Source organism: Larimichthys crocea, chromosome I (genome assembly GCF_000972845.2).
Source record: "Larimichthys crocea isolate SSNF chromosome I, L_crocea_2.0, whole genome shotgun sequence".
Lineage (NCBI taxonomy): Eukaryota > Metazoa > Chordata > Actinopteri > Sciaenidae > Larimichthys > Larimichthys crocea.
Genome location: NC_040011.1, coordinates 14,916,953 through 14,988,762, shown reverse-complemented (window position 1 = coordinate 14,988,762; position 71,810 = coordinate 14,916,953). Strand labels below are relative to the sequence as shown.

The 71,810-nt window shown below is 42.0% G+C and overlaps 1 protein-coding gene across 7 annotated transcripts; it reads right to left on the bottom strand.

The window, feature by feature from the left end:
• Positions 1 to 13,179: 13,179 nt before the first annotated feature.
• On the bottom strand, positions 13,180 to 67,997 carry sema3fb (sema domain, immunoglobulin domain (Ig), short basic domain, secreted, (semaphorin) 3Fb). 7 transcript variants are annotated; one of them, XM_027285475.1, is made up of 19 exons: positions 67,558 to 67,997; positions 65,335 to 65,500; positions 33,746 to 33,906; positions 33,315 to 33,377; positions 32,724 to 32,843; positions 31,314 to 31,403; positions 29,489 to 29,582; positions 26,784 to 26,903; positions 26,400 to 26,539; positions 25,070 to 25,184; positions 20,422 to 20,491; positions 20,138 to 20,282; positions 19,670 to 19,892; positions 18,505 to 18,593; positions 18,292 to 18,333; positions 17,367 to 17,524; positions 16,895 to 16,983; positions 16,494 to 16,627; positions 13,180 to 14,860 (listed from the first exon to the last, which is right to left on the bottom strand). In XM_027285475.1, the coding sequence occupies exons 2-19, from the start codon at positions 65,450 to 65,452 to the stop codon at positions 14,402 to 14,404; spliced, it is 2,430 nt and encodes an 809-aa protein (XP_027141276.1). In that variant the 5' UTR covers positions 65,453 to 65,500; positions 67,558 to 67,997; the 3' UTR covers positions 13,180 to 14,401. The 7 variants fall into 7 exon arrangements, with proteins under 7 accessions (XP_027141276.1, XP_010747423.1, XP_027141281.1 ...); XM_010749121.3 differs by having other exon boundaries at positions 16,901 to 16,983; XM_027285480.1 differs by having other exon boundaries at positions 16,895 to 16,968.
• Positions 67,998 to 71,810: the final 3,813 nt, after the last annotated feature.

Genomic DNA, 71,810 nt, shown 5'->3' with positions numbered 1-71,810 from the left:
CAAAATGTGCATTAATTGACCACATGCGGCTTTCAAGGGAAAACATGCATCATTTTGACTTTGTGGTAACTAAGATCATCTTCACTAACCCAGCTTTGCTGACCTGTGTTGTAAAACTGTATGAAGACATGTTTGACATTTCTACTTTTTATTTATTTATATTTTTATTTCTCACATCAATTCTTGCCTTGTTTTGTTGTTGATGAATTCCATAGATTTTTTCCAGCCTATACTTGACAAACAGTAATAACGATCTATCCTTTGTCACTGGTCCCCTCGAGCATTAATAATGAGCTACAGAAGGAGTTCTCTGTAATCACTCTAGAGGAAATTGAGCAATATTCGACTGGCTGCAGAAACTGTGATTCCTGGTGTCCTTTCGATACAGTCCATGTACCTGTAAGTAGAAGTCTATAGTTCTTGCCACCTGCTGTAACACAAGGCTGCTGTCAGATGAGTGAGTGTGAGTGTGTGTGTGTGTGTGTGTGTGTGTGTGTGTGTGTGTGTGTGTGTGTGTGTGTGTGTGTGGAGGACGGATCAGACAATATTTGCTTCTCTGGCCATGACTGCCCACATGATTTCATGAGCTAACACACACTGAACCATGGGCTTTCATTCACTGGTCAGAGAAAGACAGCAGCCGCATCGTCAATATGATTAATTGATTATATAATCAAAGTATATTGTGTTACAGCTCATGCAAGGACACTGTCTGACTCTACCCAGTCTGTTGTCAAGAGTATTTCCTGTGAACAGCCGTGAATTTATATTAATATGTCCATTACAGATTTAAAAAAAAAAAAGGGAGGGGGTGGCTCTGGTGAAATCTGATCACATTTATTATCCGTCCGACTTTATTGTTGCAGACTCTTTATACATACAGTATATCTATAATATAAATACATATACATATCTCTATATCTATATATCTTATATAATATATATATATATATACTTTAAACATGTTTGTGCTACGGTAGATTGGTAGACACACCAATCATTCAGATTATACCACTGTATTATTTCTTACATTGTTTAAGATAAATATTTAGATTTTAACGAGAGGCTTGAACAATAATATCAGAGTTTTTTTTATGTGAATAGATTATTTCATGTAGTCCGTTCTCTTTGTTTCGATGGCAAATAAATACTGTTTAAATACTGTTACACACTTTAAAGCAATGCTTTTTTCCAATACATTTCTCACTGTATTTAGTATTCCCTGTCCGTTCATTTTGCCACGCACTTGCAGGTGTATTTGTAGATGTGATGTTTGCCAGGACCAGTGGTCACCTGTAGGTCCTGTCTTGCATTTGTGAGCTCTGTACTGTACTCCTTGACTTGAGTTGATGACTTTGATGGTAATAAAATTCTAATTCATCTGTTTATTCACCTGTAATCCTCATCATTTCTCCTCTAGGTCGTCAGTCAGACAGGGCAAAGCATCTTTCAAAAATAACGATGATTCCATTGAAAATCTGCAGGATTATTTAGAGACAATGTGGGAAACGGCCTGCGTCATTACTCTCTGCTTTCCCCCTAACCCGGAGGAGAGCATCTGTGTTACGTGCTCTCAATTAGCACAAGCTTAGCACCCATACTGGTGGGGTGTGAACTCGTGTGTTTGAAAAATCCCAGCAGTGCCATTTGGTGACACTTTCCAGGATACTTGAATTGCATCACGGTGGAATAATAATGCAGAGAGTTCTCTTTCTAGGCCCTCCGGGGTTTCAATAGGCCTCCTCTGGGGAGATTTTCTCTTTTTCATGCCCACTGTACAGTGGTAGGCAGCCATCCATACACTCATCAGGGCTCAGGGGGATCCTAACTCTGTCTCTGTGTCATTGAATGACTTCATTAAGAGTGGTAGGGTGAGAGAAGTGTCAGTTTCCTGTTTTACTCAACTCGCAATGTAGAGAAAAACAAAAAAGGGAATTTTACAAGGGATACAAGAATATTGCATCCTCTGGGCAAAACCAAACTTACATAATATGTAAACTAAAAAACAGCTATAATCTGTGCACTGTGGAGTGAGTTATGTAGCACAATCCATACAGCAACACTCAAGTAAGAGCAAGCAAGAATGAGTCTACTTCCACAAGTCATTGGGTTTAACACAGCTCTGCTTGTTATGAGTGTTTCTTTAGGCTTCTATCGATCTATCAGACATCAGATTCAAACTGATGGCAATATCCTAAGTGAAAAATTACAACAGTGATGAATGGATGATGATCAAAAAGCATCAATGTCAGAATCAACCTAATATGAAGGTTTGTACAATAAGACACGTTAAATGAGGTTTGTAATGAGAATGAATCAGTTTGACGCTTTTTATGTAAACCACTCCATTTTGTAATGGAAAGTAACTAGTTACATTACAAGTACTGTACTTAATTACATTTTTCAGATTCTTGTACTTGTGCGTATCCATTTTGTGCAGTTTTATACTCCACAACAGAACATTATTATTCGTCTTCTGTTTCTCCTGTGTTTTTTTTCAGTTCGCTCCCACAGTTTTGGTCGCACATACACAAACAAGGTATCAAAACGACCGTCTCAGCGTGCTAAGACTGTTCTAAGCTATTCATCGAACGGTTTTGCCAAAAATTGCCAAAAACCACGCCAAAAAAATTAACACGTGTGTATTGGTGGAATGTTCGCAGCTACAGTGAGTGATGTTATAGCTAGAGTGCAGACTGGAGAAAAAATATGTGAAAAAATAAAACAAAAACGACTAGCGTAGCCACAAATGTCACTCTACAGACATGATTACCACTGAAAATGTAGAAAAAATTTGAAGCGGTCGCAGTGATAACACTGCTGAAGCTGTCAGTTTTATAGTTTTGGGGTCAGACACAAAGATGCGCCAGCAACACGCATCTACTCCCCAATCTACTCCTATGTTAATTTGAGAAGAGAAACTTCTCAAAGGAGCAGGGAGCACCTGTTCTTTCTCTAACTCCTGAGGCCAAAGTTTATACTACAAGGAAATTGTCCACGAGATGAGGATGCTCATAGGCGGCGCCAAGGAGGGGCTTGCCGGTGCTTCAGCTCCCCCTCGTGGTAACATAACACCCCGTAGCACCCCCATGAAACCCAATAAAAAATCATTAAACAAAATATATTTTTATGACATTTTATCTCATGTGCTTTTTATCTGTCTCATCTATCTCTGAAAATGAAATGTCCTAAATTAAATAATGTTACGAAATGTGACCGCACGTATTTTCACCATGGTAACGTGCAGCGTCTGCGTCGGCTACCTTCCGCTGTCATGAATGAGATTTGATGGGTTTGATTCATCGGTTCCAAAATGAAGCGTTTCCTCTTGCCAAATAAAAGAATCTGGACTAGTTCGCAGAATAGTGTCCCCGGGGGTGACACCACCAACAACAACAACTGTGTGTGTGTTGCCCGTGAGGCAATTGTTTCTTTTAATTCAGTTCATCTTATAATGCAAAACTGTTTGTGGTGTAAGTTTGTGTTATTGCCACAAGGTGGAGCCAGTCCCAATGCTGTGTGCTCTTGAGGAGATTCTTTTCTTTATATAAATAATTTTATGGGTTTTAACATTTAAATACAAGGCTGAAAACGATTATAATTTCATTAAGAGAACGGTCTATATAAATATCTTATGTTCATGAGTGCTTATAGCAAAATAATACCACTTCCGGTTTTCCCGCACCACTTCCTGTTCTTGATTTACATGAAAACAAGACGTACGCACTATGGCTGGTGCAACGCTCATTTACCAAATCGGTTCCCACCCTCTTTAAAGCATCAACAAGGCAATGCCGTAAGTTTGAAATGTGTTGATATGATGTGTATACAACTTTAATTTGTATTAGTTCGGAGAAAGACGGAGTTAATGTATGTTATTTTTTGCTATCACGTGCTTAAGCGCTCAATACATTGTACTGTATTGCAGTTTTCACCGTCAGAAGATTGGAAAGTAAACTTCAAAAACACGTCCCCTGTGGTCCTGGTCCTTTCTTCTTATGGTTTAACTCGGTGCCATATCGATGGCGCTACAGTGTGAACTCCGACGGCACGTGATGGAATCGGGCGGTAACAGTACGTCAGAGTCAGATGGGGAGTCTACCGCGGCCGCTTTAAACGCTGGTCCCAGTCCCACGCCCGGAGAGCTAACGCCTGCTGATGCTAACAGCACACCCACCACGGCTTGTGATCTCAGCGAAAATCCGGATGAAGAACCATGACGCCCTGTGTGCAAATTCCCTAAACAGACATTCGGTACTCAGCGAAGGAGTTTTAATCGTGCGTGGTATGAACAATATGGCTGGCTTGAGTATTCAGTTACTCCATGTGATTAGAGCCCGCCTTTACTGCGTCTGGTTTCCAGAATTGGCGTAAAGCATAAGAGTCTTTCAAAGCCCATAACGTAAGTGCTGTCCATAAATATTCAATGCAGGCATGGTGTGAATTTAAACAGAGGAAGCAGGATGGTTCCAAAATCACAAAAATGTTGGGTGAGGGGCATTCAAAACTGGTACAAGAAAGCTGGGAGTATATGAAGGCAGTGGTAGAGAGCTTGCGATACACAGCATGCCAGGGAATAGCTCAGCAAGGCGAGAGGATGATGAACAAAGGTAATTTTCTTGAGCTCCTCAATGTTATCGCTATGTTTGACAAAAAGGTTATATATAGGTTGTATTAAGTGAATGTCAGACAGTGGCATAATAATACAGTTCTGGAATACTTGCAAAACTATATTAACGTTGTGTAGCTACTACTGTTTATTTGTGTGCTTGTGCACATACTGTAATTCTAGGAGCACACCCAGTCGATGTTGAAGCACACCCATAACACCTGCAATCAAATTTCTCTGGCGCCACCCCTGAGGATGCTGATGGTCATTTCGGCTTTTGGTTTGCGGCACACCTTTTTGGCATTTTTGGCCACCTTCGAGGGGCTTCATTTAGAGATTTTCTGTGTCTCAGGAGAGAGACACAGAGTGCATGCGCGCATCTGTGCCTAATTACTCTGGCCTGCAGCTGACCCTGGTTGCTTGGCAACCTCAGGCCTGCCTTTTACTAACTTTATTGAAGTCTCTGTATGATATCAATGACTATTAAGACTACATTTTTAATGTTGGCTATTTTATCCTTCTCTCTCACAGACACATAGATAGAGAGGCAGACAGATACACACACACCACACACAGACAGACAGGACAAACACACAAGCACAAAGAAAGACAAAAGTCTTTCAAAATAAGAGTCCCTTCAAAATAAAAGACTGTAAAACTCTCTGATTAACAGACACAAGAGCACACAAGCATGCACGCGCACACACACACACGCACGCACACACAGACAAGTCTTAATACTAGTATTATTCTGAATTTGCTGAGCAGTGTCAATAATAATATATGGGGCCAGAGTCAGGCATACTCAAAATGTGTTTAGTTTAAAAGCTACAGTTTATTTTCAGAGGTATTAAACGCATCACATAAACTACATAAAATATCTAAAACTTACAGTATATATACATTTATCTATACTAAATACTAAAACTCTCTACTCTATATAAAAAGTATTATACTGTTTGACTTGTGTCCTCTTACCAAAAAGTTTTGTCACACATGTCTATGAGTCATTAGCAGCGTGACAGAGGCATATCTGATCTAGATGGTTTCTTTCATATAATTGTTCAAGGCCCAAAGAGTTAGAGATTAGAGAAAAGTAAAATAATATGTAGCAGAACTTTTTCTTCTTTCTTGCCTCATTAAATCAGCATCATATCCTCAAAATTTATCATGCAACCCTTGCAGCCCATCCCCTAGGTTGGGAACCACCAGACTAATGAACTGTACATTAAGTAGTTAGAAATAACTCCAGTTCAACCAACTACAACAGTAAAAGCTACTAACATGTTTATATAAAGTGATACATGAGTCACACAAGCCATTTGTCTGCCGAACAAGGACCTCTGTTTGTAATACTTTAAGTCCATTTTGCTGTACTTTTACTTAAAAGTAGTATATTGAATGCAGGGTGTTTTCTTGTTCTGGAGTATTTTTACCGAAGTAAAATATCTGAGTATTTATTCCGGTACTATTTTCATGTTTTATTCAGCCAACATGTTGCAGCCAATATGACATCATAGTACAAAATGTGATTATGATTTTAAGTTTGTGGGTCTGTTTATTGTGCACATTTTAAATGGAGATGTTGTATGTTGTAAGGCTCAATAGCTCTTTATCAACAGCTGAGCAGACACTGTTGCATCCTGCCATCTCCTGGCTGACAACATGTAATGCAGTTTTAAGCAGGCGTCGTACAGAGCAGCAGAGAGCACTGTTGCTCCCTCTGTGATTTATTTTGGACGCCACTGGTGGTCGACAATGACTATTCCACACTTTCCCCAGAGTTTCATCTGCATGAGAACATCCGGCAATATTAGAGCTATGTCAATATGTGGTATGATGCATCAAGTAAAACATCCAGTCACTTTAAGAACTGAACTCTTTAATCAGTTTGTGACAAATCCCAGGTTTTAAATAAATGTCAGCTCATTTAGTCTTTAATGGACTCTGTTTATGTAATTAAAATGCAAATAGTGTAAGAGGGCAGACGCTTGTGTTCCAACCAGAGAGGCCTCTGTGCTACATACAGGTAGCAGGTACTACACATTAGTTAGATGAATGGTGCTACCACAGGGAGGAGAGCGGCAGGTCATACAGGGAGAGGTTCAAAGAACAACCAGCCAATCAGCAGACAGGACAACATCCTGAGCTGTGGGCTGGACCTGGTACACAGCAGGAAGATGACTCTGCAGGGCATCACTGATGGATAGAATAGGTCTGTGTGAAGAGCTGAAGCTGCTGCAGGCTGAGAGGAGACAAGCAAGAGTTCCACTCTGCTGCAGGTTCTGCAGGGAAAACAGCTTTCCCTGCTGAAGCACAACCAGCAACTTGTTGTCATCTCAGAAAAAAAAAAAAAAAACATGCTATTGGATACAAAGGAAGATTCACTAAAGAAGTTGTTCTTGAGAAAAAGAACTGAGTCATTCCAGACTGATCAAAGATTTAGTGATTCTGCAGATTTTGGAGCCTCCCAGGAAACAGAATTCCAAACGCAGATTTTATTAATGTGGGCGGAAACTCAGCCACAGAAATACTTTTCCGGCTACAGCTGCTGACAGAAACGAGGAGCAGGGCTCTCAGTCTCCAAAGAAGAAAGTGTAAAAACACATTAAATTCCTAATATTTGTTTTTATTTTGACTGTTTTAGTTTTAATCATTTATTTCTTAAATGTATTCTATTTTAATGAAAAGCTTCTACTGAATGAAATCACATATAACATATCTTCACAATAGTGCTGTTTCAGTATTAAATTAATGTTTAGGATTTCTCTTTCTACTGTATTTTAGATTCACCATTTAACTGGATGATTTGAACCCGATATCAGGTAATGTTAAGACAGGTTAAGTATCAATATAAATGTCATATTTCATCCATGACTATCTAGCTAGCACAGAGGCCACCCTGATTAGCTGCCAGTTGCATCAACTAAGTGAAAACAAGCTTCTGCCCTCCCACTCATTAGTGACCTGGGTTACATTTAGTTTTTAACAGTGGCCAAGTCTGTAGGTCTTCAGAAGGATGCCTGTGAACAAAGGCAGAGTTTCATGGCATGCCAAGCGTCTGCTTTTCACTATCCAACCTCTGAGTCTCTCTGCTCTAACAATGCAGCAAGTGTCCGGCAGCTCTCACTGTGAGAGAGACGGAGCAGATAATCAGAGAATGCCATGACTGCCTCTGAGCCACCGAGCACCAGATCAGTCTCAGCGATAAGACGGAGCTGGATTCCACATCTGAAAAGTCGATTGAACGATGTCAATGATGCCTTGGCTCGGTCATATGATATGCCACTGTGGAGATAACACAGAAATACATCTCTGTTGTGTTGTGAAGAATGGTGTACAGAAATGTCTAGTCAGATTCTGTTGGTCATCCTTTGTTGTGGGTAGTTTTGAATTTCCAAATTGCAGATCAGCTTCTTGGTTTAGATCCAGTTTCTGATTCAGAGGCGGCGGTGGATAGATTTGAAGCGATGTGTTGATGATGCAGATATAATTTTAACAGCCACTGCCGGGGAGGCTGACCCTGAATATTGGTGTCCTCTATTCAGGGCTGTTAAACTCCCACCCTGACTCTCCTCGAATGCTCTGCTGCTCCTTGTTTGGGATCAGATAAGCAGAGGGAACAGAGCTCTGTCTATGGGCAGAAATGAAAAAGGGGACAACAGAGTTCTCTAAAGCCCAGATGTCATCTGATGCCTGGAATGCCCCATGATGATTTTCAAAAACCGTCTGAACTATTGTCTGGCTTGTCCTGAAACAAACCCATGCTTGGGTGAAAAGGTGTCTCCAGACGTGTTTTCATCTCCACATTTTCCAAGTCACTGTGGCTAAATTAAGAACATAAAGTTCTCTTTGGAATGTGTGTGGAATGTGTTTTCTTTGGCATATACTTTGTATGAAGAGTAAATTCAGGTCCCGAAGGGTATGTATGCATGTTTGTCTAATCACAGTCAAATACAAGAAAAGAACACATCCAAACAAGGAACAAATCACTGCACTCTAATATGTTTTTATTCATGATGTATGCAAATGAAAGAAGAATACAACATGTTTCGCTTCAGTGCCGCTCCTGGTTTGCTCATCATGTTTTAAGTTACATGAATTATGAACCATCTGAGCTGGTTGGAGAGTTCAGCAAACATTTATTCCTTATTCATATCCCATGTTTGTTATGGCATTTGAAGGTGTCATGCAGCATTACACGCTGATCTTGAAGAAAGATCACCATTGCTTACAAGCTTCATGGGATTGCTGGCCTTTATCAGCCTAGTTCCCAGGTTTTTCTGCATGTTTCCCATTAATATGAAATTATGAGTCATGTCTACTTATGAGCCTTTGCAGGTGAGCCACTTACAGAACAGATGTTTATAAATTCAGTTTAGCTGAAACAGTAAATAATTATTTTTCACATGCAAAAGTAAAGATTATCAAATTATCAAAGATCTCTCCCAAGGGTATCTATTTCATCACCTCTTAAAGATCCAGATGCAGTAACATTAAGACAGCTCTATTGTTCACATATTAGTGTATAATAATCTGAAATTGTGTTTTCATTACCTTATAATGAGGCTATATCACCAATAGGAGTGGGTCCTCTTCCGTGGAGTCCACTGCCATGTTCCTACAGGAGGATGCTTCATGCTTTTTTGCCTTTTCCGTGGCCACTGTAGGTGAGACTTGGAAGGGGAGGGGTGATTGCTGTTGTGGAGAAATTGCTGAAATCAATGATCAATGGTCAATGGTAAGGTCAGGAGGGAAGAAAGTGTTCAGGAGCCTCTGATGTCTTATGTTGTATTATTTATTGACACTTGGACAAGGAGACACATTAGAGACACTCTCAAAATGCATCAGAAGTGCCTGAGTTGGTCTCACATTCTGACCAACTCATCCTGGTGGATAGACTTTAAACCCCAAGATAACACCACAAATACTATACGCCCAGAAATAGTCAAAGAGAATGTTTTTACCCATGTTAGTGTTACCGTCAGCAGATTCTCGTCTGGAGACACTGTTGTCTGTTTATGTTAAAGAAACGTCAACGGCAAGCTATCTAGTATGTCTAGGAAGACAACATAAGGTCTCTTTGACCCAGGTCACCACAGTGTTGAGATATACTGGCACAAAACAAAACCAAAACAACTACTACTGCCGAGGACCTCAAGGCCCACACATGATCCTGTGTAACCTAAGGATAGAAAATTCCATAAGAACTGCTAGATGGCACTAAATCTGACTTCAAACAACGTATTTGTCATAATGTCCACTTTATGTAGTGATTGCTTCTTGCAGGTGTGCGGTGTTTGTATTGTGACAGTTGTGTTTGTTTGACTAGACCTTTTAACACCGGAATATCTTTTTTTTTATTGTTCTACATCCCTAAAGACTGACCAAAAGTGTGCACCAGGTTCCTGTAGGTACAATTCATTGTGTTTTGCCTCTCTTTATGATCATATGCCTTTTAATGTGATCATTTGGAGTGGGTATAAGTGTTTTATGCATACTCTGGCTTTTAGATTTCCAAGATGATCCTCTTGTCGGGGAACCACTGCTTTAGAGACTATTTCCAGTAAATGCTGCATATCTTTTAGTATAAGGTGGATATGCACTTTATGTACTATAAATAATAACAGATCTATGCTGCCCGAGCAATGTAAGGATGTTTTGTGTCTTAAACCCTTCAGAGCTGGATACAGTGCTGACAGGTTATCTCCTGACATTCTTGTTCTCCATGTACCCACCCTCCTGTGCTCTTCCTTAATGGCCCTTTTCCTTCTCTTTTCCTCCCCCTCTTCTCTGTCACTTTGCTCATGACCTAGATTGTTGTGGGATAATGTGAGTCACTCTAGGGCTGTTTAGGGGTCAGCTCCGCCATCAAGGCTTTTACGAGGTGAAAAACCTCCGATGGACTTGGCTGAAACACACTTCTCTGACCTGACAGCAGCCAGTTTCCCTCAGGTGCTGTGAGCCAGACTTTCCTTTATGTACTCCCATCACACATTCATTCACACATGGAAACTGCTGACCAGGATATCTTGACAGTTGGAAACATCTATATTCACGGTCAGTAGATGAACATAGAATAACAACTCTAAAATGAAATGCAGGCTCTCATTTAGGCATAGAACAACTGACGTGCAACACTTAAATGATGTTTATCATTGAACAAAGACATTTACACTGCTTTTCTGGACATGACTGATCAACTAAGGTCCTATTTAGTGTCCTTTTCTGCCACAAAAGCATAAAATAGTTTTACTTTTTGGTATTTTTGATGTCTGTTAGTTATATATATATATAGTTATATAAGGTTATAATGCACAGCTGCATTACAGTTCTCATGACGAACAGGAGGTTTACAAAAAAAAATGGAAAAAAATATGTTTTTCATTTTTGATTTTATGTTTCAGTTTTGAAGGTAGTGTGAGTTTAAGCACATGTGATTTAATAAAATCAAATAGTGACATTGACAACACAAGTGAGGTTTATGTTTTCATTTTTATTCCATATTTTGTTTAATGTAATTTTATATTTCTGGACTCCGGCAGGCTAACATCACCTGCACTTTACCAACATCAACATCAAGCAGGTAATATTTATTTAGTTCATAAAGCATTAACACACTACAAGAAAGATTAATGTTGCTATTTGACAAGCATCATGACATTAATGCTAATTAAATTCCTAAGCAGAGAGGATCTGGTTAAAGTCTTTTGATAACCTAACTAACAGAAGCGACACACATCATGTGTAGGGACCTGACTCTTTTCTCATTGGCTGACAGACCTGGCCTGCCTAGACATGAGGTGTGCAGACCCTGGTACCTGAAGAGTGATAGCGATAGCCTTTCATAGCAGACATTTTGACTTGTTATAGGACACGCACAGATGTTACTAATAACAACAATAAGCTAAACTGAAGCACCAAAATGGAGCCGGCTGTGTATTTCATACTCTGACATGTCACATTGTGCTCCATGAAAACGGCTTATTGACTGACAATTGGCTCAACTTATGATATAAATAATGTTTGCGTGTGAGTCTAATGAAGACACAATAGCTGTTTTGTCATGATTCTACTGAGCAGTTGAAAATGTGAGGTGGTGTGTTGTATAATGATTTTTCAAAGGCAGACAGCCTCTGGTCAACATGTTGATAAATTAGTATTGATTAACAACCCTATCCATCTCACAAAGGTAAAGTCTAATTATCTGGCACAGTTCAGCATTTAAAATGTGAGGTAATGAACCTCTAAGTACTGACCAAGTTTCATCTCGATATATTAACTGATGTGGATTAGGAATTCACATAATCTATACCTATGCCCAGAGGTAAAGACACTGATGGAAACTCCTCCTGTGTCCTTTCATTGATGTGTTTTGCCTTCCAGTGTTCATTACAAACACAAATGCAGTGTGTATATTTTATACAAATGTGCATACATATCTCTTTAACAGATACAACTTTATTCCAAGGATCCAGAGGGTTCTGGGCAGAACATGGAAAACATCCAGTATCAAGCCAATCACAATGAAGGGGGGGAGCATTCCATTCTTATAAAATATAGAGCTTTAATTTATTAGTCAGCAACAACAATGGAAAGGGAAGATAGAGTAATTTACACAAGTCATTACAATAACATCACCTCTGTGCATTTAGTTTTTTTCTTTTTTCCATAAAGTCTGATGATGCAAAAATACAAAAACAAACAAAAACACTCAAAAACTACAGACACATTTTTTTAAAAATACCAACAAATTGTACAACCTTTCTTTGCATTTTTTGCTGTATAGCCCCCTGGTCTCATTTGAAGGAGACCATCAGGAGCTGCGATTGATTCTGGGAATGCAGACAGACATCCCGAGTTGAGGAGCAGATACAGATACCCCCTGTATGAATTATGGATGCATCTTCTCAGAAGGCATTCAGGACCTCTTTTGTCCAGCCTGAATAGAAGCTAGACAAGGTGAATTAATGAATTAAATGCTTCAAAATGTCAGAATGATATTAAAATTAATGTGTATCTCATTCCATGTTTTTTTTCTGGTCACATGAAAACGCATTAGCATTAATTTAACTTCCTGGAGACGTGATTTTAATAGCATGGCATGAGCATAAAAATTCTAATCAACAGAACTATCACTCATCTTTTAATAACAGCCCTCTCATCCAATTCAAACTGTCTTTGTCCACATAATTAATATGCCACTGTATGATTTTTAAATGATACTTATGTGCTATCCAAGCACATAACCGAGATTTTCACTTAATACTCTGACGAAATCAATGAAAAGATGCATCATGCTTTCTACAGGGTGTATCTGAAATGAGGGCATCTTTAAAGCATTTGTTTTCCACATTTTCCTGCACTGAGAACGTCCCTCAGAGACCATACTGTACACCCCTAGAGATGAAAAACAGAAAAAAACGACCACACAGTATCTTATCAGAATTACAGTACAAATACAGGTTCATGCACACAATGAAAGCCAGCTTCCCAATATTTTGGTTAGTGTCACAACATTGTTACAATGCTCTGTTGTGTATATGGGCAATTACTTTTTTTTTTCCACATATGAATGTCAAAGGAGGAAAGAAAAAGGATGTCTCATGTGCTCAGAGCTAACAACTGCTGCCTGATCTGGGCACCTCTTTCATCTTTAATTGGATTTGTGTTTTTCTTTTTGACAGAAGTCAACTGTAACTTGCCCGAGTGTACATGATGCATTTGGCCCCAGCCAATGTCCCTTGAAAGTAAAAGAATAATGCCCTTTGTGCAGAACCTTGACCCTTTATTGCACCTTAATCGTGGTTCAAAGGATGTTTGTGTTTGAAAATAACCCAACCATTATATTTCCTAATAGATTTCATAAAAACTAATCTGTCTCTTTCATAAATGTATTATTTTTTTTAACTTGAGTTCATGGCCAGAAGAAGCTGCAGATTACTTGCGAGTACAATTAAGATTTCAATACTCATAATTATCATCTGTGTTGAGAAGTAGCAAAGACACTGCATAATTTTACAATCAATCCTCCAATCAGGAAGGAAATAGAAGAAAAGGTTCCTATTAAAAGGCCCAATTACACCAGTGAAAATATTTGAAGAGTCTTCTGAACATCTGGATTCCCATGGAGAAAGGATCGTTTCCCCACAATAACTGGGACCATGTGTCGATGGTCCCCTTGCAGTATTAAGTCTCTGCCTGCATGCAGCCGCGAGGAGGTTGCATCACAGGCGTTCCTGGAGTGTCCAGAAATAAAAGAGTCCTGGCATCGAGTCAAAGCAAGCACGAAACAACAGAGATCCCATCACCCCTTATCAACATCTCATTTCCCCGTTTATAGAGCTTCTCGGAGCTCGCTCACTCGCTCGCTCGCTCCTAACAGCTTGCATGCCTGATAACACATTCCAAACAGTCGCCAAGGTCATATGATGCTGACAGATGAGTTTTGTAATGACAGTAACAGCAACAATAAAATTAACAACATCAATAATAACAATAATATTTGCCCCAAATGTACCTATACACAAAGAGCATGTTTTTTTCTATAAGTACAAAGAAATCCACAGAATGATACTATATACAACCTACAATAAATACTGTGTATCATATATCTTACTGTTTGAGAGGATGTGTGTAGGATTTTGTTTGTAAGCCTCTTTTTTCTCAGTTTGCTTTTTTTCGGTTTGTGGATTTTTTTTCACGTTGCTACTCTCAATGAGTCTCTCCCAGTTTTCACAGGGTTGGTGGGGAAGGGTGGTTGAGGGTGTTTTAGACACAAAGCCGGGCTCCTCATGTCTCTACTTCCTCCCGCTCCTCTTTCTCCTCCTCCTCCTCCTCCTCCCCGTGATGCCGGCGGTTGCGGGGTTTCTTCTGCTCTTTTAGCTCCTTCAGGTCTTTGGCCTTGAGGGCGCCCAGCAGCGGGTCTCCGAACTGCCAGTAGTCCTGGCAGTACTGATTAATGAGGGTCATCTCTGGCTGGCTCAGGATGGTCAACAGGTCCTTGTACTGGCCTGCGCTGGGGGTCCACTGGGTGCTGGAGTGGAGAGAAGACGGCAACAGCCCTCCTCCGCCCTCCACCAGCACGTTGTTGACGGCCCGGCCCGACAGCACCACCAACTGCAGCTTGACCAGCGAGTGTTTGAAGTTCTTCTCCGTGGCCGTACACTGGTACATGCCGGAGTCAGACGGCTGCAGAGAGCGCAGGAGTAGACCTTGTTCTGTCTTCAAAATCCGACCATCAGAACGCATCTGCAAAGACAGTGAAAAACATCTCATCAAACACCTGTGATGTCATATCCTGTTCTTTATTGGCATTTATTTAACTCACAAAACACACCTGAAGTGGGTGGGGCTTACACAGAAATCTTTTTCCTGCTGGCAATTATACTCCTCATGCATTATATACACAATTAGCTGGCCACAAAATATACAAAATAACATTTATAACGTAATATTTCAACCATGTACCTAAAGTTAATCAATTAATAGAGCAGAATTTGTATTTAAACCCTATCAAAAAAAAAAGTCTATTTTATTTAAATAGCACTTAATCCTAACAGTAACCAATGGGAGGAGGTCCACATGAAAATTGTGTCTATGCTATAGAATGAGAAAACACTTCTGACAAAACGTGGGCCATAATAGCTGACTGGGCTTTATTGTTTTGTTTGGCAACATAGCGTGTGGGAAAAATTCCAGATTGAATATATTTAGTTTAAAATAAAAAATAAGAAAAACAACTATTGAAAAAAATTTGAATTTGGCCCATTGTGCTTGTACTTTGCTTGTCCCTAACTTCAGCTCGGCTTTAATATTGGATCATGAGCTCAAAATAACAGCTGTACAACAGCAGACAACCTTTGTCTTGCACTGCACAACAGAACTGATGAAACACTGGTGGTTTCTACAGCTCCATATTTTTTACAATTGTCTGTTTGTTTACAATAGTTCAGCAAGCTTCATGAAAAGTCCTGCTGCTCTGACTATCAGCAGTTCCTGTAAGCCAGACTACTGTAAAGAGTGAGTTATGAGTTTGATATTTGAGTTACGACTCAGAAGTGTGACGTTTTATGGCAAATCACATCTATCAGGCGATAGGGCAGTGGGCTGCAACAAATATTCCTGCAAAAGATTGATGACTGTTCAAATCTGTTCATATGAAAAAAGGTTCAAAATCCAATCAATCAATGTAAATGTAATCTAACAGTAACTCTCTTTCTGTACATTCACACAGTCTGATGAGGTGAATGACAGCTTTTTAGCTCAGAATCAGAAATGCAGCGGCACAGTCAGCTCTGCCTATTGGGAACACATCCCATCCAAGAGAATAGTCAATAAAAGAGAGGCATCGACACTACATAGCTTCACAATAAAACTTTAACCAGTGCCTCAGGGTTATATATGATAGCAGAAGGCTTTTTTCACAGCTCCCCTTTATGTGTCCTTTCCTTGGGCCTGAGGACAGTCGGAGGTCCGTGTGAGAAACCAGCCCTCGCTCAATCAGAACCTGAATCGCTTAATCGTGTTAACAGATAATCAGCAAAGATTTCTGCTGGACTCATTTTTCAAATGTGTCATGCTGCATATAAATCCTCACCTCTCCATGACAACAAAGAAACAAAATAAAATGAAATACTGTGCTTGTAGAGCCCCCCACCCCCATATGGATATATCCAAAAGACATTTTTCATGTCCATCTGAGGAAATGCTCATCTGGCGCAAACCCATGTCAGTAAAGTTGCAGCCAATTCAATACTTCAGGACATTTATAATGTGCTTTACATGGATGAATGGGATGAATATGCATTTGAGTACATTACTCACAAATACAATATGCTGATATCACCATGTTCTTTGAGAAACACACTCTGTGGCAGCTCACCTCTTTCCTGCGGTCGCTGTTATCTCTCTGCAGATGCCATTTGATGACAGCATGTGGAGAGCGGGCCTGACACTCCAGGAAGGTACTGCTTCCCTCCACCCCGTACTGCACCATCTCCAGAGTGTTCTTATTGGCTGCGGGGCAGAGAGAGAGAAAGTGATTTCCATGGCAACCAAAACACTCATTACCATGAACTCCTTACGACCAAAATCTCAGTTGTGGCAAATCAAAGTCCTTTATGGAATCCAGCTTTCAAAGATGACCATAAAGGTACCAGAATACAGTCATTACAGCCCATAACACTGAAAACCATCAGATGTTATATGTTGGAGCAGCAATAATGAGACGTTATTTCATTCATTCATTAAAAACCAAAAAGAAGCAATAGAAGCAGAACTCACTCTTACCATTGGAGTTGAATCCTCGGCATTGGCGGATGGGGTTCCCGTACTTAACGTCCTGCCGCCGGCTACGTCTAAAGGGGTCAGACCAGTGTTGCCGAATAAGGAGAGAAAAAAATAATAAAGCAACCGCAAGCCATTCAAAGCCATTCAATAATACATTGGAGTATCAACTTTAACAACACAAACTGCAAACCAGCACTTCATTCTGTTATTGTACCACTGCATTACGATGATATCATTTACTGGTTAAGCTTATCATACCACAAGTATATGATTTATTAGTAGTGTTAACCACAGTTTACCCAAAGATTATGATTAATCTACTATTACAAAAAGATTACAGTGCCATGAAAACAGCCAGTCAGCTATTCAGGCAGTCTAATTTCAGCATCACCCAACAAACAAATCAAGTCAGTCAGTTAGATATGAAGTTAGTGTAGATCATGCTAACACTGCCGCTGATGCTCACCTCTTCTGCGAGGCCGAGTAACGGGAGCAGGACTTGCCATCCCATGCACAGTAAGGGTCTCTGGCCAGACAGCAGTCAGCACAGGCCTCGCCGTACACGTCACATCGGTGAAGAGCCAGCTGTGTCAGCCCTACCACAGATGACACATACAGCTGTTGCTGTTGAGGAGAAGAGGAAGGAAAATGGGGTTAAACGCAACACCGGAGAAGACTTTGATGCTGAAAAATGCAATGAGCGAAAGAGAGAACATTCTGGTTTAGTTGTGGGCAGCAGTGCTGCTCAATTTGGATGTAAAAATGCAACAAATTCAAAAAAACTGAATTCAGGCAGTAAAATTCAAGCTATGAGATTCAGACTTTGGATCTCAAGGATGAGTAATGAATGAGCCTGGGTACTTCAAACCCTAAATATCATCATATTCAATGGATTCAAATCTTGATGGTCATCTTTTGCTTCCACACACAGACTTCACAAACCCAGATGGATGTAATGAGATAAGTGTAAAATCTCGTCCAGCACTGCCCTGAAACAGCACCAGGCTCCGGATGATCCAGGACAATACTGAGCTCATCTCTCTCAGGTTGCCTCATAATTTTATGATCAGCTGTTTGAAATTTGTCAGTCTGGCAGGCTGCGAGTAACACAAACTCTCTGTCTGTGGAATGATGTCAGGCCATGTAGGGGAGGCCAAGTTATTTTAATCACATTGAAAGACGACACTAAAATTTTAGTGCCTTTTCCATATTTCGCTCTTCATTGTCTCCCTTGGACTTATAGCTATTCCATGAATTATGAAGGGGAGCACAGCTGTATGCATAGAGACCTTTCCAAATTGCATTAATTTTATTGCCTTCCTTTGGAAGATGGTTTCTTTTCTCTTTATGTGAGCAAAGGTTAAGAAAATCAGTCGCACAGACATGCTTACTCTTTTGGATGAGATCTTCATTGTTGTAATTGGAGTAGGGACCTTGATAGAGAAAATAATTAATGGTGAGTACAGTGTTTCATCTTCATAGCAGATGCATAAAGAACATGCAAATTGGAAAAACTAGAGGGACAAATTATGACAAAGCCAAAAAAGACTGCGGAGGAGGTAAGATGGAGTAAAGTAGGAAGAGGAGAGTGAATAAAAGCTCACCTTGAAAACCTCTACCTCCTCCAGGACCAGCTCCTCAGTCTGCAGGTCATCTCTGGGCAGAACAATTACTTTCTGAACTGTTCCCTTGTCTGTGGACCAAAACACACACCTATCAGCTACATACCTGCAACCTCACACCCCTCCAACTGTCAACAGCCCCTTGGATTCCCATTTTATTCTCTCAGCAACCTCCAACAAGGGATAATCCTCATATCAACAGGCTCCACTGTACTCTTCACCTCTGCTTTGTAGTTTCTCTCTTCAGTTTAACCTTTACGCAATGACGTGAAGCTCTGTTTCACTTAGTGTGCTCACTGCCGCCACCATGACAAACCTCTTCTGTCATCCTCAGCTCCCTTCTTACGTTGACCTATTCATCTGGATACCGAAAGACGTTTCCTGGCCTTCCCTGGCATGTTTGATTTCTGTAAAGACTTAGGCATTCCTGTGAGCAGGATACCTGAGATTTATTATGACTTCTGCATTGAGACCCAACGCAGGCCTGAATGGCTGCCTCTGACAGCAGCTGAAAGGACGTACATTCCTCCACAGTGGCCAGCATCACACATAAATCCACTGGTCTCCTCCCCGTAACGCACACATGAACAAAGAAGCCAGTTAAGAGGCGTCGTATGCAACATGTGAGGGCTGCACGCTGTGCTGTGGCTGCTGCTTTCATACTGGGGCCTTATTAAAGGTTCACAGCATGAAGACAAACAGATAATCTCTCTTACACCAGTGGGCAAGATTAAGGTGATGGATACTCCCCCCTTGTCCTCCTCCTCCTCATCTTCTTACCCCCTGTTTCTTTTCTCCCCTTCCCTGCTGATCCACCCCTGCTCTCCAGGTACAAATCTCCTGTTGTTTACTTCTTGTGAATAGAGTGAGGTACAAACGCTTTGATTTGTTAAATTTCCACTCAAGCACAAAAGAAAGCTTTTCTCTTAATGATAAATGATTGCAGGGGAGACAAGCCCTCCACTTACATGGGATTTATGTCCATGGGGGATTTTTTTCTCCATTATTCAACTTCCTACTGACAGTGTCATTCTCCATTCTGACTCTGATCAAAGGGCTCAGACTAAAAACAACCCTTAAAAAGCCATGCTGACTTTTAAAAAGCAGAACATCACATTTAAAGTAAAAAAAAAAAAAAAACACTCACCAGTTCCTAAGAAGAGCACTTCATAGTTGCCATCTGCAGCTGTCACCTGGTCCACAGTGATGGTGGTGAACTCATAGTCCACGTTGGTCCGAACCACCAGGGGGCGCTTATGTACCGGGTACACGGCATTGTACATGGCAGGGTGATTCCTCATAAAGTTAATCACTTCATCTGGATAGTCCTTTGTGGACTTCATGTTGGGGGTGAACGTACCTCCAGGGCACTGAAAGAAAAACATAAGCATTAACATTTTGAGAGTGGGTTAAAACCCAGGAAGAAAATGGACATAAGCACATAAAAAAAGGCATATTTGAGAGCCTGTTTTATAATAATATATGAGCTTGGTTATGCTGATGCCTGCATCTTCCTCAGATGGTTTCTATTTGAGGTCTAAGTCGGAGAGAAATCGCTGTTATGCCCAGCTTTCTGTGGGATTCTTTGTGGGGTCAGTGGGGATTTAAAACTCACTGTGCCGGGTCGAGGGTAGGGGATCTTCCCAGTGTAGGCCACCCACTGGTAATTGGGACCCTCCTTGTGGGCAAAGGGTCCGTTGAAGACCATGCGGATGTCGGCCATGGAGTAGACACAAACTGCTGAGCCTTTGAAGACAGAGCTGTGAAGAGAAAGTAAGGAAAACAAAAAAAGGGAAAGTTTATCTTAAAATATCATCAATAAAAAATAACACATGCTCAATTTATTTTAAATCAGAGCTAATAATTACATATTTCATATATATATTATAGTACACTAACCCAGAGACAGAGAAGACTCCATATATCACAGGGTTTTTTGTGTCCTGTGTTGGCTGTATGTAAACATCTCCTGTAAGAGAAAAGAGAAAATCACGTCAGTACAAACAGAGTGGGTGAAGGAAACATCACGCTCCACAGCACAAGCACTTTTCTTTACCAATATTTGCACAGCTTTCAGTCAATCCAGCCTCTCTTAGTCTGAGAGACCTTTAGGCTACACATCCCACATCGACTGATGAGCTAACACAAAGAAGCTGAACCTTCATCTTTGTTGAACACATGGAACCCACCACTGGATTTTGATCATGAGAAAAGTGGGATCTCGTGTTGTCTTTATGCTCCTGTGGGAGCCCCTGAAAATCCATAATTGCACCAAATGCATTAAGGTCAGGGGTTCATGTGAGAATTTTTTTTAAGTGTAAATCTGTGTGACTGATTTCCTTCAGCTTGACCAAAGTTCATTCCAAGACTAAGAGTCTACAGGCAGCAGACTAAAATATTATATATCATAAAATATTATATAGTATAACAATAACAATACATTCTGACCAAAAATGGCATCACAACTGTTTTACCGCTAGTGGAGCTAAATAAGCTGAAAGGACATGAAACATTAACTAACAGTCCAATAGAAATAGTAAGAGGTAATAACAGACAAAAGACAAAAAAGTGAGTCTCCATCAAAACAGCCCTCCTGCCACTCTCATATCCTTCTGATGGAAATAGTGGGTATAAAACCACAGCAATCGACTTTATGCAGCTGGAAACTGAACAGTGGCCTCAGGAAGGACACGTAAGGTGACGGTTTTATTGACAAGATAACACATCCAGACAGAACCTTGAGAGGCTTTATCACCTAACCATCACCAGCCTGCTTCTCTACAGTCTAGACTGGAACAATGTGAACGCTGAATCACCTGAGACTGCTCCTGAAGAGACAGAAAATTTAAACACGATGTGGTGAGATTCTCCTCTTCCTGTGTCCATACTTCATGTCTTCCACTTTGAGGGAAAGGAAATATCTCTTCTCTCCCAAAGGAGAACTGCATCATATACTCTTAGGCCAATTGTGGAGCTCCCTAAATCACAAACGCTCACATGCTCTGTCCTACAGGTCCCTGACATAGGACACTGCCTGATTTAGCTGATCCTTCTGTTGATACTGAGAAAAGGTCCACAGCAACAAATAAAAGGAGCTAAATATGTGATGGGTGATAAGTCTCTCTCCTGTTCAGTACCTGACCTAAATACTAGTCCCAGGAGGCACGCTTAGTGCCAACAATAGGACGCTGGCCTTCAGCGCAACACAAAGAATGTTCTCCCAACCTATTAGTGCGGGGAAATGACTGAAGAGTACAGACGTGATTGGCGAGAGAGTCAACAAGCAAGAGACGGGGGGATCAAGCTAAAAATATGACTATTAGAAACTATGGAAACAGAAGGAGAATTGATCGAAGTAAAAAAAAAAAGGACCAATTCTGATTTATACACTTGCAGTCCCATATAGACCAGCATGAGAAATTAGCTATCAGGCTGCCAGATAGAATGATACATGGAGGAGGTGAGCATTGTCTTTGAGTCTGAAGTGCTGGGCTCTGGTCATGTCCACATTAGTGAGTCTGTACAGTCAAGCCTTCTTCTGGGGACTGTCTATAGCTCATGAGCTCATTTCTGGAGAAAAGAATGAAGCTGAGAGATAGCAGGCACAATAGCAGGCACATTGTCCTTGTTTCTCAGTAGCTACTAAATTCAAAACCATTTACGCACACCATGCCATCCTCCACAGCTGCTGCAGCCAGAGCAGTGGAACGGTCATGGGTTAGCATGGACGTAGCACGATGGGCTGTCATGGGTGTCACACAACAGATGATCCTTGTCATGACATACAGCTGTTGTACTGCAGAAATGGCCGATTTGCATGCAAGAACACGCAAGTGTGCGTAAATGTTATTATGGACAGTCACTAAAAACAGATCAAGGCTTCAGGAAAACATGGGGGGGGGGTAAGTGATGTGATTTACAATAAAAGCTATCCAGACAGGGCAGTGATGACTTAGCTCCAGGGGATCTCGTGTGTTAATAACAGCTAGGAAAGGATCCAGATTCAACAACATATTTCGTATGTATGGCCATAAAAACTCTGTCATATATTCCATGTCTTTAGAAAAGATTTCTCGATCAGCCTTTTTTTTTTTTTTTTTTACAAAATCTGCTGTCTGTTTGCCTTATTGTCTCTCCATTTATCATTTGTCTACATCTAACACATCACTGTGTTTTAAATCATCCCGGGTCATTTTGGTACAAGTTGTCACATGGAGCCAATAAGTGTAGCATACTCCAACTGTGAAAACCCCCCACGCTTCGACATTATGCCTTTCGGCATACGACAGCAGGAGTACAACTGGACATTTCAACAAACTTCTCAGTAATGACTTGGACAGTGGTTTTAATAAAACTCTTAAAGAAAAGGTGAAACGTTTAAGAATCTTCTCAGTCAAGCATGGCTGAGTGATCTTTCTGAACTTGTCCTGGCTTGAAACAGTCGACAGTGCCTCATTACTACATGTCGTATGTATGTAGGCTCTTCAAGAAGTACATAATCTTATTAGCTTTCTTGCTTAGTTTAATGAGAAGAAGAATGCCAATCTGACATTTATATGATGAATATTAAACTACAGCCATTTAGCATAGCTTAGCATACATTCTGAAAACTGGGGAAAATCTCCAGTCTATATGCTGTCACTTTATAGTGAACATATAGGCACAAGTTTCATCAGTTGTTATATAACTCTCAGGAAGAAAGCAAAATGTCCAACTCTTCCTTCAGTGATTTACATTCATGCACTGTAGCAGTAGTTAAAGACCAATTTGCCCCTGTAAAATCCTAATGTCTCCATTTTCCTGTGTAAAGACAAACTCTGCAGCAGGAGAGCTTTATAAACATTCAAAGTAGACAGTAAATGTGACTCCATTAGCATGAAACCCCACCATATCCAATTTACTGTCCCCTCTAAGAGTCCTTGACAGGGATGTCTGCTCTGCAAACTGACATGTGCTATTGGCAAAAGTACCCTGTCATGGCAGTCCTCGGTCATTCACCAGCTCAGTTCCACTACACAGTCACAGCAAAGCAATATCCTTAAAAGCGTCATCAGACACTGATGACTCTCTGCCTCTCTCACAAAACCACTGTGCACAGCACGTCTGCATCAGCACTGACCTGACCAGCACAGGCAGTACACTCATCTGTAAAGGCAAAGTGAGACCATTCCCACTCAGAAACTGCTTTTGTATCATTTAGATGAAGTGGCTGCAGACACAAAAATGCCACAGAGTGTTCAGGTGTGTCACTTATTCAGTGGCTCATGGAGGCTTAAAACAAATGTCACCTGTAACAACTAACAGCTTTTTATAACTGCAGGCAGGTTGAGATAAAAGCATGGAATGTGTAAGAGACAAAGGCATGGTACTTTTCATTGTTGAGATTAGTTCAGCAGCGTCAGTAGCCTCATGCATCAGTTTCCTATCACTCTCTGGCTCGATTTTAAAACTATGAGGCAGAAAGAGAAAGAGCTTCCCCCTGGAGAGGCTAATAGTCTCACAGTCACAGACATTCCTGCTTGGTGATCTGATCTGCCGGCCATTAGGCCACCCCCTTACACACACAAAAAACAGACACTTTTGTTTAAGACATCTTGAGAGAAAACGACAACTTCAGTGGTGAGATTATGTGTGTCATTCCCATTACAGTACGCTGTATGGGCCATATGATGGGATTGGGCTGCCATATGGTGCTGTGTGCATGTGTGTGTGTGTGTGTGTGTGTGTTTGTACAAGTACACTCTTGGCAGGTGCTTGCAGTAGAAACTGCAGTGCACTGACTGTTCTCTACTTAATATTTCAGATGTGATCATACATGACAGGAACCTGAAAATGAATATGTCTGAAATAAATCCAGTCATGTCATTTTTGTCTTTTTCCTTCGCCATTCGATACCTACTGTCAAAATGATTAACTGCACAAAGGAGGGATTGAGTTTCTTTCAAAAAACTGGGTGCAACAAAAGTTCTCAGCCTAATAAAAAAAAAATACAACTTTGACAGATTATATAAGAAATGCTAATCTTTTTGGATTTTCTTTATTTTTTCTACTCAGTGTCACAGATTGACACAATATTGTTTTAATATCTGCATATCAATATCAATTACACGTTTGTCCATATAAATACTGGAAAAAATAACAACCATACTCTGGTTCTAGCTTCTCCAATGATGCTTTTTTATATATCATATATATTAGTAAACTAAATATATTTTAGGTTTTGGACTGACTGTCAGATAAAACGGTGACATTGGACGCTGGAAAAAAAATATTATTATAAAATGAATTATTTTCCTTCTTATTGCTCAATTAAAACAGAAAATGATCTACAGATTATTGATGTGTAGGATGTAATCTGGCAAAAGACCAGTGAAGCACCATCTCCAGAAGAATCAGAGGAAAAGACATTGCTAGACTGACAGCATGTTTGATTGAAAGGAGGCCCATACAACACCCCCCACCCCCACAGAGTCACTACAAGATTACCTTTCCAACAAAACAAAAAAAAAGAAGAAAGGAACCACAATCTCAAGGTTTTTCTACTCACGGAGCTCATCAAAGTGTGTCTCCATGCCGTCGGCACCCGGCACCGAGCAGATGAGCCTGGCCTTCAGGAAGGTGCTCCACTTATTGACCAGACAGCAGTGGCCTCCATCGTCATTCTGAATTTGAGAAGAAGACACAGAACAGTTTCTCCATCACTCAAACGCACATCCTCCTGTGTCTTCCTACTGAAAACAAACCCAGGTGGAGCCACCCACCCACACACACACACACACACACACACCATACAGTACATGTTGGTTTGCAAAGCCAGGAAGCTAAAAGGAGGGAGGGGTGGGTGAGATGGTAAACACTGTCTCCTCCTATTTAGACTCTTCCATCTGTGATGGAGCGAGGCCAGAATCTATCCCAGTAAGAAAAAGCTGAGACCAGTATGTGTTTTAGAGGATGTCGCACTTTGAAGAGGAAGCATGTATATTTTAACATTTCATTTTAAGGGTGGTTGCAGCCTTCACATTCTTCATGCACTTCTAATGAATCCATTTTTGGGGGGGAGTTGAAATGTTTTCGGAATTTCCAGTGTAATTACAGTATACTGCTGTATTTTAGGTGGTTAGCAGGGTGCAAAAGAATGACAGTAAGAGTATCCAGATGTGTGTCGAAGTAAGAAAGACAGGTCCGGGGTCTGAGTGGGAGTCAGAGCCCACAGAGAGTGTGGATGAGTGTTTGTGTGCCAGGTCAGCGTGTGACCCCCTCAAATAAATACAATGGTGAACAGCTGAGGCGACGAGCACACGTACGCCACATTTTCTCACTTATACCCGTGCTCACACAGCCACTGTGATGCTCAAACATGCACGCAGACCCATGAGGAAGAAATACATTCACACTCACACCATATAAACACTGTAAGATGCCCTATAAGCAAAGAGACATTTGTTGTTGTTTGTTGTTGTTGCTCAGCTCACTTTGTATTTCTAGGGCATGCAGGCTTTTGTGGAGGATGTCTTGTTTAACTGAGAGGGAGCCTAAAAGAGAGCTGTTTTTAGGACAGTGACTCATTCGCTGCCTTGTACACTAAAAGCTTGAAGTGTTTTTTAGGACTACCAGGGAGAGAAGGTCAAAAGATCACAGGGTCAGAGGTCAGAGGGCAATCTGGCAGACACAGGGATGCATTGTAGACAGAAAGGTTAAAGACACATGTGGATTCCGGCACATCAGCGTTGGCCAAACACTAGTTCTGCGCCCGTAAACATACAGACACAGTGGGTGACCCGCCTCAGGAGTCTCCAGCGTGTTTTCCATATCGATGCAGGTTTCCTTTTCGTTATGTTTACACCGCAAAACAAACACGCATCACACTGTGTACACACCAGACAGATGCGTCCTATACGGGACTGGGTCACAGGACTCTGGCCCATCTCGGAAGACTTCTCCCGGAAGAAGAAATACAGCTTGTCGTCATTTCTCTCAGCGCTGTCTGGGATGAGGTGTACATGGATGAAACTGGGGTCTGTGGATAGAAGAGGCGGTGAGACGAATCAAGGGAAACATCTGGCTGAAATCTTTTTATAAACTCTCAGCATTTCCTGTTTATCCCTTGTTGATGGATTTTAAACACATGCAAACAGCTGAATCTTCACATTTCGTCTATACATTTGAACCATTGTTTGGGTTGCATATTGAAAAATCATGCAGGGAGGCTGCACAAGCTGGATGAAAGCTTGTACCGTTTATAGGCTAAATAGGACAGTTACCATTTAACCATCTGGAGTTGTACTGATCTGTTCGCATGGCAGTCTTTGTCCCCAAAGTACGGAAAATGGCAGAGTCTGTTCCCATAAAGTCAACATAGACCCCAGCATACAGTTCACCATCTGAGAAAGAGAGAAAATGGTTCAGTTTAGTGAAATTCTTTGACTCTGACGTTATTCCAGCACCACCCCTTGGCACAAAACACCAAGGCTTTTATTTCAAAATGTATATTTAGATCCCAGATAGATACTGTAACTCAGGATGCAAGTGATCAAAGGCTGAAAACTACGATAATACTTTATTCCATGGGACGCATAGTCTGAAAATGGAAAACATCGTTCAACTGACTATCCGCATGCCCCACCCTTCTTAGTTACTGTTGCTTTGCATGAGAAAACTTTACATTCTAGCATGGCATGTAATGCAGTTTACAACAAAAACAGCTTTACTATGATCATTTCAGCAATTTTGTAAACAATTACTCATCAATTTCGAACAGAAGTAAACAAGAGCAAACTTCTTTTATCAAGCCAGCTACCATGGATTATGTTTAATTCCATTCAGTTTCAGTAAAATTTTATTTATATAGCACCAAATCATAACATGTGTGTATGTGTGTATGTATTTGTATGTATGTTCTGCTGAAATGACAATGACCATCACTAGACGATCACTTATTTAAACAGGTATTTCTAAAATAGCCTGGTAATAATGTAGTTAGCTAACATCATGCCCCTCGTCTATGAAAATAACTATTAAGCTAGTAGTGGTAGTAACTATTAATTGGTTGCTTAAACTTCTTTAAATAGCCACTAGTTTTAGGTTTTAATTTATAGTGTAAACTAAAGCTTTAGTTAAATGGATGAATAAGATTACAGATTATTACAGGTGTATACAGGTTATTAAAAAATTTGCAGGAATTTCCTTTGTAAACTATTAAACCACTGAAACATTTTCTGGTTCTTTTTCTAGTTCTGTTTTATTAAAGGCTATAATAAATTTTCACTAAATTTAATGCCCCGATTTTCCTTGTCACATTATTTTGTTCTTTCCAGGAAACTTTGGAGGAAGCCATTAATAAATTACGAGACGTAAAATAAATCATTACCAAAACCAGCACTCAAACTTCCTGAACAGCTTTCACACGCACTCCGTAAAGACATAAAATATGAGCACATCCATGTGTGCAGACTGACAAATGTATACAACAGCCTTGTTAAGCCACAGGAAGGCAAGGTGTTGGTTCTCCAGCTGCTGGAAGGGCCCCACAGGAGAGCAGGTGCGACTGTCAGAGCTCTCAGAGATGGAGTGAGGGGGCAGCAGGAGGTGCAGCAGAGAAAACAACAAAAAAATGTCCTACCACCATTATATTCAATGTCATGGTCCCCGGCAGCATTATATGGAGATTGATGACATATCATTAAAATGTCCACGGATGATGGGATGTCTAATGTGGTGGAGAGCTGAGCAGTCAGTGGTCAATGGTAAATCTATTGTTGTACAGGGTTCTTAATCCTTATCAACAGTAAATCAGTGTCCCTTGTATGATGCTAACTGGTGGAAGTGGGAGGTAAATCCATCTTGGATGACAGTACTGGTTCCATACTGGTCAGCTGGCACTGCGTTAATGTGGGAAAGCAGTGCCAGTGATTTACACCCGCTGTCTCACCCCACAGAGAGAAGATCGCCTTTCACTGGTGACAACTGCGTGGTCTGGACCTGACTAAGTGACCTTGGGCAAAGGGACAGAGGACACTGGCTTCATTAATGCCACGACAGATAATCAGCTACAGTATCCAGACTTAACCGTGTTATACATAAATTTAAGATAGTAGGGCGGATAGATGGTGAGTAAGAGTAGGAATACGCAGATTACCTCATTTATTTTTGATGTTTTAAATCAGTGATGTTGATGAACATTATACCAACATTATGACACAGAGTCAATACATACATTGATGGTAATGATAAGTGCTGTCTAACAACTGTAATTATCCAAAATCTCCCGTAGGTGTTTCATTGTGTTAAGATGTGGTAACTGCAAAGGCAACAGCATATGATTAACATCATTTTCAAACCAACCAGGGCCCTCATTTTCTTAATGGAAGGGTCTGCATTTATTTTTTCCCCTTGTTTCCCCTTGAATTCGTCACTCATCTGTAAATATGATGGTCTGTACATAGGCTAACTGATTGTTTGACCATTAACACATGTGAAAACACTTCAGGCTCCATGGGAAGTAAAGTTGGGAATGAAGACTATTTTAATTTTCAAATAGTGGTACAAGCACTGAAACGTTTTCCCAACATGTGTTTTGATTGGAAGCCACTAATTCCCCAGTGAGGGATTCACATATTAATAGGCGCGTATTATTGTGTCCATCTCCTCTCCTAACGAGGAAAGATTCCTCGGGATATAATGATTAGGTTGATTAGAATAAGCAGTCCACTGTGGGAAATAGGCACAGGATGGAAAGAAGAGTGGCTTGACCTTCTGGACTTGTTCTTTGATGGCAGACGATAAACAATTTCTGTTAACAAAGTTTGCCAAAAATATAAATTGTGAGCTGAGAGAAGGCCATATAAAGAAACAGGAGATAAAAGATGAAAAATCCATATGGGATGACACGGCTACTGCTATAAAGACCGCTAGGCCAGTCTGTACCCATGCCTACACCCTCATGTGACCAAACCCAGATGATACTCACTGATCAAAGCTGACACGCTGTTGAGCTTTGGGTCGTAGGAGCACTTTCCCTTCCCAGATTCCACTTTCCCCGGCTCCAAATGGAAGATTTCTTCCTGAAATGGAAAAATCATATGGAGACGGCAATAAATTCAGCACTCTTCATCTTGTCACTGTGATTCCCATGGGTAGGGAAAATGAGGCAACGAATGTGCTCCCTCTGACTCCTGTGGGACCTATACGGCCTGATGGGGGATGAAGTATTAGAATAATGAGCGTGCGTTCATACAGAAAAATACATGCGGGGAAAGCAAGGAATCTCTAATCCATCTCTATGCCATCTCTACTGCGGAAAACAATGTGTCGCGTGCTCTCTCTTGGTATAATAAGCTGCATGCCAAAAATCTCTCGGCCTCTTGGTGCCTATGGCTGTGCAGGCCTACTGCTGACACCTGTAATCCAGCGCAGTGAAAACAAACCTAGAGGAGGCTGGATGACTGATGCTCACTGCTTGTGGCATCCCTGCACGCAAGCACTGAAAGGTGATTGGCAGGAATTTGCGTATGAGAGTTGGGGTGGGAAATGTATCGGTGGCATGCGATGACATGTCCTGTAGCCCCGCCTCACAGACCAGAGCATGTCCAATCCCCTCTTTTCACTCCCAACGGGTACAGAGATGGAGACATCTCTGTCAGTGTCCATCAGCACTAAATCAGGGGAGAGAATATGGCACTGTGCCAAACTCACTTCATTGGATTATACATGCACGCTTGTGCAATTCCCTACTCGTCTTTGATTAAAATCACCAGTCGTGCAAATAAGGAGGTGCTGGCAGCTCACTCCCAGCCATGCCAGATGTTGACGGGTAAAAAAAGGTCACAAACATTTATGTGTACCAGAGGGGAACCGTGCCCTGAACATGTTTTTACAACCTTGCAGTAAAATATGACCCTTCAGAAAAGCTGCAACATATTTTGAAAAAAAAATTAAACTAAAAAAAAACTTGCATCATTTTCAAAGTGTCCCACTTCACCCGCAGCCTTTATGTCCTTCAAAAGTCCCTTTTGGTGTTTCAAAGTGCTTGGAGAGCTCAAACAGTGGAGGCATGTTCAAGTATGTGGCTCTTTTATTTCCTATATTGCGCAGCTAGTTGGCTACAGATGGCTGGTGTTTGCTTTGTGCTAACAGAGCCTGCTGTGGGAGTGGGTCAGATGCTGACTAGTCCTGCCGCCTCTGTGGGAGCGACTGCACCACATTCCTACAGAAGGTGGAGGGCTCGGTGGGGTGAAGGAGTGATGGGTGGGACATCCTGAATTGTCTCAGATAAGCGGGATGAATGATTTGCATATCTGTTGTTAAATAAATGCTAAATATATGCCAAATAAAGGTGAATATGCCATGCACTGAACAGAAGTGAAAGCCTGTTTAATTACATTTGTGCCTAGCAAAAATCAACAGAATCTTTTAACAGCCTGAGAAGCCATTTCCTCTTGATAACCCAGCTCTCATGCAAAATATGACATTTAGCACAAATGCAAAGCACAAAAGAGACAATGATGGCCAGGTTGCTCAGACAATGAGGCTTACATAAAGACAGTATGAGTGAAACATGGGAGAGACAAAAATGACATGAAATTAAATGTGATTCCACATTACACAAGACTTTTGAGATTGTGCATGGACTGGAAGAGATGCATGCTAAATGTTATGGAGATAAACAAGTAATGGCCAAGTTAAAGATGGTGTTGACAAAATGTGCTCAGACACAAAGAGAGGGAGCATGCTGCTGGTGACCACGAGCCCAGGCAGTATGCAGGGCTGCGGTGCAGACAGGGCCCACATCGCACCTTTAATCCAAGTGTCTCGTGCACCGCGCTGGGTTCAGCTGCGCGGCTAGCCCTTCCTCTGGCCTGGGCCATCTGCAGATACATGGACGTCTAAAACGGGAGACAGCAACACAGTCTGGATGTTACGCCACTGATGAGGAAGGATCAATGGACCTTCAATCGTTTCAATCTTCCAGAGGCAGTGAGAATGTCCACAAACCAATGCTATTGTAATTAATATAATGCAAGTGCATGAGGAAAATATATGTGTGCAAGATTGTTAAGGGAATGTGTGTAGCTTTATTTGACCAGATGGTGGAAAAGGCAACAATAGTTCTCTGTCCTGTGGTTGAGTCAATAAAGGCTTTCACAGTTTGCTACATACATTCCCCCTCAAAGCTGCTGCCAAAGTTAAACATTTGGTTATTACAGTTTACAAATGCTACAAGGCTCCTACTTCCAGCACTGGAGAACTTAAGAATATACCCTGTAGTAGTGTAATCAAATGATATTCAGTCTGAATGTTGAATTAATAAGGACAAAATAAGTTTCCTTATGTGTGTGCATGCATCTGTGTAGCGTATATCATTTCATGTTTTTGCAATCATAGTTAACTCCCCAGCCCAGCTGAAAAAGGTGGTCATTGGGGGGACGACTCAGACCTGTCCCGTTCAATGTGATGGAGAAAAACACAGCCCTCTCATTAATGGACTAGAACTGGAACATTCCACCGGCACCCCATAATGGGAGCTCCCACTTCCAATTACCCAACGTCTCACATGGTGGAGGCTGGCGGGTGGCCTGGATGGAAGCATGAAGGGGTGGATGGATAGGGGAGTGAATGGGTGGAAGCCCTTCGTTAGTAAAGGGTCATGTAGGAACTGGATGCAACGAGGGACTCGTGCAAGCCACGCTTACTGTTGCAAGTTCTCTGCACCATACTGCATATCTCTGGGGAGAGTCCGGTGGGAAATTTACTTTTCATTTAACCTTTTTTTAAAAAGTCCCACGGTCATCATTAGTGAACAAGTGTGATATTTAAAGAAGCGTGAGGTGTTAAAGGGGAGTATGGTGAGGTAGCGATGCCTGGCTTGGTTTAGGAAATTCAAGAGGTCCCATTAAACACTGAGACTAAACAGAGTAGCTTTAACAGCTCACTGGGGATGACAGCTGTGCGCTGGTGAAGCTGCGCTGGCTGTTTTGCAAGACGCAGAGACATGGTACCATGAGCAGGCTTAATGATGGAGGAAAATCATTGTAAAGGCAACCTAGCGTAAGGTGGATGTAGAGCAAGAAGCTTAGGTAAGAGAAATAAAATGGAGAGGCTGAGCTCTGCCGTTCATGATGCAAATCAAGAAAGCTGTTTTCTGAGTTGATGTACTAAGAGAACACTTTCTTGGTGTGTACATTTCTCAAATCTAGAATCCTAACCTGAGGTTTGCGGCCACGGTTGACAAAGGTACAGACTGGATTGTAAGCTCCTGTCCCACAGACGTACAGCTGGGTCCGGTTCCATGGCTCGATCAGACGGATGAAGTTTGCACACTCCTCCTGGAGACACAGTCAATAAATGCAATAAATCTGACTGAAAGGCCATTCATACAATTTTTTTTACTGGTGCACCTCCTGCAGATTTAGCCTAAGTGATAAAAAAAGAATCCCATAATTATGTGCTTCTATATATATATTTGGAAAATATATCAAACTATCAGCCAGTAGTGTTGTTCTCCCCACCCAAGCTTGGCAGAGAGGATGAAGGTGAGATTGATGGGGCTTGTCTGCTGCAATCCATTCCTGTCTCCTTGGCTAGACAGAAGGGAACCAGCACTTTTACTGGGCCAAGTCCGAACCCTACAGGTGAATGCCATTTTTACAGGTCCCTCACATTAAAGCCAAAGTGCACAAAGGATGGAGCTGTACGCGTAAACTACATCTTTTCTTTTTTCCATCTATAAAGTTGATGCAAATCAACTGCGGAACGACCCTGCTGAGGTTATGAGTGCAGTCAACAGGCATACTTACATTGGCATCCTTCCCACTCACGAGGCACTCCATCCTTCTTCGTTCGGACACTGGCCAGTGGATCTGCCAGGGGGGAACAGAGGACATTTTATAGTTACATTGCAACCCGTTATACATCACTGGCAATTATGAGATCTCTGGACTAAAATTGCAAAAGGGATATCCACCCAGGCTAATATTAGTCCTTTTGGGATTGTCATAAGCCAATTACAGCGTTTTAATGACCCGACACCAGAAAAAGTGCACTCCAACAAAAACTAGATGTGAGCTAATCAAAATGTCTGCTGCTGGGGCAATAGAACCGAATATTTTGCCCTGGGGGCAGCTGTTGTAGCTCTGAGGTATAGGGGCTCGCTTCATCCCAATATAACAGGCCATTTGTGGGGCCAGAGTTTGGGGTGTGGGAAGGTGGGGCATGGGAATGGTCTTACAATATGTGGGTCCTTGTTGATGTCATGGAGGTCCAGGGACAGGATGTGATCCTTGCTTCCAATGTACATGCGGTCATGGTCCTCATCCATACGCAGGATCCGGTAGTCGGATGTGTTGAGGAGGTAGGCGAAGTGATGAGCAGTACCAGTGGATCTCAGCTCTGTTTGGAGACAGAAATATATTCATTAAAGGACAGCTGCGGTGCACATGCACATTTTCACCCACACATGCGTACACAACTGACACATTCTTCATGCCACTCCTGAGTTATCTGATGGTTTTCCACCAACACTGCTGTAACTTAACACTGCACTTTAGACACAAGTGCTACTGAGAGTCTGTCACACTGTGTTGATGGCTTAATACCACCCGAGTGGATCAGAAGATCTGAAAAGTCTCTCATCATGGGCTGTATTTGACTGGAAGTGAGAAGGCAGAGAAGACAGACAAAGTAGTTTGACAGTTAGATATGATGTTTACTCTAAGTTCGCACCATATAGAAGTTAGAATAAGGTAGATATACTGAGGTTAAATGGGTTTGGACAGTGTGTGCATTTGGAAACACAATGCAATCGACACGTCCTTTCATGTTGAGAGCAACCCAATCTTCCTAAATCTCTCTGTGTCTCTGTGCTGGAGTGTTTGTTTGAGTGTTTCTTCTTGGTTCAGCAACCACGTACAGACAGGGCAGAGAGGCAAAGGCCCCATGCCACACCATAGACAAACACACTCCTCCACAATCTATAGGGGAGAGGCATTAGAGGGTGGCATTCACATATTGCTGGACAAACACAGAGGTTTTACTCAAACAGCAGGAAAGTCCCGTTTCACTGTTTAGCTTTATTCTACAACCAGCAGACCACAGAAAGCAGTAACAGAGAGCCGCACTTTGAGGTTACTCTGAGTTCTTTTGTGTTGATTTAGCAGCTTAAATGTGGTGAAGGGAAACCAGAGGATACGCTGTCAAATACAGTTAAGTTTGTTTGACTGTTTACAAATGATATATCAGAACAGAGGTGTGCCAGTGTCTAATAAAAGATAGGAAGTGTGATATGTAGTCGACGTGGGGTGTCAGACCTTAAAAGCAACACCTTAGTCTTAGAAAAATATGAACTATTTCTAGATTTGAAAATGTTTCAGGCAGTTGATGAATGACCACACGCTGGCTCTGTATGTGAAGTCATGTTCAGTATGTTTGAAGTTACTAAGAAACATTCCTTTGAGGTTGTTAGGTGGTTTCAGGAGAGGTCTGGACACCAAAGCATGCAAAGCCATCAACATGCCCACCATTGGGCCTTAAAATAAACACCATCTAGAGACCTTTTTAAACAGACCCCCTATGGAATCTGATATTACCAGTCTTTCCAGCCAGATCTAAATTTAACGCTGAGTTACGTCAATAAGCCAAGATTAATATCATTAGATCTGCTATATTTGTACAGTTTGATTTAATAACTGTACCCACCAAAGGAATGTTTACAGGTCAGAAGAGTGATTGACAGCTGTCAGAGCCTATAATAGAGGAGCTGCAACATGTGGTTGGACCCTGTGATTATTTGTGTTGGACTCAAGTTGAATGATGAGTCCCAATACACTCTTGCTGTGTTTATGTGTGTGTGCCGATAGAGTGAGACACATTGGATAAGAACGCATTGTGCGCGCACACACACACACACACACATTCCGAGGGCCAGTCAAAGCCCTTTCCGAAGGCAGGTTGTCAGCAACTTCTCAGTGTGTTTGGTGTCGAAAGGTAACTGGATGGGACCATCTGTCAGCTGAAGAGGGAATGTGAGCAGTGCATAGTAACAACACACCCTATAGAAAGCCTAACATGCATGTAATCTCATCTAATAATTACATGATAATGCACAGGTAGGCATCTTATCCTCCATATCTAACTACAATGTACACCACACCATGGAGAGCTACACCTGTCAGATGATGGTGTTGTTGCAGAAAACCTTAAACTTTTATTATAAAATAACAACATGTCTCTTTAACTATGTAAGACATTTTCAGGTTGTGTACTGCACATTTACATATGCAGCTCACGCTGAAGCATAAATGCCACTGGGCCTTCTAGAAGCATGAATATAACAGTGTTGAAACCCCTCACCACGAGTTAAAGAAAGAAAGAAAGAAAAAGCGAGTAAGAAATCTGAAGTCATTCTAGCTGTTAGACCTCATTCCCCATTCTGTCAGCCTTTCTCAATTCAGTCCCAAAGTCAACCATCGCCTCAGGCAGGGGCACATGCCATTGTGTTCCTATGAAATGTTGATCGAGGACATATAATGGCAGCAGATTGAACTCAGCTGCTACACTGCTCTGGAGGTCAGGCCGCCTGTGGAAACAAGCCCAGCAGGTCTCTGGACTGGGTCTGGTGCCAGGCAAACACCCAGTCACAATCAGCTCTGGAAAGCCATGCAGAGAGACTGGGCTGCTCTTTGCCAGACCAAGATGCAGAGGAGTGGCTCTTGCGGCGCCTCCATTGAAAAGATAAAGAGGAATTTGTAGGTTTGTGTTAAAAGTAGCATATTTTTCCTACATTAATAACAAATATAGAGAGTAAGCTAAGTTTCATGTGACTATGAAATTTGTATAAAGATCACCGATCTATTCAAGCACTCACATATCATTGAGCTCAGATATATGCGACTGCACGCTCAATGCACTGATTTCCCTGCAACACACAACTACATACTCAGAGATTACAATTCCAACAGGAAAGGCTGAACTACTGTGCTCTTTGTCAGCCACATTAGGGCATGACAGCATTTTCCGCACACACAGACTTATCCTGGAGATTTAGAGGCTGGGAGCAGTGTACAAGTGTGTCTATTAGAGCCAGATAAACTCTTAAAGTAGCCCATTACTGCGTGTACGGTTTAGGTTCACTCTGGGGGGTCTGCACACACACAGCAGGCGCTTTGTTTTGGGGAATGTTCCACTTCCCCCTGTGGAATGGCAATGGCTCTATTAGAGGTGAAAGTAAGCCGGTGAGGGAACCCGATCCTCATACTCAATGTCTCTGCCTTTACTCTCACTCATTCACAGACTTTTGTTATGCTAGCACCCATCGCTTGCATACAAATAAGCAGAGGCCAGTTAATTTGTCCTCTCTCATTTTTTTTTCTTCTCATTTTCAATCCTACTAGTGCATGTGTAGTAGTACACAGAAAGTTAAGTGACTGCACAGAAGGGACCTCAGACCTCTCAGTCCACTAGTGAGAGGCAATCCGGTCCACTCTCCTCAGTCTACTGAACACAGACAATCCTGCCCTCTCTCCCAGCATCTCAAGGTGCTGCTGGCTGACACAGCCCACTGCCGGTTCCCACAACTCAACACCCTGCTTTGGCTGCAAGAAAAGGTTTCTGCTAGTGTTTGAGAACAACGAGGTGAGTAAGATGAGTCCTGAACACATTCAAGTTCAAGGCCTGCACCAGAGCCAACTACATGTGAGAGACACCATGAAGTTTCTGATAAGGTAGATGGAGGTAGATAAGGCAGAGCTCTTCTCATGTGCTTTATACAATCAGTGGTACATTTACTTGAGTACTGTACTTGAGCACAACAAATTATTTAAATACAATTGCATCATGTATCTGTACCTTGTGGTTCCAATCCCAGCTTATTCAACATTAAAGTCAAATTCACTGCCTCACAACTCATTGTCCAATATTTCGTTTTAAAAGCATCAATTCTCTGCATCAACTTGTATTCTACATACATGTACACACACACACAAATGCTTCTAATAAATACTCATGGGACTTTCTATGCACCAACACCCTTAAAAAGCGTTTTTATCCTTACACACCATCTCACACACACCATTGCCTGCACCACCTAAACCGCTTTCTCACCGAGCGCGAAGTTCTGGTGTGTACAACTGCAGGAATGTCAACTACAAATGTGGTTGAAAAAAATGCTGATTTGTTGAGCAGGAAAGTCTATCCAGTAGCAGTGAAAGTGGGCCAACACTAAAACAAGGAGCCAAATAGTGAAAAGTACACAGATGGTTTATTTTATCTTTTGGCCAATATGTTTTTGTTGCAATAATTAGATTAAATTTGTCAGATTGAAAACATGTTGCTGCGACTGAGTACCTGTAAATTCTGGTCTGGTGAATGCAAAACAGTCTTTCCGTGTGCACATTAATGTCATGCATGCATGTTTGCAGTCTTGTGCTTAAAAACCCTCTGCTGCTGCAGTGGAGCTGCTCAGTGGCCTGTAGTATAATACGGTGGTTGTACTGAGAAGCACTGGATGTGTCCCACCATACAATTAAAGCCCCCTGCTCAGAGGCATTATAAATAAGAATGTATTTTTGTCAGCTTGCCTGGTTAAATGAGGTATAGAAGCACAGAAGAGAGATATGCCTCACTGTCAGACTGAGCCAGCCCTCCTCCTCCTGAGAGAATACTTGGCTGCTGACGGTGATCTCAGGGGCTGCAGGCCTGCATGTTATAGCATATCTCTCCATCTTAAATTAATAGCCAACGGGCCGAGTTTACTTTGGATATATGTTTGGACAGGAAAAGTTCACTGGCATGCAGTGCACTCTCAAGATCACATCTCCAGAAATAAGAAAGCACACTGGTTAATACTGTCTTATATGAAATGATTTCCCACCACACATTCACACAAGGGAAAGGGATGACTGGATTTTATGTATCATATTCAGCTGTTAATGCATCCTACTCTGCCGGTAACATCAGAACTTCCTCTCATTAAGGAACGCTTACTGCATGCAGCGTGACTTAACAGTACACAGCCAACCCCACTCATAACTTTCCTGGCAAACTCACAAGGAGCATTTTGGGGAAGTGATTGGATCATGGAAAACTCTGGACTGTGTATTTAAACAAAACATCGAAGAGAGAGAGAGAATTGAGAGGGGGTAAATAGACATCCTGCCACTTGACAGCACAGCACACACTCACGACATGACACTGATATGGGTGTTCCACCCCGCTGCATATTTCTCTGGTTTCAAATTGGGTAAATTAAAAGTGCAGACTGCTGCCAATGACAGTGCAGAGCATGTTGCTGCTTGAAGCCTGCACTAGTCCCTGTAGAGAACTACTGAAGGCAAAGAGGATGGGGGATGGTTGTGGGAAGAGACAAAAGTTTGCGGTCTGTTGCTTTGACGCTGAGCAGGAAGGGAGCGATGAGCAATGTGGAGCAAAGTGTGGAGCAATCACCTGCTCGATTCACAGGTCTGTGGTTTTCCCTTGTGGAACGTGCAGCTGATAATTAGAAACTGCAGCCACCGCATCAGCCCGTCCTTCTGTCCAAAGATCACAGTGAGGCACTAAAAGATGGAGCACATATGCTATGATCTATTGCAGTGAAATAACACTACAGCTTGTGCTAAATGGTGTTTAATCCAGTCTTCTAAGGCTGTGACAGAAATATACTGTTAGCCCCTGGCATATCATAAACAAGCTGCACTACCTGAGCAGCGTCCTGAGGCAGTTTCCAACCCATCAAAAAAAGGTGTGTTAGTTCACATGCTCCGAAGTGGCAGGAGTGATAATTAGGGTGTTTAAGGGGGGAGTAGGGAGAAGGGGAGGGTGGTGGCATGCTCTCACACATCAAAGACAGCTCTTGTCAGGAATCCTGGCCAAATATTTTGAATGCTGTCAGTGCAGAGGAGGAAAAACTCCCGTTAAGACAGTTAAGTCTTATTGCTCTTCAGAAGGCACGCTTCACTTCAGCAGCTATGACGGAGCTCTGCACAAAATAGATTCAGACACGTTTTTTTGTTTTTTTAACTGAACGGTTGGCTGAACCTTTACCGAGGAGCAGTGATGAGCTGAGACACCAAAGGCGACAGTGCCACAAGATGAAAAAGGGCTTGCTCGACATGACAGACTCTCATTCATTTAGTCCCAGTCAGTCTGATGCCCATGTACCTGTGTAAAGGTTGTTTGTTATGTTTGGCAGAAACAGTGAAGACGAACCTGAGAATCAGGGTGAGAGGGAGTGCACGGGGCAGCTGCTATCTGCTGTGTGATCAGGGAGGACTGTTTCAATCTGTCTTCATCCTACTGTAACATGACCTTCTAATGTTGCTTCAGCACATTTCTGTTTTCTATTAGAAGGATGCCAATCGCTCTCGGTGGATGATGCTATGGTCTGATATGAATATGTTAGGAAAATTAGTTAAAACAAATTTTATCTGAGCATACTGACTTGCTGTATTGTGTGGCATTTAACTGTTGGGTGTAAATGAATTTGCACCTTCTTACAACCTGACAAAGTGTCCTCACAAAGCCGTAGGGTATCTTCTTATGCATCAGCTTCTTGTGTGTAAATCTCACAAAATGTGTTTTTTCAGATGTGCTCTCTACAGTTTATTTATTTTAAATGATGAGATTTCACTGGATGTACACAGTAGGAGTGGAGTTGGCTTATGTCCAGATGCCTGTATCTCAGAGAGCGCTTGTGATTCTGTCTCTTATCTTAATCTCGTGAAACTTCCTCACAGTGATTTCCTGTATATGCTCGATAAGGAAGTGCCTAATATAGGGGCGATCACTGATCTCACATCTCTCATCATGATGGAGATTAAAGAACCTTCTGCTGCATATGGACAAGTGTGTGGCCCTATGGAGGGGCTCAAACTGGCACCTGTGTTGCTATCTTGTTAGCAGACGCTTCTAATCAGCCAAGCTGGGCCCACCGCGCCTTCCTTCACTCTCATTCAACAGCTCTTTTCAACACAACTTGTCTACATGTCAAACATTTACAGGAGTTATTTGGGTTTGTGTAAGCTGCACGCTTCAAAGCCAGCAGAGAAGTGACACAGTTGTTAAAGAATGCCCGTGTGATTACTGGAGAGCGGGTATGAGGTTAGCCGTGCTGCTAAATGAAAAGGAACGATAACAGCATGTGAACACGGCAGCTACTCGCCTCAGCTTAGTCGCTCGGTGGGGCGGAGTATAATAAAAGCGGTCAGAGGCCTGGCCACTGTGTCACATCAGATAGGATGTGTCATTCAGCAGATAACAAATATGCACGGGCACAGGATCCAGAGATATGATCTGACCCGCTGGTAATGCCAAAGAGCCTGCCCCGTAAAGGAATGGTAATCTTTTGTGATGCACTCTCAGCGACGTGGTCAAGCTTTGCTGATTCCTGTGTGTGTGCGTGCATGTGTGTGTGTGTGTACCTTGGGAGGAGCGACAGGCTCTGCAGCTTGCTGCTAGGAGAGAAAACACAGACATAACAGCATGCCTGTACAAACACCTGCCCCATACATACAAACCATCAACACAAGCAACTTGGCTCTTTATCACCTTACTTCAAACTTGTTGAAATTAACCAGGCATGACACCAAGAATGGCATTACATGACTAATCACCAAAGTTATTGCAAAACTGAAAACACTGTATAAATCACTGTCATCATCATCCTGATTATCCGTCTGAGTTCAAAGAGTAACTTAACCCTTGATGATGGTCCACTTAGGAACTAAAGCTAAAATAAGTTTTCCTCTTTTAGACTTCCCTTTCTGATTTGGAGTCTGGTGAAACCATCATTATGGAGAAAAATGGTGCTTTTTGCTACAGTCATAATGGATGCCACATCAAGACCCTGTATATTTTAATTATAGTAATCCCCAAAACATTATTCAGACACATCAAATGTGCCACTGTTATCTGACACTGCATCAAATTATAATTGCAAATAAGTGATTTGACTTCCTGCCGGGCTTCACCAGCTCTTAAACCACAATAAAGAGAAGCTGCTTAGCTATTCATGGCATGTTGTTTGTATTCTGTTGCTGTGAGCTCCCTCGCAGGGGAAAAGCTACGACCCTCTCTTGTCTCCACACATGTTGAATGTGATCCATCATAATGGATATGCACTTAAAGTGCTCCCATATCACACATCATTAAGCACCGCACGGTGTCCAGAAGTTGCCACCATGATGCTCTGTGAGACATGACACCTTACTGTTTGCCGCCATCGCCACCTCGTTACCATCACCCCCCCTGCACTTACCCGCTCCCCTTCGACCTGAGGGGCTCACCCACTCTATAATTAGGAGCCACTGTAGTGCCCCGCCCCTCCTCTGTCCAACTGCCCCCCCACACACTAATGGCACCAATTTGTATTCACTGTCAGCTCTGATGAGCTCTCACGCGGAGAGATGGCCTTATCATAGGGCCTCTGGCTCCAATCACCTAAGTCCCTCTCCTGCTGCCTGCCAAACCCACCGCGTTGACGGACAGGCAAAGAGGGTGCAGGGGGTGGGGGAGGATGTACACATTTGTCTCCATTTTCATTTAAACTCTTGTAACACCAGACAGATGTGCTCTGCTACAGAATCTCTTGAACAACACAAACAATGAGGAATTTATGACCAAAACTTAAATCACACATACCATCGGTGTCCCTTCCTCCCCTTGTTTAGACCTGAAACTGGAGACCTTCATACATTCAGAGCCAATAATGTGCACCTCTGGACCTGACTCTCTCTCAAAGAAATGAACACCTTCCTTCCTCAATTTAACAGACACGCATAAAGGTAGAGATCCAGCTGAGGAGGATGTGAAATGTGGAGAGCTAGTAGGGAAGGAGATCCTCCCATGAGAGTCTTGATCTAATCGCACACATCTGCACAAACATGGCTCTGTTTTAACTGACGTGTGTTTTATTCACAGTCTCCAGCCCGACAGTGACACATATTGCCCCATTCCCATCCCACATGTCAATTCCCGCTAACATTTTGCAACCTCAATAGAATCAGTTGCATTTCTCAGTCACAGGGGACCAAAATGTTACTGGTTGCTGCCTCCATCCAAAGCAATCTGAAATCAGATTATTTTAAATTGCACAAATGCTGGTCAGCAGGGCTGATACAACCTGGGCCAGAAGACATGAGGAGGTCAGAGGTCACCGGTCAGCAGTGGCAGTGCTTTATGTTCTGGTTTAATCTGGGATTAGCTCAGGGTCAGGGTTATCTCCCCTCAGCCTGAGTGGAATCAGGAAACAGGGATTGCCTGGGGTAAAGTGGCATTACTGGCACGGCCTGTCCAGAATTGCAATGCTCCTGTGTTCAATGGAGGTTAAAGGAAAGAAAGAAGGAGAAAGTGTACATGACTCACTGGGCTCAGGGTAGTAACCTCTTTTCCATCACTCTAACACATCCCAGCCCTGAGTTCCAGCTCACCAGAGATCCACATGCACTAGACTGTAAATTACTACACCCTGTGAACCAATGAATCACTGGTATATGGTATCTGTCTAGCCACAGGTTATATGCATACCTTCTGGTTTCCTGAGTACATTTAGCATGGTAAATTCATTTTAATGCTTATTTAGCACAGAAGCCACAGGAGGTAGCAGGGAAGCATGCACTCAAGTGTTTGTATCGGAGGAACAAAGGAACAGCACTGCAGAATTTAGAGGGAGCAGCCACGAAGACTAAACTTGAAGCCCTGAGTCCCCCACTTATCTTAACCTGGCATGTCTCAGCTTCAAGACAGACTATAATTCTCCACACACTGGACACACTCAGAGGCAGAGACACACTCTCTGATTCTGCTGTGTGGTTCCAGAGGGTGGTGCACCTGGGGGCTTTGAGACCAGCTCAGCCTTGTTGGAATAAAGATGGATCTCTCTCAGGCTCCCTCTCTCTGTAAAATGTTAAAGCTAGTAAAAACAGAGAAGTATTAAACTCAGACTCAAGGCTCAAATACAGAAACCCTTCTGTGTTTAACCTCAAACAGAACTACACTCAAAGATTGTTTAAGGACAGAAAGAATCTACTGTCTCGCGGCACTTCGTGCCACAAATGCAGCCTCTAAGTTCAGCTGTGTTCAAAGTTACAAAAGCTGATGTCAGCACCAAAGTGATTTTCTTATAGTTGAATCTACAGCGGATCTGTCAGTTTGTGTCCTCAGGGTGTTCCATGGAAAAATATTTACTTTCCATCATGAATGAAACCGTCTCTCATAAATATTATTAAATGTTGATCTTTGTGATATTTCTGGCATGACAGAGAATAGCTTATGCTAATGTCAACAACTCAATAAATTGCATCAAAAAGCCAAGTTAAAGATGCCACAGGCTGACTTCCACCTGAGGTTTTCAGTTTTCTTTTTTCGTTATTAACTTTGTGTCGACTGTTTTCTACACTGAGCTCTGCTAAAGTAAGTCTGAATCCTCTACAGTCCAAGCAGTTTCCATCCCAAGAAAGAAAGTAACTGATAGTTTTATTTGTACCAATGGAGCAACATTCTTTTCTTGAAAACAGAAAATTTAGAGAAAAATGCTTCTTGGCAGCTTGGATCCACCACTGAGAAAACTACGTCAGGCAGAGCTGAAAAATGTCTCAATGCGACAATTCATCGTCGTGTCTCTCAGGTGCATCCTGACAGGCAAGTGAAAGATTTACAATTGAACAGACACAGGATATGGTAACCTAATGTATGTGACACCAGTGAGCCACTATCATGCCCCGTGGTTATGAATGCCTTATTTGTTGGAACAGTGTGGGGTCACAGTGTGGGAGGCCAGTTGTTCCAGCCTCTTCCTGAGAATGACAGGAAGGCAGGACAGATTGTGACAGCAGCCATTGTGGCCCTGCTCCAGGTCTCTCCCTCCCACCAGGCTCCCACTGCTGCTTCACCCACAATAAATGCAAGTGCCACCTCAGTGCTTATCTTCCTGTTCCTTGGGGGGGCAGGGGGAAGAAGAGGTTGTGGGTTGGGACAGGAAAGCAATTTTGGCAATTTTTAAACCTTTTTTTAGAAAAGTCTCCACAGGTGGTCATTCTTGAACCAGTGCAAAAGAAAGCATTTACAAGAATGTTTTTTATTAATCAATATTCAATGTATTTGCCATGTGGAGTCTCTCTGGCCTATCATCAGTAATACATGACAAGAGACAGATGATGCTGATGGAAGCAGAATGCTGATGGACATCCCTCACGTTCATCCCTTCTTTGAACAGAGGCAGGCGACCAGTTGAGTTCCGATGCGTTCCTGATTCCCAGGCCTTGGGGACGGGAAGTGGGATTAGAAAATAAATCCCACTTTTCCACAGCATTGTCATCACATTTTGCCTCATCATTTACTTTCTCTTTTCAAAGGGCGCTCATCTGAAATAAAGGTGATTAGCCTTTTATAAACAGCTTTGTGTTCCCCACTGCCGCTGCCTCTCCGGGTCCGTCAGCCAAGGGGAAGCCCAAAACTGTCGGCATCTATAAAAGACACGCTCCCATGGGAACGTAGGGTCACATGGAGGGTCTGCCAGTATGCTTCTTCAGTAGTGCTTGTTGGATGGATGAATAGCTTCGGAAACCCCCTCCACCCACACCTTTCCGACATCGTATTAGGGATAACTTTCTGCATCCAACTTTCACACCCACTTTATTGGCAAGCTGTGCGGAGATGAGAAAGGAGCCAGGATCGCCCCCATGACTCCACCCTCCAATGTAGCTTTTCAGAACAGCTCTAAACACATTTGACTTCCGACACATCATGCGAGGTATAATCCTACCCCAACTTTCATTTTTAGCACGGTTTTGCAGCCACTGAAGGAGACCTTTAGTAAGAGGTTAGTGAAGTCAGCAAATAGGTCTGAACACTGATTCCATCGCGCTCTCTGATGTTCTAAGCCTGCTGTCCGTAAACCACGGCCGTTTTAAGGGCCTTCTAAGACTCTGAACTCTTATCCTCTTTCGAAGTCAGAGCAAGATAATAGGTTCCCTGAAGATACAAGGAATCAATCTGGTTGGAGAGGCTGTCCTCAACTGACTGATTTAGTATGTGTCTAGGTCTTTTCAGGGGTTCTAGTCTGAGTGGCATTGCTTGAAAGTGTAATCCAGAATTTTGGAACATTTACAAATTAATGTGTGCATGTTTACTGTCATTCTGCAGGTGTTATCAACATTTCTATGCCTCTATTTAACACAGTAACTTGCACTATGTGAGTGTATTACATGCCCCTGATTTTTGGGTGTTCATCATTTTAATTCAGTCTTTACCTAGATTGTTCCTCCAAGCTTTATCTGTGTTAGGATTAGTTATTTTGGCAGCCCACACTCTACGCCCATGTAAGGTGGCGTTAAGGAGATAGTGGCACGGGGGGGGGTTGCAGGGTCAGTGAGTTTAGCAAGCCGATTTAGCCATCCCAGTTTGTCACTGGTAATCTCCCTGCAGCTAACAGGGTGATAAAATCAGCCGATAACTGCAGGAGATGGATAAAGAGCGAAGCAGACAGAGTGGGTGAGAGAGAGATGTGTGTGCATGTGTGTGTGTGCATGACTTCTTGGGCCTCATCCCTCTGTCTCTCTCACACACACACGTACAGATAACATGCATAGCATGCACATGTACACACGCTAGTTAAGTTCTTTGCACACAACAAGTGGTTTAGCAGCTGGAAATTCAAACACAATGTAATCATGAGATGCAAAAAACGCTGTAATGGCTACAAATTAAAAGCGGCCATTAGAGAGGTTCCCTTGCACATGCAGCAAATGAGCTAAATCCAAATGGGAGATACAGAAGAAGCGAAAGCAAGAAGTGTGTGAAAGGTTCATATTGGTTCCTCTGTGGTGGACTATGGAGGTGTTTGCTTTGGCAGTGTTGACCAAAACCTCAGCCCTCGGACAGAAAAAGAGAGACACAACGCCAAAGCATCCTCGTTCTCTTCCATTCAAACCCCCTCAGCACGGCCCCACATAAACATTTAATTTCTTTCCCAACTCAGGCAATATGCTTTCTAAATCAGGGGAGGCTTCTCTTTTTTTTCTCACATTCCCAGCCAAACAGAATTAATCCCAAGAGGTGAGACCCTTATGAGCAAAACTCTGCTGCCTGTCTGCACCAGCAGCAATACAGACCTGTAATCTTAAATAAGGAGGGGACCTGACGGATCTTAACTTTCGCTGACAGCACAGCATGGTCTCATTTAGACACCAGCTTTTATTTCAACACATTAAGAGGAAATGTGCTTGTCAAAATGTATTTAAAGCCTTCAGGTGCAACCGGGTTTAACAGTAACATGGAGTAACTTTTTGAGGTGAAATGACACTCCACAGGTTGTCTGGGCTGAGCTCTAACTACACGGCTATACATCGTCTTTTCAACAATGTGTATATATTACAGGAATCAAATGGCTAAGAATAATACACCCAAAAGTGTGATTTACTCATTCATGGTTGTGTCTCAGTTCATTTAGCTTAAGCTGTAATGGCGGACTGAAACAGCACCTCCCAGCAGCATTATGTCTAGCCGGGTGAAGATATGCTAGCGGCACAAAGATCGTTTTTTTTTTCTCCTCTCTGCCGCGTTCCGTCCTGCTCTTGGAGCTGAAATACTGCTTTGATTGAAAGTCATCGTCTCAGCTCCACCTCTTGGCAAAATCCAAAGAGGCAAAACAAAACCTTCTTTCTCACTCATCACTTGACTGCCCTGCAGCTCTCCCACAAACTGAAATTGGCAAAGTGACCTTGATGAGGGAGATACCAACTGTCAATCATTGATTACCAAGACTTCTTACACATTCACTTAAGGGCTCTAATTTCAGGTTTGATCAATATCAGCCAAAAAGTAGTCAGAGAGCAACACAGAGGAGTGGCTATGAAGGGAACAGGCAGCCTCAGGGAAGAGAGGGCATTTTAAGTGGGCAGCCTATGCAGGAGAAACTGCACCAACAAAACTTCATCTCTCCCGCTGTCATCTGCCAACATGGGGACAGTGTAACAGTGTAAGGAAAATGTTGTTGGTCACACATGATGCCCACAAACAAGTGACTATTGTCTGCTCACTCGGTGATGTCACTGTTGCAAGCGCATCCTAATCGTTCTATTCATTATGGGCACTAAACAAATTGTCAGCCTTAATGAGAGCCAGAGGCAGAGCCTGGCAAAGCAACTATACATGGATTAAAGGATCATTTATTTATTACAGTTGATGAGTCTCCTTTCTGTAGTTTGGGGAATTCAGCTACAAAATAAATGCAAGCAGTCCAAAGTGAGCTAAACTTATTTGGAAGAGTAGTTTCATACAGGTGAACTTTTTCTCTCACCCTTGACTTACCGCATACTTTCTGTATAATTAGAGATTATGATGATTATATTTTGTGTGCTCTTAAATGGTAATGAGCCAGAATGATCCTTGAAAGGTGATATAACAGTGATTTCAGCTGGGTGAAAACACCTGTTAAGTATCTATCTTGTACCAGCCAGTTTTCTTTTCAAATAAAAGCTAAATCCTCTTTTCACATGAAAGAAGACCTGAGACTACTGGGCAAAGAAGAGCGCCAAGCCTTATGTGCAACCACTGCATTCCACAGAAAAGCAGAATCCATAAATGGGAATTATAGTAAACCATGTCAAGGTAATGAACATACTGGCTGCTATGGTAATATGAGAAAGTGTCAGGTGAAAAGGTTGATGCCCTCTCTTATTATTCCTGGGTAACATATTTGACATGGAATCAAACGTTAATCCAGAGAAAATCCTGCTGGGTTTTTCTACCAGGATGGCCCCACTGCAGGTTGGTGGGAAGCTGCTGTGGGATTGGCGGGCTGCGCTGCCACTAAGCCACGACTATAAGAATCCCGCTCTGGCAGCGTATGCGGCCAGCAGCTCTGCACTCCCCGTAATGACTCATTGATCTGAGCTCCTCAATCCCTGCCTGCCTTATCTCAGCTAATGGGGCGGCATCATGGTCTGTCACAGGCTACAATCTCTCCAGGAGACTGAGTGCACTTAGAGGTCAGTGTTGCCGCTTACCAGTAGCGTTGCACTCCAAACCAGGTGGAGGAAAAAAAGGTTTATGTATCTTTTTGAACATTCACTCTTCTTATTTGACAGATCCACACTCCCTCTAACAACCTTTCTGTTGTTTTTTGGAGTGGGATGATATACTATCCCTCTAGGACTTCCTTTTATCATTTCAATAACAAACTCGCACTTCACACATCCATGATTCTTCTGGGTACATTATAGCCTTGCTTTGACCCCAAACATTTGAAGCTTACAAAGGGACTCCCCTACACAAACCCATGAAAGGCTCCCGAATCCACAGTCATTTATAACTTTTGAGGCTGGCATGAGCAGAATGCAGCAAATGGGAGAGGAGGAGAGTTCACTGAACTACAATACATGTCCCTCTGCAGGCTCACACTGCCTGCTTTCCATTTTGACCAGGACAGGTAGAAAGCATCGATGAATGTAGTCAGATAACCTAAATACACTGTATGATGTGTGTTTTCAGTAACATATTCCTTCTACTGAGAGGAAGAGTGGTGTAACCCCAGCATGCATTTTATTAAAAACCACTCTAACCCCTGTGGTGCGTCTACTCTGTGTGCAGAAACTCTGCGTCCATCCACTGGTCACAATATTAATGCCACATGACCAGGGGTCAGCACTGGGGCTACATAAGGAAAACACTTTTAGAAATAAAAAGATGATCACACCCCCCTCAACAGTTCCTCAGCTCTGTCCTCCCATTATCATCTCTCTTCCTCATTAACCCTGAGGAAAGCTGTCTCTCTCGACTCAGTCGTGACTGAGGAGACATCCACACATGGCTGCAGACATACAGACAGCTTGACAGTTGAGGAAATACACTGAGCTGCGGCAAAAATCAAAACTAGGCCTCCCTGTGAGATTTTAATGACTGGTCCATCTTTCCCCACTTGCGTTTAAATCCGCAACAGCGAGACACACCTGACAGCCCTGACATTTGACTGACAGGCAGGATATCCTACGCTGTGACCCTGCAGCCCTCCTCTTGAGCAGTTCTGGCAGCGGGTAATGAGCTACGGGAGAGGTCGGAAGTATGGATTGCAAAGTGGCCAAAATACAGCTTTTGGTCAGAGTCAATTCCTAGATGGTGCAGACAAGAAACCAGTGGGGGAGTGGCATCCCAGGTCCAAATGTTTTTTTTTTTCAGTGGGAGACAAGTGTAACTGAGATAATTGCAGTTATCTCTGCTTTATCCCAGTTTGAGGCAATCTGCTGCTTTGATGGAGCTTGAGGGCTCCTCTTTGGAGCTAAGACCTTAGTGGGTGTTCAGACCAAACATAACATGGTGTTAAAAACAGCGGCCTGTGTTGGTGGGGACACGTTGCTACAAGTATGAGGAAGATTAAATTTAATCCAGAAAATTCAGTTTTAGTGATACATCCACTGGTTTAAAAGGCCTATCAGTCACCAAAACACAGCACAGTACAGCATGTACAGAATATCACAGAAATGTGTGATTTAACGTATAGAACTGGCCAAGTGTTAAGGGAAACTGCCTTGTTCTCACACTCTTTCGTGGCCCTGCATCATGAAGGAATTATCCATCAATCTGGTATGAAAGCCATCATGGTTCAAGTCATTCTTGTCCCAAGAGACAACATTATTAGATTTTCCAAAGAGAACAAAACTCAGCTCCAATGTGGAGCAGTTGTTATCACTGGCTTATTATTTTACAGTAGATACAGAGGAAATCATGACGATAACTTTCACATCATTTTGCCACACAGTTCCCTTGTGTTTAAGCTCTTTATCAATTCACTAAACATCTCTGTTATTTTCTTAAAAAGTCCATCTTACTTGTAGAGGTACACTCCCTAAATCAGCAGCACACCAACCAGGCTTTATCTCACTTTATACACTTTATTTTTCACATCTTGATAAAGGTGCCTCTCAGTTCCTGCTATCTCAGAACCATATGTTAATCTGATTTGGCCTGGAAAACACACCTAATGCTCGTTCTTGGCTGGTCACCATCTTATCTCCCCAGCAAGACAAGCACACTTTCTCTGCATCAACACTGCAGGCAATGCACAGCTGTGAACAAGACGGAGCCTCTTGCGATCCTCCCGGCCCCTGTCCTGCCCGCATGATGTTTCTGAAAAATATTTTAATTGACACAGCAATTAAGTGAAGACAAGTCAAAACAGCACTCCTCTGGAACCTCCGGTGTGAGGAGAGAGTAATCTGCTTCCCCGGGCAAGTTTATCTTGAGAATGTCGAGTATTCATCAGTATGGTTTGTATCTGAGCCAGAGAGAGTTAACTGCAAAGAAAATATTTGGAAATAATATGTGATTAACTGTAATGTATCACCACTGGGACAGTGGGAGATTAATTGGTGTGTATCACCATTATAGGGTCATAGCAGTAATCTAGTATATTTTAGCCCATTCACAGTAAATCATGTCAGATAACTGCCAACCTTTTTGTTTTCATAAAACACACAACAGGATATTACATTTTTATGCTTTTTTTCTTCTTCCAAGCAGGTGTTCATTGTTTTGTATACAATCTATTTCCTTTGGCTTGAAACTTTCCAAAAACTATTGCTATGATAAAGACAATGCTCAGTTTTATTTGTGAAAACCCCCAACCTCTAGACCAGTACATGCAAACACAGACATCTTGATGTGAATTGGATAGCTTGTAGTAAACATGTTGCTCTCAACTCTCACCTGCATTTACCTGTAATCATAATTTTGACAACACTGCACTGACGTTGGTGGATGTCACAGATGACAAACACATTAAAAACCGTGCATTATGGTTTGATTGTGTTCAGCAGTAGTCCATGCAACTTATAGTCAAGGGAGTAAGACTTGCAACGTTGGAATGATCCTTTAAAGACGTGACGTATATTCTGTATTTCACTGTTTGCAGAAACCACACTCCGTTTGGCAGCCACATAATGTGGGTGAGCTGCTATGTACCGCAGAAAGAAAAGATCTGGGAACACTCATTGTAGTATTATGATGCTGACAATAATTTAAAAGACATTTCTACATGTGCACAATATTGTATGTTCACTTTGCATTCCCAAGATAATTCAAACAGAGCTTTTATAGCAGCAGTTTCTCCAAGTAGTTTTCCTGACATGAAGGAGATATAAGTCATAAATAAACATCCGCTCACTCCATGGCCCTTTGAGGTTAACAATGATGTATTGCTGGCAATGGCTTTTTTTTTCAGATGATATTTATCACAATCAACCTCAAGGCCTTTTTATTTCCTAACAAGCGTGTGAAGGATGAAGTCTGATCCAAGGCTGGAGCTTCAAGTTCCACAGAAATGGAGCATTTAATGGTAGTGCTTCCCTTCATAACATTCATCTCTTGCCAATCCTAATTTCTGAATTAATCAATTGTGTGCCACATTAGAGAGAATAAAGATCTAATGCTCCACTGGCATAGTCTTGTATCTTACATCTCCCGTGGAAATAGCATTTAATTAAATGGGATTGCTTTGCATGAGATTTGTCACGGCAGACCTTATTTGAGATGCACAAACCGTTGACAAAAGAATGATAATGTCCACAGGCGTATCAACACGCATTTAATATCACATGAAAGCATCCATCACAATAAACTCAAATTATAAAGGAGAATTAAAAAGGAGAGGAAACTCTTTGACAGGTAAACTATCAGGTGTGTCAGTGATTGTCCGAAGTCATGACAGGTCTTTTCAGAGCTGGTGCAGACTTCCCCTCTGGTTAGTGCATGAAAGTGAATTTTCTTGACATCTCAAGAGGCAACCATTGCCGAGCAGCTGAAGCATGTTGCTAAGAGAACGAGAACTGGGGAAGTGTTAAGAAGAAGGATGAAGAGGCAGAGGTAGGCCCCAGCTGTGAAAAGAGTCATCGCTGCATCTATCAGCGATTCTGCCGTCTGCGAGGTAAAACTATTTTAGAACTTGACACAACTTGGATCTTGGATTCTATAAGAGGTTTTTGTTCCTACCATGTTTTGACAAGGTGGAAACAGCAAGCTGATATTAGCCAACTCAAATGACATATCATTTAGAAATGTCATGGTTTATGCTCCCTTGTTGATTTAATTTCACTGGGCTTTCTTGTGCTGTTGTTCCAGCCAGAAGACACTCCTGTTTTTCCTCCAACTGTGCAAATCATAATAAATGTAGTCATGAGGTAATTGCTTCTGAGTTATGGATTTTTTTTTTATGCCGTGTTCATCCGTGTCATGGACATGTATACGACAGTTAGCACCACAGCATTATTCCTGCATGGTCAAAGCTAATGACCACAACCAGCAGGATTATATGTTGTCACACACAAATATCTGGAAACTGAAGCACCTGCCCGTCACTCCTCCAACAGTCATTTTTATTTCCAATGCAATCCAGTGACAAAATATTTCAGATGGTAGCTCAAAACCAACTCAAAAGTCATGCTGGAAAATTCATTTGACTGACTAATAATTTCCAAACACACTGAGCCCTGAGGTGCCTTGGAGATTAACCCACAAACACAAACACATGACTGAGCTTTACCGTGAGCCTCGAAACACTCACAGAAGAGTTAATTCCACAGTGGATTCCATCCCCACAGCATGTCATTAAAAGCGTTGCATCTCACCTAACCATCATTTATCTCTCAGCCGCTAATTAGTTCCGATCAATTACCTTTACTCAATGCTGCTTCCACGTTTAAGAAAACAGGAAGCACTGCTTATTCATTGCTGCTCTTTTTGACTGTCTTTTAAATATTCCCTCGGGTTGGTTCCACAAGCGAGGGGCTTTTTTTTCTACTGGGAGGCCTCCATTAAAAAGCCATCGCTCACCACTGGGTCCAACATGTGACAGAGGTGGGCGCAGGGACCCCCTGGACCCTCCTCTCTGGTTGTGCATTATGATGGAAAAAGGAGAGGTTAGCTGACTTAATTAGAGGCTTTAAAATAGCAAACACTTGTCACAGTTGAGCTGCATTACTGAGCTCCATCTGACAGAGTTATGAGCTGAAGAAGAGAAACACTGAAAGGTGGGTCAGTCATTACCCACCTGAGGTGGAGTTTGCTCTAGCAGTGAGGGCAGCAGAAATACAACCACAATGGTGACAAATGTATGGATGGCTGCCTGATTACACAGTAGTGAGCTCAACCCTGGTTAATTGACAGAATATGGACATGTCCAACACTGTACAGTTACTGACAGGACTTTCTGTGTGTACAACTTTCTACCCTGGAAAGCTCATCCAGCCGACTTCTTTGACACTTTCTGCACTTTCTCCATTCTTCACTGAGCACCCTTGCTGTCTGTCTTTTATTTCCAACCTGGAAGGTAAAACATAAGCATGTCAAAACTGGGAAGGTGGGAGAGGACAAGGGGGTAAACTTGATCCACACTGTAGCCCACAAGAGAGACTTTGGACTGATTCAGAGCTTGGAGGGAAAGAAGTAGGAGTGAAATCCTACCCTGCACTGCCTGCCTCTCTTCCCCTCTCTCTCTGTCCCCTTTTCTCTGTCTCACCCTCTCTCTGTCAGAGCAGTTCATCTTGGATTCGAGGCCCGTTTGTCTTCTCACAGAAAGGAAATGCAAAGTAGGCTGCTCCGAAACTCTGGGAAACGCCACAGGACGTCCCTGGGGGGAAATTAAATACGGCCACTAAGATCCACATAGTAAAGTGGCAATAAAGTATTCATTAACCCTCCATTGAAGGGCTAAGCAGCAAAACAAGCAACTGAGTTAAGAAGTCAAACAGGGATTTAGCGCACACAGTAACACCACCCCCCTTCATCTTAAGATTTACAAAACAATCAGAGGACTCACGGAGCTCAAGAGCATGTACATCCCGCTCAGACAAGCTGGGAGATCAGAGAATCAAAGAAGGGGGGTGAGTGATTGAACAAAGTGAGCAACATTAGGGTATTACCAAATAGTTCACAAACATTACCCCTGATACGCGTAATCCTCTGTGCTTTCATATTGCAACACATCACCCAATACTGGTTTGGCAACATGCCAGCCTGGAGTGGAGGATGTAAACAATGCCCTCAGCATCTCTTGATTTCATTTTCCCTCCATAAGAGAACCTCATTTTTCACCTCCATTCTAAACCGCTGTCCTCCCTTTGCAGCTCCACAGTGGTGCTCCTTGGACCTGGACTTAGGAATCTATAGGCAGCACAGAGAAAAGCCTGCGGGATGCTGTGCGCCGTATTCATTGACCAAAAAGGCCTGATGCCAGTTTGACGCCCACCCCCAGGTCTCCCAGAATGTGAATGAACTTCTGTGAATAAGAGGCAAACCTACACAAACCCTCCTGGAGCTATAGGACCTTCACAGGGGGAAGAGTGTGTGGGCGACGCCAAACAACAACAACAACAAGGGGAAATGCATGCCAGGGTTCCTCTTTTTCACTTCTTCACCAATCAAGAGGCACCGCCGCAGGAGGGGGCCTGAAAGGATGGGTCGTTGACAAAAACGGCCTGTCGGGGGGTCACCGCTGGCCCCGGCTCGGCCTCAATGGATCTGAATGAGAGTCCATCCCCACACATTGCAATTAACACCTACTCCACCAACAGGCAGGAGGTAGCAATAGGGAAATCTCCAAATCAGCATTTCAAAACCGCACCACTACAAAGGCATCAAAGTGCATGCATTGTAATATGTCTGAGTGCTCTTATGGGCTAAACTCTTCAGTGTGTCTTCCAAACAGCCTCATTTCCCCTTACAAAAGTAGAATAGTATATGACCTCATCAATGACCAGATGAGGAGGTGGGAAGCAGGAACAAACATGCTGAAAGCATTGGATGAGAGGGTTAGGTGAAACGCTGACTGCAATTTACTCTTAACATGCTTGAGTGAACTCTAAAACAACGATCAGTAGGATCCAGTGTTCTAAACTTAAACTGAAAACTTCCCTTGACTTTTAACATATACATATACATATTGCTTGATATTAAGTAAATTCTCCAAAATACAATAATTTTTGACTTGAGTTTTGATTCTTTATGTATCACTGAGTAGAAATTGCTGCACTGTGCCTGTATTTTATCATGTAAGCAAAACATTTCAGAACTTGTAATATAAAGCTAAATTAGACCAGGTCTGGCTCCGATCAGCCTTTGTTTCACCTTTTGATCTCATATGTAATCCAACCGAGTCAATGCACCAAACCGCACTGATTAACTACTGATTTACAGCAACCAGACACATCATAAGGTGGACACGTTGCAGATGAAGTAATACTTACTTAATCTACATATCAGCAAATTACTTCACCATTAGTCAAGTGACTTTTGTAATCAATGTTTGTGCAACCTCTATCAAGATTATCATGATTAATTGCCAGTAAACTGTAAACAGCTTTTATCCAATGAATACCTGTGGTTCACTATAAATCCATAAAACTATACACCCACTATAAAACACTTGCAGCTGCTCTGAGCAAACGCTTCTGTCTGTCAAACTATTCCTGGTTTTAGAAAAGTTCAGTTTTCTTGTAAAACATCAAATCATCCCAGTTCTCCCCAAGATGTTAGTAAAAGAAAGTGTTCAAATGTTGGTTAGCTGCTAAACTGATCGCCCTGCCCAAAATTTGGCACTACTTGCACAGTGCGAAAGTCTTTCAATTGTGTGTAATCCACAAATGGCGATCATTTTCTGCCTCATTCTGAGGTCACTGTATAGTGCACTGTCTCAGCCATGGTGTATTTACTGTAGACCTGAAAGTAGAGGGGTCACATTAGTAGGCCAAAGCGTCAGCTCTGAGGCAGCGAGACGCATCTGAAACTCAATCCCCCACTGACAGAGGGTGAAAAATTATATTGAGGTTGTAGATCAAAGCAGGGCAGTGGCCATGACCCCCTCGGTCATGGTCACGCCCTCCCACTTGACCTTTTGGGAAAACTCCCATATACTTAACGTCTTTAAGGATCTACACAGAGGCTGTACAGAGGCTTTAAGCAAAACTTCACTTGTGCTGCTATTGGCCAGAAAGTATGCCATTCATATAAAAGAGGCCTATGTAATCGCACAGCTATAGACTTGAGTGTCTCTGGATACTTATTCTACATTTATATTTATTCATTTGTCCAAAGCATTGCAAGACTGAGGAACCCCAATCAATTAAGATCAATCTTTAGAGTGTTTATCCAGAGGGACAAAAAATCTATGCAACAACACAATAAAAAAATTTTCCAAGATTAACAATATAACCAACAGTAGTAAGGAGAGAAATGATCTGATGTTTCCTGTATGCATATGACCACAAAGAGTAAAACTAAAACCAGATTGAAGAACACAGTAAGAAGGTCTTTTCAGGGCAACAAGGGTGAGCAAAAGTGCTAAGAGCGAATATGATTCAGAGATTCAAGGGTGATATGAAGTATTTCTTGAGATGATAACTTCAAAGCCTTCAACCGCAGAAAGGGAGTGACTGTGCTGTTCAAACTGGAGTGCTGTAACCATTTCAGAGCCAGAAGGAGGGAACAAGAGTGAACAAGTGATGACTTAGCTTTTTGTAGCAAAGAGCAAACTTCTTGCACCTTAACACAGAGCAGGGAGGGAATGGTGTGGTGTGCAGGGCTCGAGTCACAGGAAGTACAGGGCTGCAAATCCCTTCAAAGGTTGGTACATCAGCACTCAGCTTTCAATGTGATACAGAGTTACCTACAGCTAGTGGAGGGAGGGAGTTTACACTGGAGAATTTGCGGAGGTTGAAGACAAGGCAGTTTGCAATGTTCTGGATGAGTTGTAGAGGGACTAAAAGGAGTACTTTGACAGGGTGGTTAACAGGAAGTTGCTTAGAAGATGATCTAAAATAAAACAATTTGTCTGTGAGTAGTTAAATGATGGTGGGGAACAAATCACTGCTGTGTCCAGATGACAAGATAAAGAAGCCCTTCATAGCAGAGGCTCAATTTAAGGTGGCCACTGAATGAATTATTCACATTTGTGTATTCTTACCTACCTTTTCTGACTTCTTCTCTTCCTTTCTGCTAATTCACAATGTTTTCTCACTTTAAAGAAAACATATCACAATAGATAACATTCTAAAATGTAAACCCTTTATGAAACTTGGGCGCAGGTTTGGACTGGATCCAAAAAACATGTCTAATCCATCTGGACAATTATTCTACCTGACACCTTAATCTGCCACAAGAGAAACACTAGCGCTAAGAATATAAAGTGTTCAGCCCCAGCGGCGTAACAGAGACAAAGCCAGTCTGAGTTCCCAACCTGTTTATCCAGTCCCCACTAATGCCCTGTTTTCACAAGTGAGAAAAGACACAAACTCCCACAGGAAGTCTTAATTATGCCACCTAGAAAAAGGATCAACCTTGAAGCCTGGCAGTTGTGCTAGATACCAAGTTGCAGGCTCAGATGAACCTGGCTGCTTTGCGTGGTTTGACCAATATGTCAAGCCTAAGAATGCTACATCATTGTCTGTTAACAGCTTTCTGAACAAAGGGCTTGTGTAATGTCAAAAGACGGTGAGTGACAGTTTTCTCCACATCACTGAAAACTTTCATAAAGTTTAATCACACCTGACAATGCTCCCATGATGTGACTGACATGGTCTCCAGCTACCACAGCAAGATCTTGCCCTGGCAGGTTTTGTGATTAAAGGAAATAACCAAGTACTGCCTTATTACTTGGTTTGACCATGTGGGATCATTTACTGCTCCAACATGTTTGCCCATATTCTGTATAGATATAATTGCATCAACTCTGCTCTGTTTGTAATGGTTGCTCTTAGTAGTTTCTTATAAAGCTGGAAAAAGTGCAATTGTACATAAATAAAAACACATGGGAGGAGATGCTGCACCAGAACACCAGTGGGGAGAAAGTGATTCACAGTATCTGGACAATTTGGCTGGTATTTTCCAGTCTGGTGGGGAGGGGGTGTAACAGATGCAACAACATACCCCTGAACGACAAGACGGACTGACAACACTGGGTCCTCAGTCTTTTTGAGAGACGATCTTGGTTTCACTGGAGGCGAGGCACTGACAGAGCCCGTAACCCGAGTCAGGAGGCTATACCACAGGTGAAACCCTGACCTAAGAGGGAACACCACACTCTCAACACAACATATCCCTCTTTCTGCAGATGCTAAAAGAGAGTAGGGCGTCCATGCCAGGAATCCCAAACACCCTGGCCCCTGTACATTTACTGCCATTCCTATGCCAGGGGAAGAGAAATGAGTAGGAGAGGGAAGACAGACAGAACTGCAGCAGGAAACCAAGCATTCAAAGATGAGTTAGACTATATTTAGTCGGCACTCTGTCACCTTCAGTTTCCCCTGCCCACAATAATCCCCTGGAGATGTATAAGAACCTTGTTATACCTGCTAACACCTGCACACACAATATATATATATATAGTGACCATTGGCCAGATGTTGGAGAGCACTGACACCATGTCCTCTTTTATCAAACATTAGGCCCACCCAAGCTGCTCGTGATACACTTTACGAACTTTCGGCCATATGGCATGAGAATCGAGTACAGCAAGGTGCCAAGTGGCTATATTCTATAACACTCAAATACAATGACTCGATTTATCAGCCATCATAAAGAAAGTCTTGTGTGCATTTAACAACCCTGGGAAGGAGAGAATAAAACAGATATTCCAGGAGCTGCAGCATCAGCGCTGGGTAGGAGGCGCAGACAGCACTAATGGTTGGCTGACACAGCTATGAGATGACACCGTGACCGCGATTTTATTTGCAGAGGGAACCATCAGAGATGGACACGAGATTACTGCTGGATTCAGGGGCCATGTGCTGAAAGGCGCCAACATACTCATCTTTTTTGAGGAATATTACACGTCAGTCCCACACATACACCTGACAAGGAGAGGGGTGAGAATAGAAACAGTGCTGTCTTCTATAATATGATGCACATGGTACATGCTACAAATGTAATAGTTTGGGTTAATTGAAATCAATGAAATGTAAAACCGTCATTCTGTGGTGTTGATTCATCTCTATCCAGACAAGCAAAGAGTGGAGGTTTGCTTAAAAATAAATAAATGCAGAATCTGTATCAGCTGAACTATGAAACTCACAATACAACACACAGAATTCCAAAATCCACTGTTGCTTTTTCTTTTTCCAGCTGTCATGATTCCTTTATTGCTTTCCAATCAAAACATTGTACCAGTTGGTGCGGAAATAGGTATAAACATGGTCCTATCAGTCATCCGCCAAATAGTGGGCGTAGTTTAGGTAAAGGGGACTCACAGGCAGACAGCTAATCAATCCCTGATTCCTGACCTGTCAACCTGAGACTATTGGAGATTTCTACATTTAACGATTACCTCGGACTAAATAATCACCCATGCCTTGAGTCTGGATGCCGACCACAGTCAGTCTGCAATCACATTTCATTTTAGGACATGATTTTGATTGAAATGCAGTGAAGAGTACCATGACAAGATGTAGACAGATATACAAGTACGTGCACAGAATTCAGTTTTGTCAGGGTAATAAATGATTTTTAGTGTGAGCTACATTCGACTCATTCGAGTATTTTAAATCGGTGCTTAGCAGTTTTCCAGACTAAGAAACTAATGCATGAATTTCATATTGTTCCACAGTGATGTATGGATTTAAATGTGACACAAATTCCACTCAAAGCTGCAGTTGGGTTACCTCCCAGGTACAAAAGCACGTCTCCGCATGAATTAGATAGAAAAGATTCAGAAGTCATATCCACCATAGTGTAGGATTAACAGTTTTTCTGGACCACTGGGCTCAGACTAGACCTCACACCACAGCCTCCTTTTGCTTCAATGTGTGCTGCCTTCTCTACACCCACTTAATCAAATTTCAAATGTTTTACACAATTAGGGATGGCTTGTGGCCAACAACGACCTAACAATATAGTGACAGTCTTGACAGCCGAATCACAGCAGAGTGCAAGTTGTGCAGGACCAAGCTGCGTTTGCACTTAGACCACCGTCACCACCCTGCCGACTGTGTTCAATGGTTAACCACGGTGCTACATATGACTGCTGTGTGCCTGCTGAGGGAGAAGAGAGTTTTACACTAAATATAACCTGGCTTAGCCACTGTGGAGAGAGAAGCTGAGGTCTGGGACATGGCCAAAGTAATAGTGGTTTTCAATGCTTTGTCAGTCATTACTTTGCTGCTGTGGGATATGAATTCAGCTTTCACAAACAGTAATTAGAGATCACAGCCAAGACAGCCAGACTACTGGGGCAGTGGTTTTGTGGCTTCTGCATGTGGTTCGACAATACTACAATATTTCAGTTAGGACGAAGGTGGGCCAATATGTTTGAGGTATCCTGCAAATTATAGTAGAAGCAGAAAGAGGCGGCTAAACAGGAAGTTTTAGCTATGATCACCTTAAGCAAATATATATATGTCAAATTGCGTTTCCTTCATAGTGCAGCCAAAGAAAACCACGTTTTCGTCAATCACTCAAAACAGCCAATATTGAGTAAACACTCCGCTCTGGCCTCAAAAATGTGTGATGTCATCGCCAATCAGCCTCAGCAGCGATAAGAGCATAATTTGGACCGCTAATGTATGCTACACGAGAGCGCAAAGAAGAAAGTGACCACTGGAATGTGTTGTGTGAACAACAGTAATAAGAGTTTAAACATTAACTAGTATAAGTGACAGGGCGGCTGTAAAAGGGCAAGCCCAGAGATGAACTGATAGCAAGATGCTGATTTATCAAAACAACGAATGGAAGCACTCCTAAGCTGCTTTTAGCTCATATTTTCTGACATTTAATCCTCATCTGCTTTTTATTGCTGGCCATTAAAAGCCATAAAAACACACAACACATAACTACAGCATAACAAGGGCCAACACACACTAGAATGCTTGGCATTTAACCCCAATGGGGAGTTTCTAACCCTTTACGCTGCCACCCACCCACAGACACACACACACACACACACACACACTCACACCCGATATAGACTGAAGACTTTGCTGAGGAGTAAAAATAGGAGCCTGCTGTTAGCCCTTCACAGAAGGGCGTGCAGATGAGAAATATTTGGAATAATGATGAGCCAGAGCCGCTTCCTTTCACTGCCACCTGCCCTGGCAGGGGTGAGCTTGTGTGTTGTGGCAAATCTGACCCACATTCTGGTGTCTTCTCAGTGGATTTGGCCTTGTATGTACTCAGTGGGATGATGGTGATGATGATGATGAGGAGGAGGAGGAGGGCGGGTGGGTGGGTGGGTTTGCTGTAATCCTGTCTGCTGTTATGGCATTTAAAGGACTTTTCCTTTGTACTGACAGACCATAATTCCATTGCTGTAGTTGTCAGAGCTGCCGTTTCAAATATCATTAACACCAAGTGAGAAGAGGTGAGAGGTGCATTGTGTTCATTCCCACCCTCAGCTGTAGATTACATCAGTGTGGCTTTTCAAAGTGAAAATTTACCATCATGGAGATTCTTGACCCTGCGCGCCTCTGTTCATTCTGAACCAGTGTTTACCTGTTTATCTAAGCTGACTGAGAAAATCAGTTTAAAGACCTTTAAAAAACACTAGAGGCTTCCTTGTAAACAATTGCATACAAAGAATGCGCAGTGCCTTGCTTAAATTTACCACAGAGTAGCACAGAATACAATGATGTTTTGTGATGACTTGAAATGAATGAAGTTGAAGACGCAAAGGTTTATGCATAAGGCCTAAAGTAGCTGAGCCATAAGTATGGATTTAGATTTGGATCTGCTTAATGCATGGACTCAAACATGTTATAGAGGAAATGTGGGCCAACAGCACTAATGTTAAACTTTTTGTAAAACTGCCTTCATTTGTCCATTCAGAAAACGTGATGTTTTCTGTAGCACACAGTAAGACACAAAAAGATCAAACTAAAAAATTGCTCATATAAATCAGTTGACCTCTTAATGGATTTACGCTACAAAGGCACTTGCATGACTTAGTGAGTGTCACGGAGAGGCGATAGCTCTCACACAATCCTTTCACATGTTAATTCAGTGTTTCTCTTCAGTGATGGGCTGCTTAAAGAATGGGTCATTTGGTGGCATTAAATCTGAACAGAATTAAATCAATGACGATGGCTTTTATATATATTTGTTTCTCTACTATAATACAACTCTGCTCCTGTATTCAAAGACATATCATGGTCATTAAATCTAAGACCTACAGAGAACTTTGAAATGAAGGGTGTCACTACAAAATGCATTGATTATTTGATTAATTGATCAGTCAATCATCACAAAAATAAAAAGCAACTATTCTGATAATCGTTTAACTGTCATATATGACAATAATATAATAATTGGGTTTTTGGATGATGACAGAACAAAATAAGTCATTTGAATATTTTGCCTTGAACTGTGGGACGTGAAACACACATTTTTCACTATTTCCTGACATTCCAAAGGGAAAACAAGTGATTCATTTATGGATAGAATATTTGGCTGATTCATAAAAGATGAAAATAATCTGTAAGGTGCGGCCCTAACTGAAATAGAAAAAAAAAGAATGATTCTTTTTCCAAGCAGTGAGCTGTTTCACAATCAAACGTCCAGACTTCAATCTTTACTACTAACTCACAGTATTCTTACATTTCATGCAGGAGTTGCTTTGGGTTTGCGTTAACTCAGACTATCAGTCTCAGCAGTTCCAGGTTGACTGATATAACACGATTCCTCTCTTGGGGGTTGCTGGAGACAGCAGTCTTGTCTCAACTAACCTTAAAAATGTCAACTGATTATCGATGGCTTCACTCCCTGTCCTCATTCTATGAAACACTCAGTTTGCTCATCTGATACTGATTACACCTATTTGCTGTCTAAACTGAAGCAGACTTCTTTCTCTTCCTGCTAACTCTGCCCTTTCTCCTCAGCTTACTAGCACAGAAGACGTGATAAGCCTGAACAAAGTCTACTTCCAAGGTTTTATCCCTCAGACTTTACTAACTCTAATCTGAAAATGTGTTTATTTTTCGCACTATATCCCCTGAATATTTTGAGACAGCGCTGGCTTTTTCCAATACCACAGACGGTGTTCTCCCTGTCATAAAAGCTGTGCACACTACATGAAGCCAAAGAAAAGCAATTAGCTCCCAATTTACTCTACCTGCTTTAATAGGGAAGTGTGGGTCTCCCAGATGGAGGTCATGGTTCTGAACCTCGCTCCTCGGATTCCGAGTTAATCAGTTTAGAACATGTGTTTAGTTCAACACCGAGAGAGAAACGCTCGGCTTTATAGCTGCTATTTAAGTTATTTCTTCACAGTGTGACACGTTGTTATAATGATCAATAATTATAAACAGGGGGCTGATAATTAACACATTCTTTCCCTCAGTCTCACAATAAAAATAAAAAAACCCTGCAGATTGTCCACACTTGTCGTCTTACTGTGTTCCATTAAAGTTGCTGCTCAGAGGCAAACTGCATTCCCAAACAGCTCAAGCAAAAACTTAACACCATCATGATGCATCAGGGGAAGTGCAGCCAGCTTGCCAAGGTAAGGACTACATGGGCCTCTCAAAAAGCAATTAAGGGAGAGAGAGTCATAATATTGAATGGAGAGGGGGGTGCATTCCTCAGAGAGAGGCAGCAGCAGTAGACTGTGAAATTCATATTGACTGGAGAGGCAAACACACACAGGTAAGCAGGAGAGCCAAGCTTTTTCCACCCTGCTTGTCAGCCAAAGAATAGTGCCTGTAGTCCGCTGCTTTCGAACATATTGCGGGTGAGCTCAGCCATCCAAAGATGCACCTATACAAAATCAAATCAAATGAGTCTGCTCACAGAAAAGCCTACAGAGCAAAAGAAAAAAAAAGACAATTTGCAGAGTTCTCTAAAAACAACACAGCGTTTGTGCAAAGAAGGGACTAAAATGATATTTGGAAAATGAAAAAGAAAGAAAAAAAACTGCTGAGCTCTGGATATGAGTTCACTGATGTGTTAAATCCTACTTGATTAAAGCAGGAAAACGCCTTCAACAATGAACTGTGCCAGTCCACTTAATTAAGTCAACTTGTACTAGGGAGCGCTGGGAAATGGAAAGCAAAGCAAACAGGGGCGCTGCCGCTCGCTCCCTCGGCTTTTCTCTGGATGCTAATCAAAGGCTTGATCTCCGAGCAGGACAGGCCTCGGGGACGTCGTTCTTCTTGGCTGATCCTGGCAATTTGCTTTTGATAATACCCTCTCTCGCTCTGCACCCCACAGAACCCAGCAACCCATCTCACCCAATCTGCACGGCCGCTGAAATGCACACATAGTCCCTAAAGTACACGTCTACCTCACTGGGGAATAATCACATAATGGCCTTAGAGTTATTACATGCTCCTTATTATCCCGTCTTTCTTTGTGGCTCCAATTTAGGGATTCCATAATAAAGATGATTGAAGATAAAGACGCTGCCTTTGATTAACTAAAACAATAATCATATATATTGTTTCAAAATGAGTACAAACAAGACACGCACAATATCTTCAATATGTGCATCTGTCACTGTTTGCTTTTTTAATTGTTTGTACAATATAAGCCAGTGGAAGCATCTGGTGATTATTACAATGCCTGGAGGTCTGAGGAGGGGGCAGCAAATGAGGACTGCATGATTTGTTTGCGGTCTGCTCTGTGGTGTAACATGAGAGTCTGGTTCTTCCTCTGCTAAAGCCTTTAGCATTCATCAAAGACACAATCGCTGCAATTACACAACTGTCATGTCATCAGTCAAACAATGAGCAAACAGTGAGTTTAAGAAACCAGCAGAGGATAAGGAGAGTTGGACACATCAGAACACCAGTTGCAAACCAGAAAAGAGAGGCAGGTGGGAATAAGAGAGCAGAGAGCAGAGGATGAGTTTCAGGATCTTACCTTTGAAGGAGATGAAGACTCGGGGGGCAGCCAATGGGTCATTGATCGCTGGGTTTCCGAGAACGAAGCTGGACAGTGCCAGGAGGGCGTGGACCGTCCAAAGACCGTCCAGCAGCATGGTCGACCAACCTCCAGTAGCACACGAAGAGTGTTTTTAAATAAAAATCTGTGCAGGAACAAACCAAAAAGAACATGTGAGAAGATGGTTTCTCAACTCAACACTGCAAAAAAAAGGAGAAAAAGGAATCTGCCACAATAAGTCTGTTTTCGTTTATTAATTTATGTTCCATGTCAAATAAACGGCTCTCGGGGGCCCCATCCCTGTGAGTTTTTGGGAGATGCAGCACCGAGGTGTGTGGAGATTACACCCAGATCTCTGGGAGCTCCACAAAACTGATGAGTCTGGATGGAGAGGAGCCAGGCTTTTAGAGATGTGTACACACTTCCATTTGGTAAAAATTATGTTTGTTTTTCAGAGTGTGTGCCTGTGTGACAAACTGATGGGAAGATCACGCTGACTGTAGTGAGAGAAGCTCCTCTCCACGCACCCAAAACACATTCCTATTTCATGACACCATACGTATGTGCTGCTCTGTAATTATAGGTTCACCTAATGCCGAGTTATACCACGTCCCCATGCTCACTAGAGAAAGAGACAAAAAAAAACATTGTGATTGGTGTAAAAATAAAATATTAACCTCTTAAAAAGGCGTTACAAAGGGGTTACAAATGACGACAGGCTCACACGCTAACTGGAACACTTTAACAAGTCTTCAAAACAATGCAGTGGTGGTCATCAATGAAGTGTCGAGTTAATGAATGATAGACACCAGGGATCAGCCACAATGATCCACACATCATCACAAATCATCAGGGAGGTCACCTCTTGCCCATCAAATGCACTTCTGGTCCATTTAATCATCCTTACCGTGTTCCACACATCACTAAGGATGAAACTTTTTTTTTTTTTTTTACCACACTTGATTCCCAGAATATCATCCTGACCTCACTGCTCGGACACTCACAATTTACAAACCTCTTCTCTTCATGTTTCTACTACAAACACCGGACGTCTGGACCAGGTCTCCATCTCAAACACACCTTTGGATACGTCAGCAGAGCTGAAGAGTCCTCAGACTGGTTGGCTGTAGTGAATTTATGAGCATAAGCAGCTGTTTAAACCTCGGCTGTTTACTGACGATTTGTTAACCATCCAGCTGTTTATTCTGAGACAGAGGCCAAGTCCTTCACACAAGCAGATGAAATCAAACAAGGCGCTGCTCACAAATAAAACTGTTTGAAACACACACACTCACATTATACTATAAAGATAAATATACCTACTCCCTATGAGCAATGCTGTGATGTAAAATTAATACATAAGCTCAGGTTTACAAAAAGGAAAATTCACATAAAAATATGACCGTTTAAATCCATCACACTGATTCAAACACATCCGCTGAGCCTCTCAGCTTCTTCATTGTTTGGATCTGCAAGTTATTAAGTACAACATGGACAAATGTAAAGCAACCATTAAAACGTATATAGCCAAAGACAAAAGTACAAGTTGGTCAGCGTGTGAAGTTGCAGTATAACCCTCCTCCTGAATCCTGCTGGTTTACTCAGTGGCCAATAAAGGATCCACATTTGGTGGCTGTCCAAAAACATTACACAAACACTGATGATGATTTGTCACATTTCACAACTGAGACTGAGAAACTGAGAAAAAATACTCCTTCCTGTTATGAATGCAGAAACTATGATAATGAAAACAACAATAAACTTATAAATATATAAATATATTTCCACCACTATGTCTATTGGCATTGAAGAGTAAAAAATGTATGCAAAAAATGTCAGTGTTGCTGAAACATGATATAGAGTGAAATCTGTGTGGAACAGACTGGCAGGCTTGGCTACACATGGACGACAGAACTGTAAACAGTCTGGTGTGGTATTAGAGCGCACTGGAAACTGAAGAACAATTAAATAAATAGTAATAATGATGTATAAGAATTAATGTTATAGTCTATCGGACATTTAAATTATGATTACATATTTCTATTTAAGAGAAAACAAAGCAGTCCTTGGTCGTAATAATAAAATAAGAAATAAAGAAAAGCGAGCGGGTGCACACAGGTAACCTTTTACTACCATGAATAAATAATTAAACATATTTAATATGAAATGATGAGCAAATATTAAGAGCACAATATTTCTTACCGTATTGTTACAGCTTTCCGAATATAACTTCAGATCCAACCTTGCAAGTCATTGAACAAAACAATTCCAACAGATCGCTCACTTTCGTCTCCAAGTTGAAATCAATAATAACAATAGAAAATCCCGGCGCAGCGTCCACACAGTCCCCGATCAGGAGGGCAGTCTGTACCTGTGCGCACTGCGTGGTTATTGGCCCCGGAGTTGTCAGTGTACAATAAGAAAATGACAGTTCAAAATAAAATAAAAAATGTTTCTCTTCTTCAGTCTTATACGAGACCGCGACACGAGCAGGTTATTGTCGCCGCACAACAACAATCAACATCTCGTGGGAAAAAAAGAAACAGTTGGAAACAAAGTCCCTGTGGCGCTCAGAGGTCCAGGCACGCAGCGTGTGTGCTCCTCAGGAAAGTTGGGCGCTCCTGACTGTAGGGAGGTAGGGCGCTAGCAGGTGGATGCAGAGGGCAATTTGCCTTAAACACACCCACAGGGCGGGCAGCGCCAAGCCGAGCCGCCCATCAGCCAGCCGAGGAGGAGGGAGGGGTGGCGGTGGGGGGCCGATGATTTACTACCATATTATACCACTGTATGCCGTCAGAGGAGCACGCTGGGCTTAAGAATGTACCCTACAATCCAAATTCAACACTCAAGTTTTATTTTTATCGATACTTTTTATTTTTGAAATCATATATATTGTTACAATAACTACAAAACTGACAGAAATGTGTTTACACTGACTAATGAGTAACACTTTATGGTTTTATATCGTGTGAGGAATGGCTTAATCAACGGTTAATAATTAATTTGCTTTATTCAGCTTCTCAGATAAGGCATTAATAACTGCTCATAGGTCATGCTCTGTAGTATTGCAGTTCTGAATGTTGGAAATCTATTATGTTTATTGATTTCACACATAATAAGCCTGCAGTTAGCCCATCTGTAATAGATCATTAATAAAGGACATGTTTTCCAGATTGTCTGCAGCACTTTTCTTTAAACGAACGCTCAAATGGTCTAACCAATCACTGCCAGCCAGCCCAAACACTCTTTTTATGAACGGCTTATAACTGATCTCTAAAAACATTAGTCATTATTTGTCGTAAATTTACCATAATATTAGCTGAGCACATTTTAAAATCCTATGATCAGATGTGACTCAGTGGGTTGATGCTGCAGTTGTACATCATGGCATTTAAAGCTGCATTAGCTGATCTTTGGGCCAGGGAAACATGCTGTAAACACAACACTAACATATTATTATCAGCTTTTAACTTGACATGGGGAGCAGTGTGAGCAAACACAATATGGAGATACATTAGCATTCATCCACAGTCTATGTCATCTAATGTTAACCAAAACATGTCATTTATAAAAGAAAAAAACAGATTTACTGAAACTAAATTTGAAAACTGGGCTACTTTAATGACAATTGGCCAGGTTTCAGGCACTGACTGAGCTATTTGGTGTCAAATCATGGAATCTGCAGGCGAGAAAATCCAAACGAGCTGAAAGATGCTGAAACACCCCACGGACCTGAGGGGGGACTGCAGAGTGGTGATAATTCTCAGTGGGTTTGTCACTATGAGCCACACCTTTCATATCACACATTGTCATGTGATTAAAATATTGATTAAAGCAGATTTAACAGTTGATTATATTAAGCTACCAGCTATAGAAACAATGAACACTGAAACTCAAAAACTTGTAAGAACACGAACACATTACCACAGTCACATTATCATAATAAATCCGACATATTGGAACTATCGATTGACTGAAAAAAATACAGCTCATATGGTGATGAGATGATGGATGTAGTTTTTATGCCACTGCTGTTGCTACTGTGTGTATATATTCATTATCAGGACATTAACAACTTATGCTTTGATGCAAACTGATAAATGAAAAAAAGAAAAAAAAAATCAGCCTGTCTGCAGGTTCAGATCAGATCTCCCGTCCCTTCTACAGCTGCTATCGTAAGACAGAGTGTGTTTCACAAAGGAGGTGTTTGAATCAGACGCCTGTATTTCCATCTTCTATCGCTGTGACAGCCAGCGAGCTACCATCTGCCACCCACACATGAGGTGTGGAGGAAACTGCTCAACAGGATTTGGCTTAAACGAGTGCATATATGTGTTCTTTTTCCTCTTTAAAATGCTTTTTATGCCTTTGCATGTGCTCACAAGTTCACTTTGACCTACCTGAGTTCCACTTTTAAAAGTGTGTATTCCAAACTGGGTAAAAGTTTCATTATACAAGCTTATCAGAGTGTTACATTGACTTCATTCCATTGAATATTTGACCTGCCAAGTCAATTTTAGTGACTTAGAGCACAGACAATGTAATGATTGTTAGCTCCAGCTTATCAGAAATTAAAAGTCTTATCTTGGTTATGTACCCACTCATTTGAAAAAAAAAAGAAAGGTTGAGAAATGTAATTCATTTGATGCTACACAGAAAACGTCGATTAAAATGCTTAATTTGCTCCTCTATTCAAACACTGATTGGACGCTTCAAGTCAGAGAGTTACCGCCTGTGAAGATTTTCTAAAGCTCATTGAGAAAATTAAACATTTTCCCATCTTTAATCATATTCCATTCAGTGTCCTTTCACACCTGAATTATCTGCCCCTCATTCAATCTGGAGCTTTAAATTACGCATACTCGATTCACCATTAAGCCAAGTCGGAGAGTTAGAGAAAAGTTTGTCAGGTTTTCAGGTGTCGGCTCAATGAGGTCAAAAGAAGCTGTCCCGCTCAACTTTACTTCCATATGAAGCCATGACGCTGGCTCTGTAGCCTTCACTCTGCAGTCTGACCCGACATAAAGGTTCTTTTTTAAAGTGACTTGGCAGACGTCAAATAGAAAAGGATCAGTTTGATGAGTTCAAGTAGACTTCTTCCTATTCAGTAAGGACACAGCAGATTTTCTGAGAAGCAGGGCCTTCAGTTTCTCCAAAGCTGGTGCCACATCACTACACATTCCTCAGCTGGTCCAGTTTTCTGAAAGAAACAAAAAATAAATCAGCTGTCAGCCCCACTTGTCTATAGTCGATATTTTATGCTCGATAGCAATCCAAGGTGAACTGTGTACATTACCCAGAAGGACTGGAAGAATTGTAATATTTGAGATAAAAATCTTGCCAGTGCATGATTCCAAGCTGCTGTTGACATCTATCTAAGTGGTGTATGAAGTTGTTTTAATGTACTGCAGAAGAACCTGCATTCCAGCTGAGGTGTGAACATCGCTTTCTGTGGGGCTCTGCCTGCAGGGCAGGAACAGATGCCAGGTGTTATATCAACATTTGTGATTCTTCCACAGTTCAAGAGATCATCTGTAACACTATTCCACTTTCAGTGTGTGTGGAGAGACGTGACACTCTGTTACATGCTGTGTAGAGGCTGCTTTGTGCTTTTGTGTTGTGTTGAACCATGTTAGGTCTCATCTTATATCTTGGCCTGGTGGGGTAAAAATGTAGTGATGGGATTTTTCTGTTTCTTCTGATCTTACCTCTGTTTAGATGGAAATATGTATCATAATCAGTGTTGAGCAAGCAGTAGGCATGCTTGAAAAATTCAATTACTCATTAAAAAACTAATTATCTATCTATCCATCTTCAATAACCACTTATCCTTATCGGGGTCACACAGCTGCCATTGGATGTCCTGGACAATTGGCCAGTTCATCACAGGGCTGACACACAGAGACAACCATTCATACTCAAAGTCACATCTATCAGCAATTTAGATTCACCAGTTAACCTGTTAACCTGCATGTCTTTGGACTGCCCATCGAAAGCCTGAGTGCCTAGAAAAAACCCCATGCACACACGGGGAGATCATGCAACCTCCACATAGAAAGACGGGTTCATACCAGGAATGTTCTTGCGGTGTTGATTGAAAAAAAATTACATTTCTTTACAAATAACTCAAGAGCAAAAGTATTTATCTATACTACTAACTTTTACTTTTGCTACTAACTGCAACTCCATCAAAGATGTCTTTAAACAATTCCAAAGCCTGACACAACACATCTCCCGGATGTACCAGCCCAGAAATATTAAGGTCTGTTGGTAAAATTTGCAATCAAACAGGTTAAAATGAGAAAATATACTCTGTTACTTTCCCTCACATGATATTCTGGTTTATCAAGTCCCCATCCTTCAATTGATCATCAACTAGGTTAGCCATTGTGAGAGGTGCTGTCCTCAACTCAAAGCTAACCAGCTGAATGTAGCCAAAGCTACTGGTGGCTAAA

Bases quoted from the DNA above. Each gene is read 5' to 3' on its own strand.
- sema3fb (XM_027285475.1), bottom strand. From the start codon at position 65,452: ATGCTGCTGGACGGTCTTTGGACGGTCCACGCCCTCCTGGCACTGTCC. The intron at 20,492-25,069 runs GTGAGTAGAAAA...TTTCTCTTACAG, and splicing joins GACACACTTTGATGAGCTCC to GAGATGTTTACATACAGCCA. The intron at 14,861-16,493 runs GTGAGCTGCCAC...CTGTCTTTGCAG, and splicing joins ACAGCGACCGCAGGAAAGAG to ATGCGTTCTGATGGTCGGAT.